General features: G+C 38.3%; 1 protein-coding gene and 1 long non-coding RNA gene across 4 annotated transcripts; one reads left to right on the top strand and one right to left on the bottom strand.

Moving 5' to 3' along the window:
* Positions 1 to 32,750: 32,750 nt before the first annotated feature.
* Positions 32,751 to 40,518, bottom strand: LOC121340441. Its single transcript, XR_005953296.1, has 3 exons — positions 40,237 to 40,518; positions 38,742 to 40,133; positions 32,751 to 33,472 (listed from the first exon to the last, which is right to left on the bottom strand). It is a non-coding gene; the product is annotated as an uncharacterized LOC121340441 (long non-coding RNA).
* A 418-nt stretch (positions 40,519 to 40,936) lies between these two features.
* PRPF4B (pre-mRNA processing factor 4B) lies at positions 40,937 to 66,138 on the top strand. 3 transcript variants are annotated; one of them, XR_005953294.1, is made up of 20 exons: positions 40,937 to 41,058; positions 44,772 to 45,965; positions 48,890 to 49,063; positions 49,344 to 49,499; positions 50,234 to 50,315; positions 51,839 to 52,049; positions 54,430 to 54,503; positions 55,889 to 55,979; positions 56,348 to 56,495; positions 57,742 to 57,879; positions 59,061 to 59,214; positions 60,122 to 60,236; positions 60,721 to 60,872; positions 61,331 to 61,417; positions 62,086 to 62,363; positions 62,726 to 62,860; positions 63,370 to 63,415; positions 63,938 to 64,024; positions 64,847 to 64,892; positions 65,955 to 66,138. XR_005953294.1 is itself a non-coding variant. In XM_041413161.1 (15 exons), the coding sequence occupies exons 1-15, from the start codon at positions 41,021 to 41,023 to the stop codon at positions 62,287 to 62,289; spliced, it is 3,018 nt and encodes a 1,005-aa protein (XP_041269095.1). In that variant the 5' UTR covers positions 40,937 to 41,020; the 3' UTR covers positions 62,290 to 63,817. The 3 variants fall into 3 exon arrangements, 1 of the variants encoding a protein (XP_041269095.1); XR_005953293.1 differs by having other exon boundaries at positions 62,086 to 62,860; XM_041413161.1 differs by lacking the exons at positions 63,938 to 64,024; positions 64,847 to 64,892; positions 65,955 to 66,138 and having other exon boundaries at positions 62,086 to 63,817.
* The last annotated feature ends 5,951 nt before the right edge of the window (positions 66,139 to 72,089 follow it).

Genomic DNA, 72,089 nt, shown 5'->3' with positions numbered 1-72,089 from the left:
TTTTAATATATGTGCAAACATGTATCTATTATATAGCTTTTAATTACTGGTTCACACTCCTAAATACAACCTGTGTCTTTTCCTGCACAAAAAATCCACATTAGGAGTCCCAACAGGGTTTTTAATCATGTTTCCTCCACACTGCACACTCCAGCAGACTTCCAAATTATTTGATCGTGTGCTGTTTAATACACAAGAACCTGGCCTTTTTCCCTCAGCAGAAAAGCTCTAAATGCAGTAATATTTGTCACACTGATACCTATTTGCAAACACCATTTGCTGCACAGATGTGTGTCATTTTGTCCCACCTGAGCACTTTTTTCTATAGAATTAAAATGATGGGTCTAAGTGAAAAAGATTGAAATATAACACACACCACAAGGGTAGAAAAATAATTTATTTTTGAGCAACTTCAGCAGATAATTTTTAGGATAGAAATCCCATGATGAGAAACATGAGTTTCAGATCTGGGAAGCCAAACCCCTTTGCCCAGTGCAGGCACAGGGTGAGACAGGGCTGCTGGCAGCAGGAGACAGGACAAGCCAGGAAGCCTCGCTTGCTTACACAAACACCATCACAGACCACATAACAGCAGCCTTTCTATATTACAAAGCAACATCCTTATGCATGCATGTGCAAACACAATGGAGCACTGAGAGACTGTCTGCTCAATGGGCATTGCCATACTCTTTATATATGCGTGCATGGGCAAAGCTAATGAAATGCAGAGAGAATTTGGCTTATTGTATGACCAGTAACAGTATATGCAAAGGAAACAGATTTTTAGTAGTCTGTTAATTCAGTCCTCTGAGAACTTGCTCCTTCCTAGCACCAAAAAATACCAGTTCAGTAAAAAACTCAGGCTTATGCCTAATTTTGTGTTTATGTGCGGACAGTGCTGACAGTCCAGTTACAACCAGAATCAAATTTTCAGATGATACTTGAAGTGTTTCTTAATGAGAATCTTTGTTTCTGTCAAATGTTTCCGCTATCTCTTGCTGAAGCCAAATGTCTTTATAAAAATTCTACAAAAAATGGCTGAAGCCAAATATTTCCACTATCTCTTGCTGAAGCCAAATATCTTTATTAAAATTCTACAAAAAATGGTTCCGTTTTGTTTTGTTGTTTTTTTTTTCCCAGTGAAGAAAATCAAATACTTTTATTCTTGAAAAATTGCTGAACTTCCAGAGAAAAAGAGAAAAGATGTTGATGAACTAAGAACAAGTGTGAGAAGTATGATTCAAAGAAGGAAATGCTGGATTAGACTATATGAAGACCATGAAATAATGCTTAGCAAGCAGCTGAAAACTTGCATCCTCCCAGATGTCAAAACAAACTGGCCTAGAACAGAAAATTCATTTCCCACGTTTCAGCAAATAACACTTTAACCATTCCTGATTTTCAAACTCTACATTCCCTTCCACTGCAAGCTTTAAAAAAGAAGTAACAGCAAAAATATTACAAAAAATTGCTTTAAATCAAGAAAAAATACAATTCAATACACAGCATAACACTAAGGATCTTGAATAATTTGATTTTTAGCATAGTTCTAGCATTCTGCTCAGCAGCAATTAACATTGGCCATACGTCTGCAAGACAGAAAGAGTTCTGGAGAGGACCGATATATTTTGAGGACACCCTCATTGCTTCAGGGCTTGGGATTGAACACTGTGAGCCTCAGTTCTGACTACTGCAATTTGCAAACCAACTCTCTTTAAAGAAAATGTTTTACTTGCAATGTGGCTCCCAAAATGTGTTATCTGTAGTACCAAAGGGAGACAGGCCTCTTCAAAGTGGCAAACAGTCTGACAGTGGAGGCACCATCACCATTCTTCTGCCACTGATAATGTATTTACACATGTAGCTCACTTGAAAGCTGCTTGCCTTTTACTCTAGAATTGCTTCTTATGCAGACACTTCACAACAAATTCAGCACAAACAAAAAAGGGATTGACTGGAGGTGGAACCCAAAATGCTCAAAACCACCAACTAACTTATGCAACTGTACTCTCAAGTGAACATGGACAGGAAAATAATTTGAGAGAGAACAGGAGCAGAGCTGCATCAGCTTCTAATCCCTTTGGGTTTTGCTGTCTGTAAAGGCAGATGTGTATCGCTCCAAGAGCTTTGGATCAGAAAGCCAGAGCTTGAAACTCAATTACTCTAAATCCCACTATTCCACGGTGATAATTCATAACGCATTTCATGTCAGGAAGTAAATTGGCTGCTGCACAGTACTTAAACAGAAAACTTAAGATCAGAAGAGGATGCAGCGAAGGGCTATTCATACAACTGTCTATTCTAGTTAAACAAATGTGACAGCTGGGAAAAAAAAACAAAACAGGGGCAGTTAAGACCAAGTTGGCATTGCCTTATGCTGCAGAACCTTCTCCAGCCCTGTTTTATCTTAGTAGAAGGTTACCTACCTACATGAGGACAGATGCAGGCCAGCAATGTCTCTACCCTGGCTTTTTGCCAATCTCCATTCTCACCAATTCCTTGGTTTGCAGCAACACCAAAGCAAAAGCCTCACAAATACGTATTGTGAAAATTGGTCTACTCTGATGCAGCCTATCCTGCTGCCATGACCTGGTGGGATCGAAGCTTGTCATCCCACCTCACTGACATCAAGGGCAGGGTTTGGAAGCAGGGCTGCTAGAGTGACTGTGAACAACTTGGTTTTGCTAATGCAAACTTCAAAAAGCTAACAAAAATCCCCACGTTAGATCTTCCATTTGGCCTGTAGAGCCACAGGGAATGATCTCAAACTACTGCAGCTGGTTAAGCGAGTTAGGATGCACCAGGAACAGCCCCCAAAGGAGAAACCCAGAGGAGCTTTTATAACAGGGTTACTGAACATTGTGAATGAACCATCAGGGCCTTTCAGAGAGCTGGATGTATCATGTCTACCTCTGTCTTGCATTTTTCAAACTAATGAGAACAACAGAGTTCCTCCAGGCAGAGTAATTCAGGACAACACTATACCTTTTAAGAAAATACACATTCCCAAATGCTGCAAAAATAGCTCAAACATCTGGACAGATCTTGTACCTTCAAAGTCAGTAAACTGGAGTGGCCTCCCGAACTTTATTTAAGGATGCTTTTTACTTGCAGGCGAGCTGGTCAGGTTTTTTCATCATATTAGATCAGCACAAGCTTTGACAGTTCTTTTTAAAAATCTTTTCCTGCTACTAGTTTTAGATCTTGTATTTTGTTTTGCTTGGTGCAGTAAGATGTCTCATTTTCTCATCCTCACATAAAACTCCCCTAATACCAAAAAGGACAAATAAATTTCTACAGTAATTGTGATCTTTTAGTAGAAAGACACTGTAACTGTGAATTTTAGGCAGAGAAGACACTCTGCCTGCAGACCTTTTGCAGAGAATCAGGGCATGCAGAAATTGTTCTCTAAGTAAGGTTGTTAGAAAAAAAGGAGGACACATTTGGCTCAGGAATTCAGCTACAGCCAAAACAAGGACCAGGTTTAGGAACTTGGGGAACACGGGGAGGGTTTTATGGTAATAAACAAATTATAATATGCATGCAATGACTGAAAATTAGCAACACACTTGTAGAAATTGGGGAGCATGTTAGGAGGAGTGATCCCCCATGCCTTCCAGGCACCTAAATAAATGATGCCCTCTATAACACAAAAAAATTGGTGTAAAGAGGTCTTTTTTTAGCTTTTGGAGATTTGGTAACAGTGACAGGTAGCTGGTTACTAAGCTATGCTCTGTACTTTAAATTTTAAGAGTGAACCTGTATTCAAGTCTTTCCAATAACAAGGCAGGGAGTAATTCTGGTAAAAAGAGAACTTTCTAGGCTGACAGTAAATCAGATTTTAGAGACTTCAACAGCAAAAGAAAAAAAAATATAGATGTCCAACTTGTACAGTTATTTGATTTCATAAAACTCACTCAGATATCAAAATGTCCCTCTGCATTGGAGGTTTAAGTTTCCAAGGTCACTGCCAGAAATCACAGAATAATTTGGGTTGGAAGGGACCTTATCTAGTTGCAACTCTCCTGCCACAGGCAGGGATGCCACTCACTAGAACAGGTTGCTCAGGATCCCCTCAACCTGGCCTGGAACACTTCCAGCGACAGGGCACCCACAACTTCTGTAGGCAACCTGCTCCAGTGCCTCACCACACCCTGAGTAAAGAGCATCTTCCTAAGCAGTGGTATCTAGGAGCAAGAGGCTGGCTGGTTGGTTTTTTCAGGAAAGAAGCAAATTCAACCATGTACATTTAGGCATTTTCAGTTTTTTGTGAGTAAGCTTTGAATTAAAATCATATTTGTGATGCAGGCAGAATCACATAATAACTGTCAAAACGAAATTATTTCTGCAGGGCTTTCTTAATGTAGCATGACAACCATGTTGACCAATGGGTAAGATTCAGGTGAAAGTCTCAAGTTTTCAAATAAAAAAGCCCTTTTCTTAATAACTGCATGGAGTTGTAACATTTTATACAAAGGCCATTCTGATGTAATGAAAGCTTTATTTTTAAAGATCTCCCTTGTTATTTGGAAGACTGCTTATCTGTCTCCTGTGATAGGCATGCAAAATCCTTCAGCAGCACGAATCTGATCAGAAACACAAGAGATGCCAAACAACAGTGGATGGTCCATAATAAATAATTTCAAAATCACTTTCAGTTGGCTCTCACAAGAGACACTGTAACAACAAAAAGAACACTTGAAGGCTAAAATCAGAATTCATCCCCACAAAAGGCTACTTCCTTTAGAGATGCAGGGCAGAAATTCTAGAGAAGATTTTTTTGAAACATAGCAGAGATTATAGTTTTGGATCAGCGAGAGGAGCTCATCATCTTGCTACTGCTTACCCTATATATCATTAGCTGATGTGCTTGCCTCCGAAATATTGGGACGTGAAGTGGATGATCTGTGGGAGTCCATCTGGAAATAGGTCACTTTTCTTGTCTGCTTTTACTGGATCATTTTGGAGAAGGCTCATCACATTGCTGGTTTGAACCCTTGGATAATTTAATGTGTTACAGTAAAACAAACTGCTGAGCCTTATTTTCCATCATTTTGCATTCATGTCATTAAAAATGCGTTTAAGTGTTCCAGATGTGCTGCAGAGCAACAGAGCTTCAAGAACCAGATGTTCGCCACAGCTCTTCCCAGCAGTGTTGATGGCAGCAGTTTTCCTGGTGGTACCTCACTTGTTCTCAGCCTCATTTCAGAACACACACGCAGAAACTTTTTTCTCTTGCTCTTTGTCTGCAGAGATTTTTCCCTTCTCTTCCAATATTTTTTCTGCAATATCTTAATTTGGCAACATATTAAGGGAGATGTCTTAACAAGTCAGTGCAAAGGGACAGAACTAATTAAACTAACTTATGCAATAAGAGGTATTAAAAATTCAAAGGCTGCTTTATTACTTTTTTCAGTAGAAGATAGTTCCAAATTCTACTAGCAAAAGGCTAAACTTATCAAATACATAGCCAGCTGAGTAGTAAGAATCATTATGACCTGCCTAATAAGGATTTATGCTGCACTGACTGGAATGTAACAAATCCCAAACACATGGAGACCATATACTTGGAAGGGAGGGATGTGAATCCTTCCAGGCACACGTAAGCCAGAGACGAATGCAAGTGCTAGTGTACACATACAAATAAATTTGTCCCACTTTCCCCATTCTGCCATTGGCAATAACACCTAGATTATCCAAAACCACAACAAATTACAAAGCAGAAGAATTATGACTCTCTAAGAATCTCTGTGCTGGAAGTATTACTGCAGGTCATGTTGCTAAAATAAAGAAAATAGCTAGAAAAAGTTAGATTTTCTTTCTCTATTTTTTTTCTTTAAGAGAACATCTTGCTTGTTTAATATTATTATTAGCCCTGTTTATTATTCATTCCTTTCTCAAACCATTTATTTTTAACTAGGCAAAAGATCACCAGATCAGGAGAAAAGCTCCATAAATAAGAAGAATGGGAGAGAAAAGAGCCCTTTTAGATGTGAAGCATCTGCTGCTCCCAGGGAGGTATGTGGGTTTGGGATTGGGTTAATGGATGGCCTCAGAAAGCCCTGAGAGTTATGTTGCAGGATAAACATATATATCCAAATCAGATGCAGCCTTGCTTCTCCCTCATCACTCAAACATTGTGTTATGATTTAAAATCCCTGCAAAACATTTCTACTTCCCTTGGTATTATACCAAGGGAATATCATGTCTTCTGGTATCTCTTCATAAAAACCACCAAAAACAAGCACAAACAAAACACCAACAACAAAACAGCCCACCCCAAAAAACTCAAACCCGAAAGAACAAATCCAATAGCTTATGAATAAACCACCATTTTTTCTTAAATGTTGTGCTTGCAAGGGGGCACTGTAATTACTGCTTCACAGGTGTCATGTAATACAGGCTGGTTTAGGCAGCTTTAACCTGTCATCCACAGTTTGCCTAAAACCCAGATCCCCCATTTGCCTAAAGCTTACTAATTATTAACTGCTAAAGAAGGCAGGTTTTGAAAGATGTGTACCTGATCTATACTAACAGAATGTTTTGCTGGAGTAACCATTCCAGCCAAAGCATCCAGCATAGCATCCCTTGTGTGGATGTAATTCAGGAGCAGCAGAACCACTGCATTTGGCAACCCTTCTGAAAGTCACCTGTAACTGTATCATAGTTTCATTGGGGTCATTGCATTTGTATTACGAGATTTTCCTGGCCTGGCTCCACTAGCCAGAGATGGCACCTTTTCATATCCCTGGCTCATATTGCTGTGTCAACAGAAGTCTGTGACATAGATCCCTTTTTAGAGAGGGAATTGTGACTCTCTAGGAGAGGCCCAGACACTCCAACACAGACCATTCTCTTGCCTCACACCAGTGCAGAAACAGTGCAAGCCAACTAATGTCATTGGATATGATCCAAATTTACACCTGTATAAAAGCAGAAGACACTTAGTTCTAAACCCAATGCTGCTGCAGTGTTTGGTACTTGTGATACAGAATTCTGAACTACTTTCCACTAGGGCTGAGTGGTTTGCAGATGGATCAAGGTTACATCAACCCACCAAAGACACGGTGGGGTTTTTTTTCTTAAATTATCACAGTGTAAGGATTTTTGCCTCATGCTAATGAAGACAAATTGTTTTGCAGTTGTCATATGATTTACAAAAAAAGTAATTAAAGACTACAAGGGAAATTAGCATCAACACTTGTTTTCATTGTTATGATTTATACCAGCTGCAGACCTGACCTCAAAAACCAACACTGTAAGTCAAACTGCACAACACAATGCCATTTCTCACACTCCTAAACCCCTTTCTAGCAGCACTGTATTTCTCTTACTCTCTTGGGAGACTCATCAGTGACAGAGTTTGGGGTAGATATTAGTTTCTTTTGGTTCTGTGGACTTCCTACTACCTCTGCCCCATACACACAGTGCTAGCAGGAAAACTGTGCCCTTACATTTGTTGGCAGCACTGACAAAAACCACTAAGTCATATGACCCTCACACTTTCCAGACTTGCATAGTAGCTCCCAATTTTTTCAGTTGTCACTGCATGGAGAGGTGTTTAAATTGTTCTTTCCCTTCCTGGATGGCAGCCAGCATAATACACAATTTCAGGCAGGGTTGATGCAGAAACAACGCTCTGCTTAAGAGCATGAAAGCATTTCATAAAAGGAAAATAAAAACCAGAAGGAAATGCCTTATTGCTAATGGCTCAATCCCTTCTGCTTTTTAGCAAATGACATCAACAGCTAAACCCAGAAGTCAGAAAGCAAAGCCAAAGCAAACCTGTGAGATTTGCCTTCTGACAGGCACACACACTTCATTCTGCTACCAAGTATGCAGAGCACAGCACCAGAACTAATGGCACCACGACCTGAAAAGAGAAGGGAAAGATCCAGAGGATGAAAGAGAGGGTGTAAGGATAGGGGGATGAGAGTGGGTGTAGAGGCTGTAAAGATACACTTCCCACAGCCTGAGCAATTTGCTTTAGCATATGACTGCGCTGCCATTGACTTAACCATGCCTGAGTCACAGCAGAGCTTATTTGCTTTTATCCTTGTTCTGATTTAGTTAGAGCACCACATAAAAGACAATGGGATTTGTGAAAATCTCCTATGGAGATCTACCAATTCAGGTGTGTACTCAGTAGGGCCATGTAAATTATAAGGCTGGGAAAAAGTCTTTAGAAGTAGATTTCCTGGAAAGCTGGGGGTTTACTTCCTCTGCCTGAGGATGACTTGGCTCACTCACCACTTGCACGCTGGAAAAATTATTGTTTCTACTATGCAGCTCTCAGTCACCAACAGCTGGGTCTTCAACCAGCACATTTTACTCAAGACACACTTATCATCTCAAACTCTTCGCCCAGACATGAAACAATTGGGTATTTCTCTCAAAAATCTCATATGCTGTTAATGGCATCCCCCAGCAAAACTAGAATTTGTGGTGAGAATTAGAAAATTAAGGTAGGAGAGAATCAGAGTTCTGGAACAATAGGGCAGGAAAATGACAAACTCTCAAAACCGAATCTGATAAATTCATCAGCATTCATTTAATTATTGGGAGAAGAGGGGTAAGACAAAATCACTCAAGAGATCCTTTGCAGTCCTGTATTTCAGAATTGATAGTTTGTGATGATTTTAGCTGATTATTTCAGTACTTAGTTACCTATATAATTTAAATATATTAATGATGTCCACTTCTTTATAAGAGGCATGTTTTCCTAGTACATCTTGCTCTAGCACGAGACAGGCAAGGACACTGGCTTCACTCCTAAATGACTTTTAAGGGATAGAGGAAAGGAACATTTCTTCTATGTAGGACCCTTGCCAGCAGTTCTGAAAGCTGGAGTTGTTGTCCTTATGCCTAGCAATACACATATGCAACACCCCTTCATTTCACTGTAAGGACCATATGGTCTGTCTAGCATGAGCTTGAACCACTGCCATTTCATTCTAGCCTGGCTGTTCTGTAACAACAGAGGAATCTGATCTTCAATCCATCCATTTTGTCAGTAGTGTTGTCTTAAACCTATACCAACTCATCACCCAGCTAGAGGCACAGCTGCAGCCAGTGAAGTTTAACTTTGCTGCTCTGCAGCACCACACGAAAAAAAAAATGACCTGCCAGCACTAATCACTGAATGCTTTAGGTTAAAATGTTTCATAAAAAAAGGATACTAGTGCACCCAATGTAATTAATGTTTAGCCACAAGGTGAAATGTTTAACTTCACTCTTCTGATCACTCTCAGAGACTGAGGATTTTTACTGTGGCTGCATGAAGCTCGCTGTGAGCAAGAGGTTTTCAGCAATCAGTGAGATGATGCTCTCAAGTGTCAGATAGGGGCAAGCAAACAAAACTGGTGCAAGCATTTACCCAAGAAAATCATAAGAGGATGACCACACTAGATAAAACAGAGACAGGCTGGAAACTAAATCACATTTGTTTATTATTGCAATAAATAAATAAATAAATTACTCCTTCAGAGGAAATTTATAAAAGAGCAAAATCTGGTCAAACACGTGCTCTTTCTGCTTACAGTTTTAAATCTTTTGTGGTGCTAGCTTACCAGGCAATTTAACATAACAGAGCAGCCTTGATGCTACCCCCTGCGCAGGGCAAGGAGTTGAATCAATCAGGATCACTAATCACATGAGAAAAAGCACAACACCATAGAAAGAAACAGCTGGCAATAATAAATTTAAATTGTTCTTCATAGAGAGAAAAATGGAAACATGTAGTGATAGACCAACATCTTCCTGAATGCACACAGTGCTTGGCTTTGAGCAGGGCATTTGAGGATCTCAAAGGAACAGCATGGTTCGACAAATGCTTGCTAATGAATGCAAGAGTTGTAAAAGGAAAACTAAATATAAATATAAAAATGCAACTTCAAATTAGCTGGTTCTACAGCTTGTACTGAAGTAGCATCTTCCCAGCCATAGTGAAAAAAAAAAAAACCAACCAAAAAACCCCCCAACAAATTAGTTGATGCTGCCTTACTTTATCATGCATTTTTATATTGCAAAGCAGATAGGAAACTGGATATTGCTCTCTTTCTGCAGGATCTGTGCCAGCTAGAAAGCATACTATAGCCAGAAACTGACAATTAATTTGGAAATGTTTTTGACCACATAGGTTGCAATTACAGACTGAGGAGCCAGAATATGATGGCTAGAGAGAAAATGCCCTATCATAAGAGCCCAAAGATTTCAATGTACTTCATTTATCAAAAAACAAAATCATGAATGATCCAATTGCAGCACACACACCCCTCATTGTAAAAAAAAGCTAGTGTCAAAGGGTTGTCTAAGTTAGCAGAAAAATGCAGTGTAAGAATCAACAGCAAAAAGTTAAAGCAAAATAATAACACCAATTTAGAAATAAGTAACATTTCAGCTGTGACCTATTGCTAAGACTGATTATGAACTGAAGTAGTAAACTTCCTTTTTTAAAGTTCAAATTATAGAGTGTTTTAATAAAAAAAAACCAAGGCATCTCTTCTCTAGCAGGAATTCTGTGAAATGGACTATAGAGAACAGGCCAGGTGGGAGATCGGACACAGGCACCTTTCTGTGCTTTTTGGGGTCAACCACACTATGAAATCAGTCATTTCTCAATATTCTTACCACATCACCACACCCCTTACTCTAAATTTATAGCCAAGTTTCCCATGAAAATAAAACTTAGCTTTGTGCTCTACATAGACATGGGTCTGTCCAGTGCCTCTTAGTAATTCTGGAACCCAGTAGCAAAGTTTAATGACAGTCAACAAAACGGTAGGAGGTTGCTAAATATGAAATGCTTAAATAATTTGTAAAGAGAAACAGAAGACAGAGGATCACAGAATCACACAGAGAATCAATCAGGTTGGAAAAGGCCTCTAAGATCATCAAGTCCAACCGTGTCAAATAGACCATGGCACAAAGTGCCACATCCCGTCTTTCCTTAAATACCTCCAGGGATGGTGACTCCACCACCTTCCTGTGCATGGGAATGGCAGTCCACTTAAATGTCTATTCACCCTTTCTGTGAAGAAATTCTTCCTAATGTCCAACCTAAACCTCCCCTGGCATGGCTTAAGTCTATGATAAGGTAACTTCAGTCTCCTTTTCTCCAGGCTAAACAACCCCAGCCCTCAGCTGCTCCTCATCAGACTTGTGATTCAGCCCCTTCACCACCTTTGTTGTCCTTCTCTGGGCTTGCTCCAGCACCTCAATGTTTTCTTGTAGTGAAGATTTCTAAACTGGATGGAATACTCAAAGTGTGGCCTCACCAGTGCCAGATGTAACTCCACATGGGATTGTTGCGGCCAAAGTGTAGGACCTGGGACCTGCCCTTGCTGAACCTTATACTGTTGGTTTTAGCCCATTGATTCAGCCTGTCCAGGTCCCTCTGCAGGGCCTTCTGCCCTCCAGCAGATCAACACTCCTGCCCAGCTTGGTGTTGTCTGCAAATTTACTACAGGTAGACTCAACTCCCTCATCCAGAGTATCAATAAAGATATCTAACAGCCCAGCCAGTCCTTAACACAGAAGATAATCTCTTAACTCATGGATCTCTTATTCCCCACAGAGGAACAGAACACAGAATTAGACAGCAGAGAATCCTCTTGGGAGGACATGCATCATGCATATACACACTTTGGGAACAAAGCTTTAGTAGCTTTGCTGTTTCTGAAATTGCTTAAGTGAGACCATTAAAAAGCAATTTTGTGCTGTGCCCACAGATAGCATACAGACCATGTTTACCTCAAAGTTTTCTGGGAGATGTTGCTGTTATGACCTCTTTTGGCCTTAAGATCTATACCATTGTGTTTTCTTCAAATCTGCTATTAGTTGGACTCCTTCACCAATCTTAGTCTGAGTAGCTCTCTTAAACATAATAGAGAAAAACATGATGGACAATACAGCTTTTACTTAAGAGAACTCCACATTGAGCATGAGACTGCAGGGACTGGTCTTTCTGAAATACCATTACAATTTTCAGATGATTGCAGAAAGGAATTGTAATAACCAACTTGATTATCGACAGCACTTAAATTTTTCTGAAAACACAACTGAGAAGGATCCCATGCCAGATCCTCTTGCAAGGCTGGGTTTGCAGAGAGCAGAGATGTTAGATCGCTTGTTAGAACACTTCCTGCTGTGGCTACACCTAGGAAGCAAACAACTTGCTACCCCACCACCCCAATCAGAATGGGATTGATTACTTCCAGGAGCAAATACTGTCTCCATTGCCTCTAGAAAATATCAAAGTACTTAATTTTAGATAGAATGTATTACTTCTTAGGCCATTTAAGTTTGCAAAGCTTAACTGCACATTTGGCTCCAGGAAAGTTTGAAATTAGCATGAGACCAGGTTGGGAAGAATCAGCTGCAGCCAGTGTGACCCCTTGCAGCAGGGTGTGGAGTAAAGCCATTGTTTGCAGAAATGGCACCAGCATTTAACCATATCTGTCATCTACAGGAAGGGAAGTACAATACAAGGAAGGCCATGTTAAGTCCATCCTTAGCAAGCATGTTTTTTTTTGCCTGAAGAGATTTCCTCAAACCTTTAACAGGACGTGTTTGCCTCAGTTTAATTAGAGACAGTTTCTATCAAGAGATCTGTTTCTGCCTGTTCCACCCGCAGTGACTAAGGCAGGTTTAATTGCACGCTAGGAAAGGTGTGCTGCATTGCTCACTTTCTGTTAAGGGAACAAAAATTAAGGCTGCCACATGAAAATGGAACTGAGGCACCTCCATGCTGCAGCTGGCAAGTGAAGAAAGGGCATTCCAATCACCAAGAGATCATTTCCGAAATTCAGACAATTAAACGCCTTGAGCCAGTTGCACCGACTATTGGGAAGGAAGTAAAGCTTTCTCAGTCTTAGGTTAAAACATTATATTAGGTTGTTGCTTCCTTGTATTTGCGCACGAAGAAAGAACAAGGAGAAAGAAACAGTAAAGCAGCTATTTACCAGCGCATGGCCTTTTCTAACACTGGACACACCCACTGCTATAAACCAGGAGCCAGAGAGAAACATTGTTTCACAGCAAGTGCGTCAAGAGCAAAAGTCTGGGAACAAATCCCTGAGCAATCTCATTCTGGACAAGGGCTGCTAGTACGTGTAACCTCAGTGGCAGGGCAGCTGGAGAGATAGAGAAGACAGGGAGCCACGCTTTCTTGCCAACCCATACTGGCAAGAATACTAATATTCTGGCCACAGTATTCCTCAAGACACAAAAGAGGAGTGTTACAGATCCCTTTCCTCGGGAATAAGAGTTGCTAATAAGCACAGCAGCGTATTTTGTTCTTCAGCAAGGCTTGAATCGCTATCTATAAAGAAAATTCTTTTACTGCTGCTAACAGCTATTACTGAGCAAATTCAGACCAGGATAAATTAACACCAGTTAGATGCAATCAGCACTTTCAACAACAGTTTATGGGCATACCTTTGCATATGCCTGGCTGGGAACACAAAAAGAGCTTCCTTCTCCTAGGGCTATGGTGGCTTGTCACTGCTGTATGACCATATTACTCAGAGGGTGTGGAATTATCAGGGCAATAACCCAAAAGAATGCTGAATATACGTTTACAGCATTGGACTTTCACCTACCCTACCTCTGTTGGTTCATCTTTGTTATGAATAAAAAGATACCTATTTTTGTTTAAGGTTACAGAAAAAAAAACGGTGGGACCAGTTGCTGTTAAATTAGCTTAATTGTTAAAGAGTTCTTTAATTGCCCGTTAATGGTTGGTGATTTAGCCATTGTCCTCCCTGGTGCTTGCCCCGGAGCTACACCTGGACATGGCAGCCCAGGAGAATAGGAGTGGCCTGAGACCACGTATGCAGATGAGAAATGCACCGCTCCAAAATTTTCCCGTTTTCTAGGAAAACCCCTAAAAACAACGAACCAATATAGAATTGGGGGACCCTAGGTAATGTCTAAGGATGGGCGTGAAGTCCAGTGCCTGCTTGGATCCTTTTTGCTTCACACCCTGACCTGAAAGGATGTTCACTAAGGAGGGGACCCGGAGTGTTGGACTGAAAAGTAGGAATCTGCGAATCTCCCGTGAGGACGCAGTCCCCAGCTCTGCCTGCAGACCAGCGGACAGAGCTGCATCACCCTCCTCCTCCGTGCCACTCTTGGGGACAGCGGCGGCGTGGGCGCGACCCGTCGATTTCTCCCCACCTGAGCTGAATCTCTTTAATAAAGGCATTAAAAAGGAGAAAGATCTCCTGCCCTATTTATGTCAATCTTCACATGCCATCTCTTAGCACATGTGTGTCCAAGAGTCCACAGGGAGCTGCTTATTTTGAAAACACAGTGTAAATAAGTAAACATAATCCATAAATATTTTCAAGATATTTTCTGCCAATGCTTCTGCTCTGTCTGTCACCAATTTATTCTGTTGGCCCTTTAGATTTCCCATTATATGTAGAATTACCTTGGAGTGGGAATGTGAAGTTAAAAACACTGATTTAGGTGCAATGCAATCCAAGGGTGTACATCATGTATATCACTAAGTCCTGTATATTTATGACCCAGGAAATAGTAATGCACTAATACAATGCACTGTCTTGCAGAATTTAGAGTTAACTACATATAATAGCATTAACTACTGGTTCTTCAACAAAAATCAGGTTTGAGCAGTTCTATCTGGTTCTCCTCTCTACTTTTAAAGTTTTTTGTAGTTTTGAAGAAGAATCTTCTAGGGAAAGAAGGGAAGGAAGTTATTTTTCTTCTCTATTTCTAACATTGTCCTAAAGAAGACCGGTATCTTTGAAAAGACTCATGCATGAGACACAACTGTTTTTCCTTGCCTGACTTGTGCCCTAGACTTACTTTGAAGACTCAGTGAAAAAATTTAAAAACCCTTCTGTTTTATGTTCTGCTGCCTTATGTTACTTCTACCACCCTTAAAGGAAGGGCTCTGACCATGAAGCTAGAAGAACATCTGAAACCACTGCTAACAGACTAATCCAGTCACTATTAGGTATTAGAAAAATAAGAGAAAGTCTACACAACATAACATTTAAGTTGTATTACACTGAATGATGTGACCTAAGTCCTCTTCCATTTAATACAGAATAACTGAATATTCTATGAAATAGAAAATGCTCTCCTCATGCATAAATAACACTTTCATAGGAGCACTTAATAAACCCCATTTCCAAGAAGCTTTAATCCTTCTGCACTCTCTTGGGAAACCCGGAATACAAAACACTGTCTTACTGTGCAAAGAAGTCTTCTGAACCATGACACAGTATCTTCACAAAGATAAATAAATTAAAGTAGGAGCACCAGGACTTTCCCAGGTTGTGTCTTGTCAAAGGAAACTGCAGCCATCAAACAAGAGTTAAGAGTTCATGAGTTAATCATGGCCAGCTGGAGGTACTTCAGTCTGAAGACTGGGGCTAAACAGCCAATCCTATGTTCCACCTTGCCTATTGAAGGCTTCCTACTCAAAGCCAGCATCTTCTGGACAGCACTCTGAGGTACCTGGCTCACCTCAGTACACACCCATGCTGAAACACAGGGTTCCTCTAGGCACTCAGAGGCTGGGGTTTGGTGTTCCTACAGCCTTTTCTGAAATCAGCCTTCGGGCACTTCTGGAAGGATTCCACATCACTCAGGACTTCTACACCTAAATACTATTGTATTCCTAAATTCTCCATCTTAGATGCATTCTAGGTGTAAACTGCTCAGGCTTGCCCACAAAAAACAGGAGATTAGGGGGCCAAAAGGGGACAGCAATAAAATACCATTGGCCACCCCAATCTGTTTCTCTTCTTTCTACAATTCTGCAAGCTGTGTGGCAGGAGCTCATTTACTAGTTTAATATCTATAAATTACTAATATAATTTGCAAAATTCATCTTGGCACTGTTAAATGAGTTCAAAAGAGGACTGATGAATGCATACAAACCAAAAGGATCCAAATTAATGAAAAAATCAACCTAGCCCAAAGCAAACTACTAGTCTTCACACAGATTTGTATTCATACCCTTAGACACCACCTTGGTAACTGACAGACACCCTTAGTGAAGTGAGGAGAGTATTATGTTTAGAAGAGGCATTAAGGTGTGGTTTTAAATCAATTTAATTAAAATAGTATGAAAAGCTGTGCCCATCTTGTTGGATGTTATTAGAGCTCCAGATTCACAAATTAGCCAGGTATCATCCTAGTCACTGTGGCTGTACATGGAGGCCTAAACCTGTGGTTAACATCAGGCACAGTGGGATTAAAACCAGGAAAATCTGCCAAGAAATTAATGCTCATTATTTTCTTTTAAAGTCATTCCCTACTAATAATCAAATTTAATAGGTATGGTGTGCCCTCCAATTAATACCGACCAAGGGAAAAGGAAACTAGAACTCTCAACATCAGTGGGTACCCCATCTTGTAATGGTGTTTCATGCAACTTTTATAATACACAATGATAGAAATTCCCAGATGATTATGTAGATATGACATTTGTCTTAATTTCTAGGAAGGAGCTCACTTGTGCAGGTAGTGCTGATGAAGAAAACCAGCTACAAATTTGGGGAAAGTGTTGCGTGTTCAGCATGTAAGCAGAATCTGCCCCTAGAGATTATACTGAAATCAATGAGCCTTCAGAGCCGGATATTTCCATTGGAAGTTTCCAGTTAAAACATGCATTATTTATAGCAGTAGAACCTCTGCCTGAATATAACACAAGAGTCTTTTGTCAACTCCGCTACAGCCCTTAACCTATGCTGTGCCTGCACTTTGTGGAGATACTGCTCTATAAAGGTCTTTCATGACAGCAAAGTAGGAAGGACAGGGAAGGCAAGGATCAGTTTGTTCAAGAGAAAGCACATTTAACACCTTAAGACTTAGCTCAGAGTCCCCTCAGACTCACAGAAATTGATATTCAAAGAACCGCCCACACCACCACCACCCTGTTTGCTGGGTTACCCAGCAATAAATAATAAAGCATACTAATTCAGATATTCCTTGAAAAATTTGGCTTGGAGTCAGAAGCAGACCTGGAAGATTTCTACTATACCTTGCAGTTCGACTAGAAAATAATTGTTTACTGGTCAAGGTACATTTAAAATATTTCATATTATTCAGTGGTAGTTACCCATGAAAGCCACATCAGATTACTAGCTGTTCCTGAAATACCAAAGTGTGTGAACTTCTGATAAAAGGCTGCTGTTCCAAGATGTCTTAGAAATCAAACCAGAAATATGTCAAAATTATTAATTTCTGCACCAGAATTTTCTTCCTTTTCTAGAGTGCAAAGAAATAATTCTGATAGAACCTGTCATATTCATATTGAATGATCACTTACAAGGACATAGCAAAATCCTTCACTTCACTCCAGAATAACTATGCTGCCTGGGGTTGGAATAAAGAACAGATTAGAATTTGGTTCTATAAATTATACCTTGTACATACAAGACCTGTTATCAGCAGTCAGTCTTTTCAGTAAACTAATTAATGCTGAATATTTCTGCCTACTTATAATAGGGTAATAAACACACACACACACAAAAGAAATAGAGCACTTATTTTGTATTCAAGGTCCCTTTTCTAATTAACTTATCAAGCTTATTATACAGCCTGCTTGAACAACAGTGAGGAAAAAATGGGAAAAAACCCCCAGCATATTAAAAATTCTAGTGGGCATGCAACTGCAGCATGTTACACCTGCAGCTCTGCTACTCCAAGCTACTTTTGCCTGTTCTCAAATGCTAAGACTGAGCTTGGTGCTTATGTGAAAGATGTAAAAACAGGGCAGAATGCTGCCAGAAGTAATCTCTAGTCATTACTGGTAATTTAGTAAGTGCTACAGACCATTCTTCACAACATTACTGAATAAATTCCCTAGAAAAGCAGATTCCTTACAACACAATTGTCAAGGTGACACCAAAATGAAAGCTCAGTTCACTTACCAACTATTACAAGACTGTTCGTGCTTTTTGCAAGATTGGGACTGTTGATCTGAGTTTTGGCTGAATTCCAATTTGTTTAATTAAATTCCACATAGATACATCTCCTTTGCATCCCTTTGCTGCTGCTAAATGCTATTAAACAACCAACACGTTACATCAGTGTCCTCTGGGCCCAACACCAGCAAGGATCAAAACATTTTCCCAAAGCAGGCAGTAGAAAGCTGCTGAAATCCTTCAGAATAAAGTACTGCTGTTGTCATAAATGAGTACTTACCACTCAAGCAATATCAAGTTAAAGAACCATCAGACTGTTGTGCAAACAAGTTAATACAATTCACATAGCAGCATTTTAAGGCAAGAAAACATCTCCCGTTAGCAATACTATATGTACTCATTTGCAAATGCCCAAAAACTATTCCTCCAGAAGAAGAGGGACAAAGTGTTTATGTTTGGTATGCACCTCTAACCTTTTCTGTGCCAAATGTACAACAGGAAGATGAGACTGGGGATGCTCACCAGTTTCTTATACTGTGAGAATTTTTCTCTCTTAAATTTTTTTTTCTTTAATTCTTTCATAAAGATTCTACTTACAAATTGCCAGTAACTTCTCTCCACATAAATCTCGAACATTTTCGTGTAAATCAAGAAATCTACAATTTACCTGAAGGGAAACTTTTATCGTGTTGTAGTAGTATATTCTTCACAATTGTGCTTCAGAGAACAGTGCTTCTGTCTGGTAGAAAGCTGTGATACTAGGTTTTTTATCCCCATAGGTTTTTTAAACCATAGTCAAATAATAAGTGCGGAGTCTTAGACTAAAACCATTTTAAAGAGCAATTTCTATTTAGCTAAATAAGATTCAGGTATACTTACCCACTGAATTTTTAAGTCAAGTTTATTTGATATCATATTTTAATAGTTGATATTTTTACTTCAACATTGGATAAGCTTATGATAATATAGTCATTTTGGTATCAAAAGTAACCATGAAGAAATTTAGTGAATTTCGTTTATTACACTGAATGCTACAGCATCAGTATATTTTCTTGAATCATTTGTTTTATATAGAGACTGTATTAAAAAAGAAAGATGAAAAGAAGAAACCACTTGTAAGGTTCACTGTCAGCTTTGGCACATTTCAACTGATCCTGTCTTGAAATATTAAGCTTTTGATTTGTAAGCAAGCAGAATGTATCAGCAAGAGTAACCAGAACAGAAATCAACATATTCACCCTTTGGGCAGGACAAATCCCCAGAATTCTCTCAGCACACTGGAGTTGCCACCTGTACCACACCCCATACAAAGCACTTTGGAAAGAGAACTCTTAGTGCTTGTGATTGCCACATAAGAACCATCTCTTCTCTTCTTATATATAACCCCTGGCTTTCAGCACGAAAGCCTGACAATGCCAACTTCTTCTTTTGCTGGAATGCTTAGGAGGAAGTTTAAGAACCTAAATAGTGGAACTCCTGTTCCACTAGGAGTGGTTTGAGGGTAAAGATGGCCTGGGAACAGGTTAATGAGATTCCTGAACTCAGGTGGTATTTTTAATGTATTTTCAGAGAAGTTGTTTGTCAGGGGAAGAAGAACAGCAAAAACTAATGCCAAACTCCTCATTGCCAGTGTGATGTTGGCCTATGTGAGAGTCCAAACTCTTCTGAATTGCTGTGATAAAACAGAAATATCTCAGTGATAACTACCACCAGCAGCAGTGAGTGAGCACTGCACAAATGCAGGCTGTCAGTCTCCAGCTGTAGCACTCACAAATCCAAAATAGCCAAACAGTGGGGCAGGGCATGAGCCATCCCTAGCAAGATCTCCTGGCTCTGCCCAGCAGCAGAGCTAGCCCAGAACAGCTCTCCTGAGCAATTTCACTGACAGCTTAGCTGCATTCCCAAGTGAGGCATTCTAGACCTAAAGCGCCTCTCCTATTACACAAGCAAGATGACGCCTTCCACCTTTTTTTTCTTTCCCTACTACTGGAGTTAGTGGCATTTGCACCATGTTTTCAGCAGTATTTCTATTGTGCAGCTGTGGATATATCTATTTTTTTTTTTAATAAAACCTCCACAGAGAAAATAAAAAATCTAAACTCCTACAAACAGAAGTGTCCCAATTTACTTTTCTGTCTTAATAAGACTTACATGCATTTAGATCCTTTGGATACAATTGCTCCAGCATGCAATCACCTACACCAGACCTGCACACATTTGTGTGTGCAGGTAATTCCAGGACAGTGGAGTGAAAGCTGCAAACTGCTCTGAACTTGCATTTGTAATTTATTCTACCTATTTTGCATTATGACAGAAGAATGAAGAACTTAACTGTAACACAAATACTGTCAAAGATTCATTCTATATTAAAATGTGAGATTTGCCACACATTTACTATGGGTCAAAATCCTGCCCTGAGACAGTGTAATTATCATCTGATACTCATCAAAATATCAGTTCTTTCATATTCAGGAATACCAAATCCAGAACCTAAACCTTTGGGTTCTGGCACTTTCCTCATGCAAAACCAGCCAAGAATACAGCTGTATATAGGCTACAAGAGAATCCAGTCTGTGACTTGTGGGTCAGTCTCAGCACTTGTGACCTAACATCAGACAGTGAGACTCCCAAAATTACCAATTTGTAACATAAACTTCTCTGAGTTTAAGGGTTCCATTCAACAAAAATTGAGGATCCATTTATTTTGGCAGCACTCTGGAGACCTACAAGGTAAGATACTGAAACAATCACTCACAGGAGGATTCATCCCACATACTGTTAGCAAACTGGTGTATCTTCTAGATATCCACTGCGAAGTTAACTCTAGGCAGGCAGTAAGATATCCTAACAGGTGAATTAGCCCACACATTTAAGTGATGTTTCATACGAAGTTATGATGTCTTGTAGGAATGCCCATCATTCTCCAAGAGTATAGAAGGGGACCCACAGAGAGAGTCCACAGAGAGATTAAACAATTAAGTTGGCTAAATTTAATTTTTAGACTGATTGTTAGACTAGTAAACTACACTAGTTTAAAAACCTCATGGTTTGTGATGCCAGTATTTATGGGTTTTCTCTGTTTGGAGTAGTGGTACTTGGGTGGTGGTGTTATTACATGAATACAAGCCACAAAACCCCCTAGACTTCCTTATAAGTATGCCTAATAGGAAAGCACATTTCCTTTTCCTTCACACCTAACAAAAAAATTTAATTGGTTGATCTAGCAAACAAAAAAAAATGCATCTTCATACTAAGATTTATACAAAAGATGAAACATTTTCCAATACATTATTAGTAAAGCAGCACAGAACCCTTGCCATCTCTACTATCATCAGAAACACACAGTTTTCAGGAAATCTTCTTGCAGTCTTTGACAGCAAAGCTACAAAAAAAAGTGAAGATGTCAGATTATGTGCCATCAGAAGCAGTCATCTGCCTCTTCCAAGTCACTAATATGGCAAATATCTCGAGCAAATTTACATCCCATCTTCTACACAGCTCTAAGCTCTTGATAAGACAAAAGCCTTAAAGTAAAAGATTGCTGTGAACAGCCCAGTTACATACTCACACACATATGTCCAAGTATCAACACATGTAGAAATGCACTTTTCTAACTGAGTTTAAATAAACAATTTATATTTTCTCATTAACTAGATGAGAATACTGTACAGGTTTATAGACTACACTTTTCAGCACATTTCATCACGGCAGTTATGCCATCCTTAGTCTTGCTTACACTCAGATCTGTGTGCTATTTCTGCTCTTTACACCTCACTTTTGAACACAGCCCACTGAATCTGTTTCTGTGTGGGTGCAAAGTGTATGCTTGGGGACTGGGTGGGGTTTGTCTAGATTTTGCTCTCTTTTTTTTCCTTTTTTCTTTTTTCCTCTTTAGTATTCTTAAATTTTATTGTATTTTTGATACAATTTCAGAAGTAGAGGGTGTTACATTCTATTGTGCCTAAAAATCTTAAAACCAACACAGACCTGAAATTATCTACTTAAGAAAAAAAAAAAAAAACAAAAACCCAACACAACAAAAGCCCCGCCTTAACTGTATTTACCCAATTCAGGCAAATGCTTTCACAAGTGGCAATTACAAACATCCCAACTATTTAGGTCAGGAACATAATGCAGATAAGAACTAAATATTTTTTTAAGTACAGATTTCACATACAACAAAAGAGTACTTTCAGACAGTGTTATTGTTTACTTTAATGAACACTAGTTAAGTTATTCACTTCCTGATCTCATAGACTGTCATTATAAGTTTTTGACTTATTAAAGAAAAATACTATTCATTTCCAATGGAACCAGTTTCACAGCAGAAGTGGAGCATGCAAGTGTTTATAGTATCATGATGGCTAACATGCACCTAACAGGGCAAAGCAGGCTGGTGGAAGGAGGCACACTGATAACTTGCAAGCAGCAAAATAGTTGGTCTCTGTAAGAAGGGCCCATTTATTACAAGTAAATGAAAAAAATATGCTTCTAAAGTAATACTGCAAAAAGAGACAAAATATCATGACAGATATTACAGAATTACTTACTTTTAAAAGGAATTTTAGTAGCACAGGACTTCAAGAGTACAGCTCCCTGTCATTAAGTTGTATCCAATTACTAAGGAAATCGTTGTAACAAGGTCAGTAAGTCATCATTCCACTATATGAATTTCATTCATTTTTTGTTACAACATTTGGATAATGTTTACAATTCTGCATTTTTGCCCACCTGCCACAAAAGCTAGGAAAAAGTGTTTTAGCCTGTTTTTCCATTACCAGATATTGAAAAGCTCTAGGTGAAGAAGGAACTTACTTTAAGCTCAAGGTGTTTTATCACTTTTGATAAATGTGTTTCCAGATTTCAATTCAGACATCAAAAGACTCTCCAAACAGAGCACTAGTTTTGTAATCAGAGCTACCATTATTACGACAGCTAAAGAACCAGAACAGATTAAGCTTTTTCTTTTTTTGTTATATAAGTAACAAACCCAAGCTAACCAAACTTTCTCTCCACTAACAACTGCATACATCAAGAAGTGAATTCATGGACATCAGCCTATCTTAGCACAAACCTTTCAGCTTTAGGGGAAAACAAAAACAAAGCAAAGAGTACTTTATTAAGTGTAAAGAGTCTAAACACACATGAATTTAAACATTTAAACATCCGCTAAGGCTGCTAAGTACGAACTTGGAACATATATTTCGGTTTTACTAAGACCAGCTAGTGCTCCCACTTATCACAAGACACGCCCTGCCAACACTGCAAAAGGAGATGTGTTTGGCACTAGCAAGAATGTGATCATTTCCTCCGTCCATGGGGGCGGTGGAACCAAAACACAACAAGCAAAGTTGCAGATAAATCAGTGAAAAAGTTGCGTGGTGAACCTAAACCACCAAATTAAGACATAAAATTAGTGAATGAACACGTTTTTTGGTTTTTTTAATGTAAGTTACTACCACTTGTCCCAGTACCCCTTCACACACATGCACTGATACTGTCACCTACTGGATATTTTTGTATTTATCCCATTAGCGTTCCATTCGTGTTCCAGCAGGGTCTATGTGGTAGTTAGAGAGAGCAGTAAAGAAGAGCCAGAAAGCAATTCCCTTAAGCATAAAAGCATGCACAAAGCCAAGGTCCCAACAGGAATATATGTAAATGCTTGACTTGAGTAGGAGTGCATACCTCAAAGAGTGTGCATACCTTAAAGAGTGGGTTTTTGTCATTTTTTAAAAGTCACCAGATTTACAGAATTTGTCTGGCAGAGGGATTATTTGCACTTACCAACTCTATGAGCACAGCCAGAATTTGCAGGGCCTCTCACTTGCATGTGTTTGCAAGTGCCACCATAGTGGCACAAGAGCAGCGCTCACATTTGAAAAGCTTCCCACCTACCAGGAAATGAAAAGCAATAGGAAGGACGCTTTACCTTCCAGGCAAACACCAAGTGTGTGTGGGAAAATCAGAAGAGTATCAGGGGATCAGCATTTACAGCACATCCTCCAAGCCACAGCTCATCTTTCACATGATCCTGTTGCTAATGAAGCATGATCTCGGACACTGCTCTGGCCACTTAAAGGTTGCAGGCTGCTTTGCCAGTAGCAAACCTACTGCATCTAGATTTGGCTTCAGCCATAAGTCTAACCAAGTTAGACTGGCCAGAACCATTTCCAAATTGAGTTTTGATATTTTCTTCTGAATCAAAGTTCAGAGGGACAGCTTCAAGTGTATTCTATGCCACCAACTAAAACCAAAGAAATTCCAGAAAGCAGAAATGTAGCAGAACAGGAAATGTTCAAAAAACAATAGGAAATTACATTAAGGTAAAATAATTTGAACTTAATGAAGAAAACACACAAAGAATTTTCTGTGAAGCCATCAAGGAGAACATTTAGGTCACAAATACAAAGGAAAAGAATGACTTTCAAAAACAAAAACATCGAGAGGTATGTTCTTAGGACATGCCACCCTTCTCATTTACATTCCCACTGACAAAATCTAATTTACAATGTTTAATTTCGTATTTGCATGAAAATTTTGAAGTATTAGTCCTACACTGGGGAACCTGAAATGAACCTAATCAGGAAGAAAGCACAGACTGAAAAAATGAAACAGAATCACAGAATGGTCAGGGTTGAACAGAGGACAAGCTCCACATAAGAAAACCTATTTTCATTTTTTATGTCCAAAAATAAAACATACCAATGAAAACATTTGAGTTTTTAAAAAAATAATGAAAAATGAACATATGTTAAGAATCTAAGCCTAACACCAACCCTGGTGTAGTAACAATTCTCCTCAAGACAGCATTTGACTCCAGCATTATTACAAGCATTCTCTCCTGTACCAGTTCTACCACTATTATCTTTCAAGAATTAATGCACGGCATGACCACTGCATAGCCAACATTCTTTAGGTTTACCTCCAACTGTTGATGGGGAAATGAACAGGAAGAGGCTGACATCCTGTTCACAAGCAGCTGTCAAGGTAGCAAATTATATTTTCCTAGGTAATAAGTAGCTTCCTAAAACTAGTTACATGTGTTTGCTGTGGGTCACACAGCAGCATAATAATAGGAGACAGTTCAAGATTTGCAATTCTTCTTCTTGACAGTGACTGTCTTCATTTTTTTTGCAAAATTTTAATTTATTTTGCGGGGGTCTTAACACTTGTTTACTTATGCACCTAAACACCATTAACAGTGGCTGGCCACACTGCCCAGAAGCTCCCAGCACAAGCTGTTTTGCCCATCACTCTCCTTCTCCTGTAACTTTTGAAGGCCTGTCAGTTGGCTTCCACATACGCTAAGAATATTTAATAGAGCAAATGTCTGTCTCTGAAGACATGGCACACTTGCCACCACAGAGATTGAGAGCCATCTGTCCCAGTAGCAAGAGATGTCTGTCAGCTCCCTTCACACCCAGGTTTCCTGCCAGGCATCTGCCCACTCTCCTGTGCCACCCTGTGTGATGCCATGGCTCCGACGCTGCGGGATGCAGCACCACCCACGGCACTCAAGTGTTGGAGTGCCACACTCCTGCCAAGTGACCGCAAGAGTATTTAGTTTCTTCAGCTCAGGGAAAGGTAATTTTGCCACTAAGGACAAAGGTGGATATTCCCTATCCACTGTGCTGCCAGGTGCTATAGGACAAGTTCTCCACAAGCTGTTTTATTTGAGTATTATCATAAGCATCGAATTGGCTCCCACTGTCCCGTCCACCCACTCACTGCACACCCCAAGCAGGAGGTTTCGGGAAGGCTTTAACCCAACATAACCTGTTTCCATCCTTTTCACTTAACCTTATTTTCTAATCCTGTAAAATGCTCAATTCAGAAGAAAGAAGGAAGGCTTCACTTTTTAAATACCAAAGAGATGGAGTGGATCCAACAGTTCCAAGCAGACAGTGCTACAAGGTACTTTCTTCTGTGTAATTCAGAATTTCTAATGTAACAGCCTTTTTTTACCCCCAGAATATGGGTTTACTATAACCATGGCAATGCAAAGTCTATTTAAACAAATCACTTGGTTGAGTCAGAAAGAATGCCAGAGCATCAGTCACAGAGACTGGGCCTTTGACAGAGGTTCAATGAAATTCAAAACAAAAAGCTGAAGTAGGGAGCTTTCTAGAAAATGAAAGAGAATGTAGTCAAGGTGGAAACCCAACTCTGTGATAGTGAAAATCTTCAAATATGCCTACACATGCAAGTTGATTTTAAAAGTTTTGAGAAGACATTCCTATTTCTAATCTGGCCGTGGAGCACCAGAAGAGGAAAAAAAGGTGTGGTTAAAGTCCACATCCCCCTGAACTAGCAAAGACACCCTTTTCAGTTAACAAGCCAGGAACATAAGCAGTCCTTGTCTTTGCAGTATTTATATCTTTACATAGGTGTCTTCTGAACACAAATTCTAAACCAGGATCAAACATATCCTTAAAGATCAATATCCCTAATTGCCATTAAAAAACCCATCAGTTAAATATTTCCCTGTTTTTTAAAATCAGGATTATAGTGTTTGGTTTTTGCATATTCAACATAAGAGAGAAAACTACCAGTAGGGAAAAAAAACCCTTTTTTTCTAGCAATCCTTTTCATGTCACAAAATAATCACTCCTACACAGCACACAATACTCAACAGTGGAGTACTTTTTTTTCCTCTCTGAGCAATTTATGTAACTGGTAACATGAAGAGGACATCCATATGTGTGTTTGCACCTGCTGGGTCAGAGAGACCTTGTTCCCCACTCCCAGTGCTGGCATTGAAGGGCTTTGATGCCAGCATGCATTCCCATGGGTTTCTGGAAAGCTAACTACAAGAATGTTTCCTGTCAGAAAGGAAATGAATCCTGTCACAGCTGGAAAATCATCACCTATTGTTCCTGTGTAAGTGGTCTGAAGGGATTACGTTTCTCAGTTACTGTGTTAATTTAGGCTTTTAATGTGTTTTATCATGAGTATTTAAAGCTATTAGTTAGGAAAGATTCATACCACTATGGGCAAGATAAGAGAACAAAGATGCCTATCAGCCCTGGATACAATAAAATACTTCAGTTTATTATCTTTCAATTATTTATTTATATTCCCAAAATGACATGGTTTGCTGTGTTGAATTAACTTCCTAGCAGCCAATACTGCATGATGCAACATGATCATACTGGATTGTTCTATTTTGATGTTTGAATGATCTACCAAAGCTTTCTAGAATTTTTTGGTCTCCTTTTTCAGGCCAGCAAAAGGAATTTATTTAAAAAGGGGGGAAAACTCCATATGAAAATTATGTATGTGCTAATATACAAAGAGAAGATTCCTTGGAAGAGAAATGGCAAAACATTTGAAAAGGCCAATGCACACTACAGATCTGTTATCCCAAACTCCTTGATTTTCTGGATTATCTCCCTCACCATCCTCAGTATGTTGTTATCTTATTGCAAAAGCTCCATACTTTCTTGGTGATTTCTCATGGGCAGCTCCTCTCAGTACTGACTCCATCTTCCTCACAGCACAGCCAACAAACTCTAACTAACTTAATTTCTCGACCAGCCAACCTACTCTTTTACAGTACCCATCCAAACTGGATCAAGCTGTGGCCTGTTAAGGGCAGGCCTGTTCCTAATTCAGCTGTAACTCCTTAGGGGTGAGATTGCCTTCATCACTATCTCTATTCTCCTACGTTCCATCCATCTATCCACATCAGTATACCTCAGGAACAACAGAGGAAGCACTGGCTGTTCACAAATTCAAGCACAAGTCTTTAATGCTCTAAAAGCACATCTTTAACACACAATAATTTCAAAGAGAGAAATGCAAGCACAGAAGTTCAAAATCCTTGTCCTGTGAAAACCAACTATAGCAGGTTTAAAAAGTGCTTACACATTCATCCAGATTATTGACCTTTCCAGCAAAAGGAAACTATGTCCTTTCAAAACACACTGTAAATAATTAATAGCTGAGTAAATATTATTCCCAAAAACATGTAATACATTCATATATTAGATGTAATAAACAGGATTACTCATTCTTTAAGTAGTCTATAAGGAAATCAGAGCTATTTTAATGACATATTTGTGAAAGCAATTCAAGACCAGACACTCAGAAAATGAAGTATTTTAGAATACTATGGAATTAACTTATACTATATTCAAGACTTCTACTGGCAAAAGTCTTCCTGCTAATTACTATACAAAGCAAGATTGAATCATAGAGTTATTTTATGCAACAGTATTCAAAACAAGAAAGAGGAAAAAGGGAATTTAATCCTCAGTTATTTGTGTGGATCTTTCCTGCACTAGAAAAATAAAGCTTACATTGCTCAAAGAATAAAAGCTCTGAACTTGCATGAAGGAACTTAAATACTCAGGGGAGTTGAAGTGTTTGATGCATAAAAGCTGCTAAATCAGTGACCTCAGGAGAACCATGGGGCCTATATGGAAAAATCTGTGATTTAAACAGTGGGATTTAAGATGAAAGGCAACTCTGAAAGGCAAGTTGTGCCATTCTGAATAAATCTTTGTGATTATCCCCTCCTCTTCTCTTAAACACTTGTAATCTTTGAAAAGGAAAAATCACCACAAAAGAAAAGAAAAAGACAAGTCACTTGATAAAGTTTTAGGCTCCATAAAGGTCCCACATGCATTACGACACAATTTTAATGAAAATAATCAAGGCAAGTCTATGAGCGAATCAGTCCTGTCAGGAATTAGTTTCATTCTTCCCAGTTAGCTTCTGCACACTGATTATAGCAGCTGATACTCACAGAAGCCACTATGTTTTTTCTTTTCTTTACATAAACTACTGCATAAAACTTAGCAGCTCAAAAGGCGGGACTGCTGTCTCTCTGCAGCTTTTTGTTAACTGCTTGATCTGCAACTTAAACAGAATTACAGCCACACACTTTCAAGAAATTCACAATGGTAGGTAATAATCAGCATTTCCCCTACTGTTTTAAAAAATACCCTACTATACTCCCAATCAGTAATATGGTATACCTCTATAAAGTTTTAGATGATAAAACTGCACTTTGTGGCTGAAATAAGACAATAAAACTTAGTTGTATTCTTTAGCATCGTTAGCACTGCCTGTGAATTGAGGACTTTAACTCCCAAGCTCTGTCAGCAGAATGCACAAGCACAGAATGTACATAAGCACATTAATCACACACAAATTAAAAGCATCACTAGATTTAGTGTATTCTTAGTTTTATTTTCTGATGGGAGAAAAAAGGCTATGAGAACATTATTTTGAATTGTAATGTGCAACTTGATAGAAAATAACTATTTGAAAGATGTTAAATAAGACTTAGGTGGCATTAACTAATAAGCTCATGGGGCTGGGTTTCTTGGTTACTTTATCCTTTATAATATATACACACCTACTGCCATAGTCATAAAATCTTAATTCTCAATATTGAACTGCCCTTTCTATAAACTCAAGATCGATTTTGCTGAATAAATTCTACTGCTTAATACTGAACAGAATGAAGACTTCCGAGTCACACATTCCAGCTGTCCTTGTAGCAAACAGGTAGGAATTATAATTTTAAACCCTCCCGTAGGTATGGAGCCCCTGCTGGGATTCACAGGCGGAGTGGGACACTGGAAAAGCGTTTGGAAAGTAAGAGCCTCTGATGTTGTTCATCTGCTGCCCCCTCCTGGAAGAACACAAACAAAGCGCACGGCCAGGAACACAGCTGGATTCCCAGGTAACGCTTTCAGCGCTTTGCTGTAACCTCCTGACAGCAGATCTTTCTCAGTTTAAAGGAATTCCTTGAAGCTTTACAGTAACCATAGACTCTAAAATATGCTTCCCACGTGTATCTGATAATCTGAGCATAACGAGAGGCAATTGTGGGGCAAAGAGAAAATGAGGCAGCTTGCTCTGAAGCTGTGCAGGGCACAGCCCGTCTCTGTCACAGCAAGCACAGCAGGGTTATCCTCACACCCTTCTGCCACCAGCTAGTCCATCTGTGCCGCAGGACACACCACTGAGCTGGCTGTGATTCCCCACAGATCCCGCTCCGCTGTGGGAACAGGGCCTTTAGTGGAAAGAATTACAGGACAGCTGCAGGCTGGGACTACGGCCAATGCCAATTTTACGAGTTTGCACCTCAGGGGGACTGTAGGAAATGAACAGTGTTGACACGAAGTTTGTTTTGCTGTACAGAAGTCAAGCAAAGCTCAAATCAAAAGTAGGTACAAAAAGTTCAAGTAAATTCTTAATCTCCCTCTTCCAGGGAGAGCTCCAGAAACCCAGCCCATAAAAGCTCATTTTTCCTTCAAAACAGAGCTGTAGCACATACATCAGACATCACATTCCAAATGTAACCTCAGATAAAATTCGGGATGTCATACTCCAGTGCAACTCCACAGGTAACTCTTGTAATAATGTAACAATTTAAACTGCTTACTTCTGCCACTTAAAACAGTGGTAAGACTACTTGATTTAAAAAGTCCATAAGGCAGATGTCTATGTGCAAGTAAGTGCTTACTTCTGCCACTTAAAACAGTGGTAAGTTTTGTTAACTGACTACTTGATTTAAAAAAAGCCCAGAAGGCAGATGTCTATGTGCAAGGTACACCATCAACACATTGGTCTGTTCCCTACCTACTAACAAAAAGGCTCTAGCCCACTTCAGGCAATTAGGCCTTTGACTAGCTGAACCCAAATTCCATTTTTGCTTTCTTTTTATTATACCAATTTCAGAGAGCTACTAAAACATGTATTTATTATTTTCCACATGAGCAATAACTTCAAATGAGGAAAGCCAGATTCAGTATAGACAATTACTTAAGTCCTAGAAAACAGTGGGACAAAGAAGCCTTTGGGGAAAAAGCTTTGATTATTTGAATTTATTTATGATACACAACTGTAAAAGTAAGAAAGTGACTTCTCTAGTCAAAATGTTGCAAAAATGTTTTCTGACAATGTAACAAGCATGTATGGTCATAAACAACAACAAAAAGAGAAAGCACCCCCAGCCAAATGCACATATTTAGAAGAAACCCAGAGAAAGAGATGTACTCAAGTTTCTGTACCTAAATATTAGAAAAGCTATCAGATTTTGATATTTTGTAATGTCAACTCATGGACAGGTGATGGCTAGAGATTATTATTTTCTTTATCAAAGAAAAAGATATCTTTTCTGAATAACAGGAAAGCATCAAATGCCTTCTCAAAATCTCTTTGGAAGAAAGGACGCACTTGAGGTCAGGCAAAGTCTTGGTGTTAACCCTTACAAGTGCAGATAAGTAGAATTTTACATTAACTGATAAAATTGGTGCTTCAGTTACTGTTCCTCTTAAAAATGCAGCCATGACCAAAAGGAAGCTGTTTTTTCACCTAGTTAACTTGCAGCATTTCAAGAAGTCTCATGGCATTTCTCTTGGCTCCTGAAAGAATCTATTTCAGTGCCTGTACTTTGTTATTGCCTGCAATGAACTACACCAAAAAAACCTTAGCTGCACCTTTTGATCAGCACATGCTTGATTTGTTCCAAAGACTGGTACTATCACAAACCAAGTAGGAGGCAGCTATTTTTATTTTTGTTCAGGCTATCAAAGAGCAACTTTCTCACAAAAATATGTAAGTAAATCAGCAAATAAAAGATGTGCCAGATTACCAATCTGTAATTAAGAAACAAAATAGCAAGTTTTGCTATAATACAGATCATACTTACTGTACATACTACATTTAAATTAGCTTGAATCCTTCTTTCAAGTTGCTTTTGTGTTGAAACACACAGGATTATCTTCAGGCTTCTTCCTTCTCTTCCATTTGTGGTTTTGCTTGTGATGTCCACTCAACTGATATCTGGTTTTGAATACCTGATCCCGAAATTAAGATGAAAGCAGTTCTGTAATTTTCCATATGCTCCTTCAACTCTTCTCTGGATTGCCATTTAAGAAATAAGCTAAGTAAACCAATTCAAAAAGAAACCCAAAATGAACTACACCAATATTTTAAAATACCATCAGTGATGGAAAGACTTAAAAATCTGAGATATGAAAATTTCAGGTGAGGAAAGACAAAGCTGTAGAGAACATAAACCTTGCTTCTCATTCTGTGCTATATTTGTGAAACACACAAGAGCTTCTCAAGAAAAGTAATTTGTTTGAGTTGGTTTTTGTTTGTTCATTTGTTGTGTTGTTTGGGGTTTTTTAACCTGTGGGGCAAAATTAGATGCAAGTTAAAGATAAGTAATTTTGAGGAACGAACTGCTCTGTTTTATTTTGTATATACTGCAAATACAATGAATAGGTTTACAGACATGTTTAACTGCCATTCACACATCTCTTGGAAATACAGACTATCACTACTGGATGCACAGTTGCATTACAAAATTGCTAAAGTACTGCTCAGCACAGCGAAAGAAAAAAAAATTAGGTAAGCACAAATTACAATCATAAAAATGACAGCATTTCACAAGTTACTATTGGATTTCACGTACTTGCCATGACAATAAATATCCCTTTCTTTTTAAAAGTGACAATGCAGGAAGGAGAAACATGATTTTCAGGTTTCTCATTTGACCTGAATTGCTTTGTTTTACCAGATTACAATGTATTTATCATATAAAAGCTTTATCCTACAATGCACATTTCTAGCATTCCTGTGTTTTCTAAGTTTCCTCAGGTAAACTTCCAGTGATCATAATACATGCAGATAAAGAACAACCAGCTTTTTTACATAATACAGCTACCATGCTACAAGGAATTGATTTTCATTATGTTATGAATATCGAAAAATTGTTAAAATAACATAAAATGCTAATTATGTTAAGACGAATACAAAGATCAGTGAAATGTCAAACCAAGATATAATCTTAAGAAATAGAGTGCTGCATACACTTTGAAATATATACCATACTTTGCAAAATTAGGGTGAAAAAAGCCTGATTGAGATGATACCTGATGTTTGTTTCAGAGTAAATTAAATACTTTCAACCATGGAAGTATCATTTGGCATAGAATAATTTAATTTGACTCAATTTTTTTGGCGCTGACAAGTTTGTATATTACTGCTTTTGTACTGGCAACAAACTACTAAAATACCAAAAATTGTCCTTTCACCACCCTCCCAAAAGTTTACAAACAAGATATAAAAGCTGATGTTAATTGTTATATAAATAAATCAATCTCAAAACTGTAGTACCAGCTCTGAAGATAATTTGTAAAAAGCAGAACCTGATCATGTGAGACATTTCAGCAGACTGCTGTTTACAGGAAGAAAAATTTAAAGACTTTTTCCTCACCCAGTCTCACCAAGCCTTATTTATTAAATTGCCCACTCCTTTTAATGTGATGACACAGCAAGCATCAGATTACAAATTCTGCTGCATTCCGGAGTCTCTAGTGACTAAGAGAAAAGGGAGGATAAATTGCCAGTTTTGTGATCATGTACAGATAAAAAATATTTAAGAATCTTACTGCTTTTCTCATTTGCTGTATTCAAGCATAAATAAACACTTACCTGACTCTCCAATCCAGTGTGCACCAGCCTGGTTCAGTCAAGACACCACCAACACATGTAAGGATGTTGTGATGGAGATGAAGCCAGTAACTATGAAGGCTCTGTATGTCACAGGACATAAATAAGAAACTTTTGAACTATAAAGTTCATAAATAAGAAACTATATGAACTTTTACATAGCCACTGTATGGCACATTCATGGGGTATAGCAATGTAGAACCTAGTAACTCAGAACATACAGCAGTACATTCTGCTGAAGAAGACAGCATTTCTGGTCATTTATTTTAGTATATTAAGGTAAATTCCCAACATATTTCCCACAACATAAAATAAAAGCTGTTATTAAAAAACTCAAACAAAACCTCAACTCCTTAAGGTTGCCAAGACAAGAAATAAAAATTAGGTATTGCCAAAATTAAAGTTGCCTTGGTAACCTTAATCTCATTGTTTTTTGTGTATCTACTCTGCTCTCTAAAGAATAAAGCAAGGCTAATGAAGCACCACCCATTCTACACAACGAATTTCAAAAGGATCAGTGGGAGCAGAAATTTGCATACAGGCAAATCAGGCAATTGAAAATTTTGCAAGTGTACCCACCCACACAGATGAGTGCTTGGCTTTTTGACCTGTATTGAGAGTTCTCTTAATTTTTTTTTTATGATTTTGTTTTCTTTTCAACACTCAACAAGTTTTAGGTTTCATTTTTGGAATCAAAATACCTAAGAAGTTAAAACAGTAATGCCAGGTTTCACAATGGGGAATTATATATATATATATATATATATATACACTCACACACCCCAAAACTTTGATGCTTGAACTGTCATTTGAGTAATGGCAGCAACAGTAAATAGAAGTGATTGTGCACCCTGTTAATTTAATGCTGATTTACGTGTCTGAGACTAAATCCTTCTGTCCACTTCAGACCAAACTATGGTCCAAGTTATTATCATTTTCTGAGACTCCCTATTATTTTACTATTTGCCCACTTTGCCATGACCCATTATCGCTTTTCCTAACATGCAAAATTCTGCTTAAGTTCATCTCCTCATTTCGTCTTTATCTCTGGCAACAGCTCACAGGTTTTCCAGCCCCAATGGTGTTCAGTATCCAACATCTTTTATATGCTGTCTATAAAAGAATTAAAAAACTTTGCAAGCCAGGTGCCAAAGGAAACTGGCAAGTCTTCCTAGTTCCTGTCCCTGCCTCTCTAAAATAGTCTGTCACAATTAGCTTCCTGCAGTAAGGTATTGTCATTGTTCAATGCATTTTTCAGAGACATTGAAAAGGCCAAATCTCAACAGATCTTTCCATCAGGATGTGGCCTTCCAACTGTTCTAACAGAAGACACCTGCTGAAAAATGCTTATACATTTCCTTCAAGCCATGGACTGTTAGGGCTTTTTAAATAAAAGGTATTCACAGTCTTGCAGGCTCTACTTGAAAACATTATGAACAGGAAGTTTTCCCCATATACCTTCTAGAAAATTGGCTGAATCATTTTGGTTGATTTGCACATTTGACATCATTAAATGTCCAAAAAGAAACCAGAAAGAGACTAAACTCTTGGGTAAAAATAGATCTAAACTGAATATTGAACGTAGATGGTCGTCACGAAGAGTATTACAATTCTGGTGTTACTTCAGTCACATGGACATAAAGTTAAAGCCACAAAAGCTTCAGACACGAAGCATCCTTCAGCTTTGACATTCTCAGCAGTACAGCATCCCCAATCCCAGTTTAGCAACACAACAAACAACAAAATATTAAGGTAATAGAGTCTTCCTTGTATGAAGCAAGGATCTCTACCTCTTGCTGATGGAAATAAAGCTTCACTGAGATGAAGAAACACTTGACAAAGGAAGACAGACTTGCTGCTACATACTTAACAAGGCAGAATTTCCTTTTAAACTAACAGCTAGTTATCCAACCAAGCAATTATCAATTGGCAAAAGGAGCTCATCAGAAACTCAACCTAAGAAGTACTCAAAACCCAAGCATCTCATCATGTCCTGCCATCCAGATTTCCTGCACTGAATGTTGTCTTTTCTCCTCTACCTATGCAAGAGCTGCTCAGCTGCAAGCTCAATGCATCTGCCACATCCCAGCCCACCTGCTGCCTTGGAAAGATGGGGATCCTTGTTGAGTGCTCTCAAGCAAACTCTAAGAAATTCCTAATCCTTCCTCCCTGCCCTCCAAACCACCGTTCTAATCTATCTTAATGAGTTTTAAAGCCTTCTTCCATCAATTAAAGCAAATTTACTTGTACATACACTTGTATTAAGCAAATATTTAGCACTGAAAGAGAAAAAAAAAGAAAAATAACTGCACATCTTGAATTCAGTACAGTTAGAAACAGCACCTATGCTTGCACAGATGCTTGCAGACCTTGATCCATTCCTTAGCTGTATTAAAAGCTATAGTTTGTTGCAGTAGCTTAAACCAGATAAAATACGTTAATCTAAAATAGAAGAAATACATTTATCCATGTTAAAGTTATTAACATAAATGTTCAAACTGAACTCCTATGTAGTATTTAAGTATTTTGTGGTTATTTAGGCAATATGAGGCCAAATCTGGCTGAGATGCACAGCATTTAAGAAGAAAGAGCAATTATTAATTATGAAGATATACATAATTTGACATGGGGACTGTGGTAGCAAATCCAAGGTTATCTCAGCTCTAAGAATCCTTAATGCATCCACAATGTCAAAACAGAACAAAAGCCAAAACAAACCAAAACACAGTAACAAGGAGCTCTCAAAGATTTCAAACCACAATTAAAAATGAGTTAGCAAAATATGCGCTTGCAGGGAGTTATTTTATTGTGAATTATGGAGCATATGAAAAATATTGAAGGAACAGAGACTTCAGAATACCCAAGCTTCAAAGGATTATTTTTAGTGGCAGACACAACACCGTTTACGTGTCCATTTTCTTCTAAGCACATCTGCTGACAGTCTAAATTTGGTCTGGAAAAAGTAGTGGTAGGAGGTTGCAGGTTTTGCACAGATGATTTCTTTTTAAAGGGAAATGCAATTGAGACCACTAGCCCTTTTTTGTAAATATAAATATATTATATATATAAATATAAATATATCTTTTAATATAAAATAACTCAACTTCGCAGCAACTTCTGAACTCTTTTTTTAAGATTTAAGATTCAATTTGTACTTTGCTTTCCACTAACCAGTTAGGCTTTCAAGTAGGTTAAAAGCTACAACAAGCATGTTGAACCAAATAATGTTAGCAATTACAGCGAGAACTTGACACAAAGTTAAACACAAGCTTAGTGCTAAGAAGCTGTGCTTAAAACTATTTCAAAAACCATCCCCATAGCCAGCAGGAAGAATCTCATTGTACCAGCTCCACAAGCACAAGGAATCTGCAGACAACAGTATAACTCTACAGTAAAGCTTCCTTTAACAGAATGAAACATCTGAAAAACATTAGCAAGTTGAAATTTCTTAGTTTCTTTATTGTTTTTTTTGCTCCTCAAAAATGTATAGAAATGTATAGAAATTAGCATGGTGTTAAATAAATATTTAGAAAGGTTTCCTTTGCTCACATTTATCACAAAAATGTGATAATATTAAGAAAAAAATCTTTTAAAAATTAAAATTCCACACTACGAAGAGCTTAAAAAATTGTGAAGTATTTAACCTATTACATTTTTCACTAGGAAACTAAAATTAAGTAAACTTTCTGCATGTTAACATAACAATGAACAGTAAGTTATAATCTTCAAAGTTCAACGCCCCCACATATAATGGAAATTGCCAAAAGAGCATCTCAGGAAACCCAGTTCCAGGTTTTCTCACTATAGTTGTAAGGAAGAAGGATTTCTAATCCCCACACCTCCCACCCAAAAGGAATGAAAATACTCAGTCAAGAGACAATTTATAATTTGTTAATAAAAAGCAGTTCTCCTCTCACTTAAACCAACAGTTTGTATAAGTACTCATAAATTTTTTCACTGCTGTAGTCATCTCTGTTTTGAAGTACTGTGAATTTCAATTGTCCTTCCATGTGCTCTCCTTCCTACCCCCTTAGAGAAAAGGTTATATTGGACTGCAGCCTTGTTCTTGGCTTACAGTCACAATTAAGAGGACACTGTAAGTCATAGTGAAGCAAATAAAAAACCTGTTTTGCTTTTAGTTCTAAAAATTACTGTTTTCTCTGTTACTTTTCCTATAGCAGAAATTCTGCTATAACCTTTTAAAAAATTCTATCTCCCGCCCTGTCAAGCAGTAAAAACCTCAGAACAAGCCCATATATCCCAAAGACAACAAAGGCATCAAAACTAGACAGCATAACTCGTAATGCAATCTAAACCTTTCCATCAAAACCCTTCACAATCTGATCTAAACCCTACATCACCACACAGATGCCTGGCTGCCGCCACAGGACGCCCTGTCATTCCCCATTCCTTCACATTCCTAAACTTGGCTGTTTCCTTACCTGACCACTGCCACAAACTCCAGCACACACCCATGAGCCATCACCTTATTTGACAATCACCTCTTCTTTCACTTGGCCATACTGAGCAATCAGAACCAAAGCAGTAGTTCAACCCACGAAGCAAGAACTTGCTTTACATCCTAGCAGCAGCCAGGGCAACCTTGCTAAAATCAATTAATCACTGCAACCACCTGCAATACTGAATGGTTAAACAGAAAAACGCCCAGGCTACCTTTGTGCACTGTCATTCAAGATTTTTACCTACAGACATGAAGGTGAGCACTAAATGCATAGTTTTATGGAGGGCAAAGCACTTGAAATTACTAACAGAAACATTATTTAAGCAATGAGGGAAAAAGTGTAATTGGTACAAAAGTGAGATTTGTAGTTAATGCAAAGTGGAACACAACTAGAATACTGGAACAATGTCCTTTTATGATTTAGGACAGATTATTCTAGTCATGGTCTTTAATTTAAAAATGGAGATAATATTTAGCTATAAGAAATGTCACCAAATGCAGAGCTAAAAGGTATTCACCTAGATAAAAGTACCTTCACAGTAATGTTAAGAGTCATTAAAAAGCTACTAATATTGAAATTGTTAGAATATGATGGTCAACTACTCATAGAAACAGTCATAATTCAAAATATTAAATGAGAAAGGATTTTGCAGAATGAACATCATCAAAATGTGAACATTTACAACACATTTTTAGAATTTTTACAGTTCTTATGTTTTCTTTGCTCAAACCAGCATGAAGCTGTTTTACAGTAGCTTCTGGTAATAGCATTTACAGTCCATACTGAAAAGCTCCAATACATTTTGCATTGACCAAACAAAGTTATTTCCAGCAATAAGCTTAAGCTGAGGAGGCAACTAGATGAGAGCAAAAAATAAAACCTGACTTACTGGTAAAATCACTGTGTGGGCACATAACCACATCCTCATAATGCCAAGCAAGCTACATGAAGATTGCTTATCTGCTCAGTTCCAGATGATGTGCACTGAGATGAGGTTTCCTCTGATGGCTGTTTCTGGGCACTTTCCAGGCACTTTATAAAGTGATATAAAAGCACTTTCACAGATGAAGCACTGAAAGGTTTCTTTTATTCACATGTGTGATCTTCAATGGTTTTCCATTAAGATCTACTCAGTCATGTGACAATAAACACATTTAAAGCCACGATCCACATCACGGCCCTTTAAATGAATTTTCTCAGCATCTTTCAGCTCTAGTGCTACATTCCACACATTCAGAAATGCTGCTTCTCTCAGAACCCAGCTTTAAGGCACAAGCACCCTCCATAGGGTGAGGTGAGCATTTAGATCCAGCTTTCAATTGATTTTCCTATGATGTTTACACCTTGATTGAGCCTTAGGGACTTTTAATTTCCCCAGCAAATATCTGGATTCTAACACTGGAAACGTGACAGATGCTAAGAGGCATACACTGGGTTTATCTGTCCTTTCTCTTGGAATATGGAAGAGAAGTCAGCACTGCAGGGTTCTTCAAGTTGAAAATAAGCTGCTACTTCTCCAAACAAGGTGGTCATTTCTCAGGAGTGATGCATGAGGACTATGCTTGAGCTCATGCCACAGCAGCAAGGACTCTTATTTTAAGGCACCTGACACACATGCAACAAGAGAGTAATTTTTTTCAAGATTGTCTTTGTTTTCATTCTTTTCATCTCCAAAGCTCACTTTTACCTTGGTCCATTTTAGGACAGCCTGAAATTCGACATGCCATATCAACTTCACGGATTTGAACCAGGTGTCTCCTGATCTTACTTTTGATCCTGCTTGTGAAATGGCAGAGCTTGCACCTATGTATCTCCACCAGAAATATTTCCACCAGACCAGGCAATCTGGCCTTCAAAATCCTCAAGCAGAGCAGCATACAGCTGGGACATTGTGATGCCCTCATGGTGATGTGTGGGTTCATTGAAAGAACACATCAATATTTGTAGTTAAATTTGTTACATTTCAGGAGTTGCAGTTGGTCAGAACATGGAGCTGGTAACACCAAGGTGGTGGATGCAATCCCCTATGGGACATTTACTTAAGAGCTGGACTCGAGGATCCTTGTGGATCCCTTCTAACTCAGAATAGTCTGTGAATCTGTGAAAAGACAATAAACAAGAGTTAAAATCCGCTTCATGATTTCTAGTGTATTATCCAAAGTCTGGGGAGCAACGACATTCAGATTCCAGCCCTAGGGATGTCTGCAGATTTTACGATTATCTCAAAGAAGGGAGGGTCCTGCATGAGAAAAATGACGCCATAAAAGACAGCTCAAATCACCTGTTGAAATTAAAAATGAAATACAGGTTAGCAAAGTTTCGGCATTTCTGTGCTAAGCTCCCGTTAGCAGACAGGCAGCAGTGATCTTAAACCTAATACTCACGTTAAAAGGCGGGAAGGCTGGTGACAAAGCTGTCCCCTCCGGTGCGGGAGGCAGCCCCAGGAGCCCTGCCCCAGCCCCAGGAGCCCTTCCCCGCAGCCCGGCACAGCCAGGCCGAGCCCGGAAAGGCGAATTAACCGCAGCGACGTCGTTCAACAGGCCCACAGAATGACAGAAGGGCTTGGGTCGGAAGGGACCTTAAAAATCACCCAGTTCCAACGCCCTGCCAGGCGCAGGGATACCCTTCCACGGGACCAGGCTGCTCAGAGCTCCAGACCAGAGCGCTCCCAAACCCAGTTCCAACGCCCCGCCAGGCGCAGGGATACCCTTCCACGGGACCAGGCTGCTCAGAGCTCCAGACCAGAACGCTCCCAAGGATGGGACATCCACAGCTTCCCTGGACACGTGTTCCTCTGCACCCAGTTCCAACGCCCTGCCAGGCGCAGGGATACCCTTCCACGGGACCAGGCTGCTCAGAGCTCCAGACCAGAACGCTCCCAAGGATGGGACACCCACAGCTTCTCTGGAAACGTGTTCCTCTATCTCAGGGCCCTCACGGCGAAGACCTCCCTACTAATACCTCATGCAACCCCGCTGGCTCCCGGCAGGATCCGCTCCCGGCAGGATCATTCCCGCCGCCGCCTCCCCGCGGCCGCCCCCAGAGGCGGGGGGGGCGGAGCCTCCGTCGCGCTCCCGGCCCCGCGCGCGGGGTTCACTTCCGGCTCCGCGTCTCCCCCCGCCCCCTCCCAGCGGCGGCGGCGGCAGCGAAGGAGTTCGGAAGTTCAAAATGGCCGCCGCGGCCGAGCCCGAGCAGCGACCGCCCGAGTAAGGACTTGGCTGGAGGCGGGGGGAGGCTGCTCGCCCTGGAGCTTTGGGGAGGAGGAGAAGGGAGGTGGAGGGAGAAGCGCGGACGAGGGGATTGGGGAGGCGGGATACACACACGGGACGGGAACGACAACAAGCGGCCCGGGTGGAAGTGGTGAGGGAGGAGGAGGAAGAGGGTATGGAGAGGAGGACGAGGGAAGGCGGCCGCACCGGGGGAGCGGGGCTGCTGTAGGGGCTGCTGGCCCCGCGGCGAGGCGGCCCTGCGGGGTCCGGGGCGCTGGATCCGCCCGTGGATTCGGGAGGGCCGCGCGGGGGGAGGGGAAAGGGAAGCGGCGGCGGGCGCGTGTCCCCGGGAGTCCCGCGTGCGCCTTCCCGCCCTGCTGGTGCTCCCGCCGCCGGGAACCGGGATTGCCGCCCGCGAACCGGGTTTGCCGCCCGCGCCGGGGACGCGGGACGGAGGGACGCGGGACGGAGGGATGCGCGTCTTCCGCGTGGCTGCGAGGCCGCTGCCCGCCCGGGCGCGCAGGGCGCGGGCATCCCTGAGGCCGATCCTCGGCGCTCCCCGGGATCCCCCACGCCACTCAAACGTACGCACGCCCCCACACACCCGCTCCGAGCGGGGCCGCGGGGCTCCGGGGCCGCGGGGCTGCCCTGGCGCCGCCGAGCGCTGCCCGCCCTGCGGCGAACCCTCCTTCCCCCGGGCCCCGGCCGCTCTCGCGGTGGAGAGAGTGCCCGTGGTGGTGGAAGCAGAAAGTGATTTGTTGCCGCCAGCCCCTCCTTCCAGCCCTCGAAATGACTGGCAAGTCCCGGCTCCCGTTGGGAAGCGAAGATCGAGCTGCCGCCTCTCTGCCGGAACGGGGCTCCCGGGCGGGTGTTTTCCAGGCGCCTCGGTTTGTGCCGTGGGGTTTGGGTTTGTCCGCGCTCAGGAGCTCGTGAATCTTCTGGAAATTCTGCTGAGAGTTAACGATCTAATGCTTGCTCCTCTTTACACATTAATATTTTAGCCATATAGCCATGTAAACTGCTGTCTGTGTCTTTTTCTCCTTAAAGAGTTTTGATTTGAGGTTTGATTTTATTGTTTATCCTGGGAGTAGAAGACGGGTGAGGAAGAGCAGTGGGAGTACACGTGAGCCATGTAAAGTACATGGACATGAAGAATAGCTTTTAGTATTGTAGAGAGAAAGTTAAGTAATGAGGTAGAAGCTGATGATAGGAACCCTGTATGAAGGAAAAGATGGGTGAAATCACTGTACATCCTTATGAACTTTCTGTAATTCTTCTCTTTGAATTCAAAAATAGGAAAAAGTAGGGCTGTAACAAGTTCATGTCACAATTCCTGTTTAAAGCCATTAGCACCTAAACATGTAGACATGCCTCATCACCTTCTGAAATATTCTTACAAAGCTTTTTCATCCATGTCATTATATCTCTGAAGCATTTAATAGAAGTAAAAGTTTATCCACGGTTTAATGAAATTACTGGAAATAAATAGATCCCTGTAGATGAACTTGAACTGTTTCTTGCACGTTAATCAATCCAATGTTATAGTTGAGTTACAAAGACAGCTGGCAGTTGTATTGGCAGCCTGTAGTGGCCTGAGATGCTGCTGTGGTGATGTGTCTCGTCTGGCACCTTAGCTGCCAGCTGGCTTTTCCAGAACTTAAGATGAGGTTATTACACAACTCCAAAATACATACAACAGCAAAATTACTTTCTTAAAGATTTTGGTGTCACTTTGTGCTGTTAAGAGAAGGAAGACTTACCTGGAACAGCTTGAGCAGATGTGATTTGTATTGTATTTAATATTTTTATAATGTCTTAAAGTACCTTTAATGTGCTAACTGGGGATTTGCACAGGATCCTGGATCCCAGCTAAAAGAAAATTAAGGGGCACATAGTTCCCATAAAATTCTCATTGTCACATTTTTCCACTTGTGGCACAGATAGACTTGCTCAGGATGGCAAGTCCAAGTTGAAGTTTTGCATTTAACACTTCTTTTATTAATTTTTTATAATGCCAAGTGCAAGATAAAATAAGCTCTTTTTAAGCCAGTTTTTCCTCCTTTGTTCTGATATTTTATCATAATGGTGTGGAGTGTCAGGAGATAGCAAATGAGAAAAACACCTTTCTGTGTGCCTTGAATAAACAGAAGTAGTAATAAAAACATAAAAGACAAGCAGCGTTCTGAGTTAAGTCTCTGAATATTTTATATTCTTAATTCAAACCGTTTGTTCCTTTTGGACATTCATCATTTCATAGCACTAAAGTTTTAACAAATAATTTTAGCCAATAATTTTCATGTACCTTGCAGAAAAGTCACCTTTATTTACTAGTACAAGAATTTGCCTTAACTCAAGCAGGAGAGAGTAAATGTGCAGTGCTTGAAAATCCTGTCCTTAATTAGAAAGACACCAAACAAATTCATAGCGAGATGCTGTCCTTTAGGTCTGGCTTAGAATGTCTCTGATACATTTGTTGGATCAGATGATTGATCATATTCTTCAGAAACAACTGAAGCCAGTAGAGTTCAGAAGATAATTTCCACGTTCTATGTGCATTCACCCCTGGCTGTCGTGTTTGGGGGAATTCTTTTCACCTCATGAGGCTTAGTATACAGCAAAGAGCTATGTTTAAGTTATTAAAGTGATAACTAGTAAATTTCAAAGCTGTTGTTTAGATGGGGTGATTTGTAGAAAGGTGAGCTCTGGCACCTGTAATATTATTTCAAAAGGCAGATGTCTGTATTAACAGACAGTAACTTCATTGGTGTTCTGAAGGAGATCAGGAGGTATTTGCTCAACACTGTAAAAACCCCTCTTGCTAAGCCAGTTTCAGTGGCTATGGGGGATAATACAAGGGAATATGTAACATCAGGACTGAATTTTATAAAGTTACTATCTGAAGAAATTATCACTAATTGAAAATACTTTCTGAAGAAACACTGTATATCATTATTTTAATAACCTGCTGTAGACTTACTTTTGGCTGCTTTGGTCAATGGCACTTTACAGGTGTCAAGATTGCCACATTTTTTAGAAGCTACTAATCTGCTGCATACTATCAGAAAGCTGCTCTGAAATTAGACTCCCTTAATTTGTCCCATTCCTCAATAGTGTTTTCTGTATTACATAAATAATATAAATCTGTAAGATTTATATTTCCTAACAGGTGTTTACACTTAGAGAAAAAAATTGCAGCTAAGAGAGTCAGCTCTGGATGAGATTTTGCAAGAAGGTTTCATAAGGTGGTCAGCATCATACCTTGAAATAAATTGTGATCTTTGGAGCACAACTGTTTTCTGCCACTTGAAAATACTTGTAAAAGGCATAGCTTGGGTTGGGCATTGGAGTGGAGCAGAAAGTGACGTAGATGATGATGTACTGACAAAGAAATACTCAGCACTGTTGTATGCTGTTAACAGATAGGTCAGAATTGAGTGTAAAGGGGTTAGCATTGATTCCATCCACATGTTTGATTTTGTCAGTGCATTTGCTGTCTGTTCTTTCCGTACTATTTCCTTCTGCAGCCGTAACTGTCTGTTCCTGAGGAAGTGTATCTGCTGTTATAACTTACTTAAATTAGTGGTACATTTTTAATTCTCCCAAAGGAGGTGAATAAATGCCAGTTAGCTTCTGTCATAAAAGGCTGTCTATTTAACATGAGATAAAGGATTACAGTGAGTTTATAGTACTGATCTCTTTATTTTTTGCAGGGTTGAGGATGCTGAGGCATCCGAGAAAAGTGTGAATGAAGAAAATGGGGAAGTGTCAGAGGCAGACCAACCTCAGAACAAGCACAGCAGACACAAAAAAAAGAAACACAAACACCGAAGTAAACACAAGAAACACAAACATTCTTCAGAAGATGACAAGGACAAAAAACATAAACACAGACACAAACATAAGAAACATAAATGGAAAGAGGTGGCTGATGCCTCTGACAAAGAAGATGGACCAGCTAAAAGAACTAAAATTGATTTTTTGGCTCCTCTGGAAGACTTAGAAAAACAAAGAGCATTGCTGAAAGCTGAACTTGAAAATGAATTAATGGAAGGAAAAGTCCAGTCTGGGATGGGATTAATATTACAAGGTTATGAGTCAGGATCTGAAGAAGAGGGGGAGATCAATGAAAAAGCACGAAATGGAACAAGACCTACAGCAAAGTCAAATACTAAGGGGAAATTAGAACCTGTGGACAATAAAACTAGTTCCAAGAAAGCAAGTAAGAGTGAATCAAAGGAAAGGACTAGGCACAGATCTGACAAAAAGAAAGCCAAGGCAGGAGTTGATGGAGTCAAAGAGAAGACTACTAGAAGCAAGTCAAAAGAAAGGAGGAAATCCAAAAGTCCTTATAAGAGAAGTAAGTCTCAAGATCAGACAAGGAAATCTAGGTCTCCAATACTTAAGAGGAGATCTCAGGAGAAAAACAGAAAGTCTAAGTCTCCTCCAGAGGATAGAAATAAGGCTGATGATAAAAGTAAATCCAGAGACCGCAGAAAGTCTCCGGTTGTAAATGAAAGCAAAAGCAGAGATCGTGGTAGAAAATCTAAATCTCCAGCAGAACTAAGAAGCAAATCCAAAGATAGAAGATCACGGTCCAAAGATAGAAAACCTAGGAGATCAGAGACTGACAAAGAAAAAAAGCCAATTAAATCTCCTTCTAAAGATGCTTCTTCAGGGAAAGAAAACAGGTCCCCTAGACGACCTGGCCGCAGCCCAAAAGGGAGAAGCTTATCTCCCAAACAGCGTGAAAAGTCAAGAAGAAGCAGATCTCCTCTCTTTAATGATCGTAGGTCTAAACAAAGTAGATCCCCCTCTCGAACCCGCTCTCCAGTTAGAAGGGTGAGGAGTAGATCTGCAGAAAGAAAAAGAAGAGAATCAGAAAGGAGGCGTCTTTCTTCTCCCAGGTAACTTAAAGGTGCCATGAGCCACCACAAAAATGCATTGTGGGATGAGCTATCTTCTAGTTTGGAGTTTATCTCCTCATTTTGTTCAGAAAATTAAAAGGTATTAAAAAAGACAATCAGATAAGTACATTATATCATGATTTTCCTTTGTATGTATTCAGATTTTTTTAAAGACTATTTTTCTTAGCTGTCAGATGTGCAAATTCATCTTATGGTTGTTGAAGTGCTAAGTTATTTGCTGCTCACTTCCTTAATGGGATCAAGTGTTATAACTGTGTTCTCCTTTTTATTGCTGGTTGGATTCAGAATTTGGTTTCTATTTTGTTTCTTTGTCACTAGTTCTGTTGCTTTCTGAAACTTCTGAGTGAGAATCCTCTTCAGTGTTACATATTAGTGTTGGCTAAAGTGGGTCATTAGCCTCTCTTTCCACTCAAAAAAAGCCCTTATGATAGAGCCAGTATTTGTGAATGTAAGCCAATTTTCATGTCAAGATGTCCTTCTCAGAGTATTTTTTTTTTCTTCAAAATATTCTGGATTTTCATTTGCTAGCAGAAGGGTAGTGTTGCTTTGTTATTGGACTGCCGTGTGTAATTATCATATTTTGCGTACACTTAAAGGAGAAGAATGGATGACTATTTATTGTATTGGTGTAGTCCTGACATTTTCTTAAAAACACAGATTTAGCCTATGAAAGCAGTTACCTTGAAATTTGAAAGCTAATAATGCCTGGGCAGTGAGTTTCCAAGAAGAGAACAATATAAGTGTACGCATTTTTTGAAGTTAATTCATTGTCTGTAAGAAGTTTAGGAGTCAAAAGAGTTCAGCATTGGATAATAAATAATTTAAAACTTTGTATTGGGGTTTGAGGTTCACCCAGTTTGAAAACTAAGAAATATGAATTTAAAATTAATTGGAACCACAAAGCTTAGTGAGTAGGCACCTAAAAATGTGAAAGTTTCAGCCTGAATCACTGAAGTTTACTCCAGTATGGGGTATCTTTGGGTACTTTGGAGAATGGCCCAGTGGATGCTGACCTGGTCATGCAAGTTTTGTAAATGCTACCAGTTTATCTGGCTGCTTTCTAGTGATTTAGGAATGTATCTGCCCAACCACTGAGTTTTTCTGGCGTAGTAGTTGACTTTTCCTCTGCAACGTTTTGCATCTTTCAGTTTTCATTTTTCTTGACAGCTTGCATTGCAGCCAGCTTGAATTGGTTGTCTAGACACTTATTTCAAGTGATGCATGTGTCTAGAATTTTGCTGTCAAATTCATACTTCTGTAACTGCGTGGTGAGCAGCATGTGAGTGGGGGACTACTAAAATTTTCTGCCTGGAGGTGTTTGCAGATCATCAAGAATAATCTTTCCTTGTAAGACATCTGAATTAATTCCACCTGTGTTCAAGTTTTAACTACTTGTAGTTACTCAAACTGCCAGAGAATTTCAGGAGCTTTAATGAACCGTTTTAACAAAAAAAAAAAAAAACCAAAAAAAACCAGTCATTTCATTTTTCAAGTTTATTTCCAGTGTTCTGATCTTGTAAGACACTTCTCAGGTCTTTGACTGAAGTTACTCATTATGTGATGTTACTATGAATTTTTGATCATCTTCCACTTTTTATCTCACCCTGTCAACTCTGAACTAATTTATTTTTTGTAACAGATACTTTGATTAGGTTCTGGCAGTACGACTCTGTTAGTCAGGTAGCCTGGAACTCTTAAATCATGTGCCTTTTTATGTAATATTGTTCAAAGGAACATAATATAAATTAATTGGGCTAAAGGTATTGGCCTGTTCCAGCATTTGAGTACAGTAATTCCTTGTAGAAACTGCCAGTACTCTGCACATGCATACATTTTCATTTTACCTCACTCTTTACTGTTTTGCATCAGTTCTGTGTGTCTGATCATTGTCTATAGTTAAGGTAATTGAAACTGATGTAGCAGTCTCAAAACAAATGAAGAAAATCGCAGAATGGGTGTAATTAGTCTTTCAGACCTAAGATATTTTGTTCATTGATGAGATGTAACACACACCTGTTACTCCATATTGTTCCAGCTTGATTTTTAAAAAAATCAAAAATAAGGAGCAGGAAAAAAAATAGAATAGCAACATTTTCTTTGAAATAGGGTGAAACTGTTTTCCAGTTTCTAATGCAGCCTCTTTAGAGTAGTTGTTAAATTTGGAATTTGTATTCTTTCCACTTTTTGACTGACCTCTTGCTGTCATGCAGTTAAGCTTTTTAATCCCATCAAGGTTTTTTTGTTTTTTTTTTTCCTTGAGTAATTGTGAATCTGTTTGGGCAAGAATAAACAAATTTTGAATACTGTATATAGTATCAGACTTGAATTATTTTTTAATTTGAGAAGGGATAGTTTAGATTTTAGTTAAGAATTCTAATTTTCATCTGCTGTTTTAGAATGTGTGAAATGTTGAAGCCATGCAATTGTAGTGCCCAAATTGAAACAGACATTGTCACTACTGTGAAATAGCATGATCCTAAGCCTAAATTTCAGTAGCATGGTGGGAAGTTGGTAAAATAATTCTCAAGAATAATATTTTGGGGTTGATGTATTGTTTCAGTACTGTGTCTGGTAAACATGAAAACAGGCCACTTTTTATGTAAGACCAAAGCACAAGCTTTGTTTTAAAACCTCTCTTAGCTTCGTGGTAGTAATTAATGAGCTGTTTCCAGGCTTGTCCTGAACTAGATCTTTGCATGGGCACACACTTCCCAGGGTGGGGAGAGACACACAGGAAGGGCAGCCAGCTCTGCAGCCTACTTTTCCATCCCTCCCTCTGAAGCCCATCTGGTGGTCCCTCACCTGCAGTAAAATTTTTCAAGTGAGTTTTTAGAGGGAATATTTTTTTTTTTGTTTTCATCGTGCTCCTGATTTTTACTATGACTCTCTTCCTCTGTTTTAAGAACACGGGCCAGGGACGACATTTTGTCTAGGCGTGAAAGATCCAAGGATGTCAGCCCACCCAGCAGATGGTCTCCATCCAGGAGAAGATCTCGGTCCCCCATTAGGAGGAGATCTCGAACACCCCTTCGACGTAGCCGATCTCCCAGGAGGCGGAGTAGATCTCCTCGGAGGAGGTAAAGACGCCCTGTGTTGTTCAGTGTATTTTGTAAGATATTACAGGAGGAATAAGAATTGCTATCATATGTATAAAGAGACCATGCTATTTTTTTTTTTGTCCATATTAATATGTGCTAACACAGTTAAATTAATTTTGTCCTCCGTTAATTAAATTGTTTTATTACTTGGAATCATTTAGTGTCTTTATGTTTTCTGAAAATATTTTCCTTCTTTTCTTAAAAAAAACCAAAACAGCCCCCCAGCCCAAAATCCAAATCTCTTGTTCTTATCAAACAGGGACAGAGGCCGGAGAAGTAGATCTCGCCTCCGAAGGAGGTCCAGGTCACGTGGTGGCCATAGACGTCGGAGCAGAAGCAAAGTTAAAGAAGATAAATTTAAAGGTAGTCTTTCTGAGGGTATGAAAGCTGAACAGGAGTCTTCATCAGACGAAAAGTAAGACCATATTTCTCACTTGCACTTATTATTTATAATCTGCAGTTCAACTGATACCAAGAATGAACTAGCATTTATCTTGATGGTGTAGTTTTGAGTTGTCACCTAAAACCATAATCATGTCTTTGTACTTGCGGTCTTGTCTAATTAGTGTTGTGAGAATCTGAAAAACTTTGGAATATGCAAAAAATACCAAGACCTGTTGGCTAGTGAGCAGACTCCTGGGGAGGATATATCATTAGGTTTTTAAATTCAACTTAATCAGTATCTTGTGAAAACTTTTGGTCTGCTTACTAAAGCTTACTGCTTGAGGAAAAGCTTTAATAGCTGAAAGGATTAACTGCTGCCTGCAAATTGTGTTCATATTTCTTAAACATCTGCCTATTCAATTGTGCAAGAGTATGCATTCGTAATGAAATTATTAAGGAAAAATGATGCTGCAGTGAAAAGGAACAAGGATTTTTTGTTTGTTTGTTGTCTTTTAGAAGAGGGCTGTTAATTGTTTGCAATTAAAAATAGAATGCAGAAAGTCCCAATGAGATACCAAGAGATACATTTTCTTTGTAAGGAAATGTAAATATATGCAGTGGGATACATTGCATTGCTTTCTGAGTCACTTGAATAGCTATTGTTTAATATATTTTGTGCTTTATATGCCAAGTAACTGCACTTGGTAAAATTCAGTAGATAATTGTATGTTTATGAAGTTATATTAAAAAGTCATATTTTTGTAGTCTTGAAGACTTCGATTTGGAAGAAGAGGATGAAGAAGCAGAGATAAGACAAAGGAGATTACAGCGGCAAGCAATTGTTCAGGTACATGGTTACAGGAACTAATTCTGTGTTTTTAGTGTAAAATGTCAGAGTAATGGAAGGCTCTTTGCCTCTTGCTGCATTACAGTGGTAATTCCTATTGCTGTATTTTTCCAGTTAGTTCGTTGTAAATGTTAGTCTCTCTTAAATTCTACGTGTCTGTTGTCACATCATTGCTTTTAAAACTGAAATGACTCTTCTGTGAGTCATTTTTGCTATAGTTAAACATTCTCTGGTGGTCTTAAGACATGTTAAAAATGTTCTTCGGTTACCTTTATGTGCAGGTTTTCTCAGTAGCTGTTCACTGATACGATAACATCAGTGTAACAGTAAGTTATGTATCAATTAACCTAACTGGTCAGTTTGTTTCAAGTAGAAGTCGTCCTTGTCAATTTCCAAAATTGTGTAAAGCCACTGTCATGGTGTCCTCCCTAAAAACACATGTGAATTGCATTAACTTCTTACTCCAGTAACAAGGTAACAGTAATCACAAGTGCAGTGTGTGATCGAAACCCCTGAAAGAAGCTGTGGTCAGAGGGGGTGTCACTGTACAGTAGGAGTCCGCTATCTCTTTTCAAAGGTGGGATTTGGCACACAATTAGAACATAGCAAGCAAAATGCTGTAGTGTTTTTATGTAGTATCAGGTACAAAATTACTGGCTTTGATGTAGTGCTTATTTTAAATAGCACTAAAAATACTGTTCATGGTTTTGTGCAAAGCCCATTGTAAATTCCTTCAGAACTATGACTGAGCCAAACCATATAAATTCTTTTTAAAGACTGGTTGCACCTGATGTTGGTGCAAGCTGGAAGCAAACTGCAGAGCTGAATTCCCTAAATGGAAAAATCTCTGCTTGTATTATTGAATAGTTCAACCTAGACAACTGGTTGGTAGCAGCATTTCTTCATCTTGATTTTTACCTTTTGGGATAGGAATTGAGATCTGTATAATTTCATAGTACCTCAGGGTGACGAAGATTGTAAAGATGATGTTTGAAGTTTTTTAATACTTCTGAAATTTTTCAACACAAATTAATAAATAGGATTTATAGTTCACATAAAAAAAACTGAATCTAAAAGCTACTTTTCTGTACCATAACACTAATAAAACTGGGAAATATCCTAGAATGTAGGATATAAAATAAGTAATTTTTCTTCAAAGAGTGTGTTTCAATGCTTGTGCGCCAGGATGGTTTAGTAATAAATTTGTTGCTGCTGACATTTTGTTGTGCATAACTAAATAGTTAATATTCAGTAATAATCTGTTTTTACAGAAATGTAAAGACCTAAAGAACGCACATGAATATTTCAGTCTTATGGTCTGGACTGTGGTGCATTGTGACAAATTGAATTTTCAGAAGTTATATTCCATTCTGAAAATAATCTGTTGTCTTTATAGACATAGGTGATTATGAAAGTAAAGACTAGTTTCAGCTGAAAGCTCAAACCATTGAAAAGGTGGATATGAAAATGTTTAAATTGTGATAAATTGTAACAGTGAGATTAAAAACTAAATTTCTTTTTAGAAATACAAAGGCCAGACAGAAGACAGTAACATATCTGTACCATCTGAACCAAGCAGCCCTCAGAGCAGTACACGTAGTCGCTCAAATTCTCCTGACGACATCCTAGAAAGAGTTGCTGCTGATGTTAAGGAGTATGAACGGGAAAATGTGGACACATTTGAGGCATCAGTGAAAGCCAAGCACAACCTCATGACAGTTGAACAGAACAATGGTAAGATTCTGAAATCTCTCTAGTGCAATTTATGAAAACTCAGACACTTGGCTTAGTTCACTTACATTCTTCCAGACTAGGAAGTAGATTGACTTTTTGGATGGAATTTGGGAACGTTTTCGCAAATATTATGGTACTTAAAACACAGCATTAAAATAAATCTTCCTCATTAGGGAGGATAGTATCAGTGGAACACAGTCTTTATATTTCTAGTAGCTCTTCACGCAATTTGTGCTTTACGTTTGGAAGAGCAAACAAGGATGTCTATGTATATGGTTAAGAATTACCCTTCCAAATTCTTCTTTTCACTCAGGCAAGTTGTTTTCTTAGAAGCTTAGTATAATCCTAGACTTTGTTTTGTGAGGGTTGGAAATTATGCTCCTTTTATACCTTTTATTGGTCAAAGCTACTGTGACAGAAGAATATACGTGGGTCTGTAGTGAATTAGAACGATTAAAGCTTTTGAGGGTTATTGCTAGTAAGTCCGTTTTAGCAGCATAGCTAATTGCTGAAATGAGTATTTTCTTGCTCTTCCCCCCATCATGTGCTCTGTTTTACAGCCATGTTGAAATGAAATAAATTTTGATATAAAACCTGCCTTTTGCCAGCTGCAGCAAAAGGAACATAGTAGATCTGCCAGCACACCCTGCAGTATTGAAAGTCTGCTGCTTTTTTTGTCTTTTGAAGGTGGATTACTGTACATCTTCCAAGTCGGGAGAGGTGTGTGCTGTTGCTGTGTGCTTGTGTTTGAGCTAGTTTAAGTTGCTCTGGTTTCTCCCTACAGTTTAGTTGCAATAGCAATGTTTAAAGAGGGCTGTGGAGCCTGCCCAACCCCTCCGAGGGAGAGTTGCAGTTAGCTTGTATTTCATGTCCTGCGCCACACCTATCTTTGGGGGCTAAATATGCTGTCTCTAGTGGATGCTTCTCTTCAAAGTAATAAAGCTGCATCTCTCTGGGACTGCTGTACTGCTCTGTAGTTTATCCTGGCGTTCCCTTGAGCCGTATGTTTTCAGATTGTTCTCCTGCAGCATCAGTGAAAAGAACTGTTTTAGCACTTTCTTTACATACCACAAGTGTAGGCTTATTATGTCTGACAGACAGTGTGTTTTTCCTATTTTGTCAAAGCATGTACTGCTCTCTAATTTTGTCTATTAAAGATTATGAAAATTTAAGCCGTAGCTACATAGGCATTTTCCACATGTAAAAAAGGTTTTTAAAGTTACATTCACATCTGGCTGGTAGGATTCTGGGTTGGAGGTGGCTGTAACAGCAGCTAAAACCAGTTATCTTCTTTTGTAAGAGTTAATTTTTATTTCTATCCTGACCTCTTATAGGGACAGTGTAGTAAGTTGCTAAGAAACTAGTCATTGTAGCCCCGTACAGGTAACTGGAACAAAGGAAAGCTTGAGGAAGTTTCTAGAAGGTCTGTAGCTCAAAACAGTGATATAAACTGCCTCCCCACAAGTGTCAGGTGACAGGTCTGTACCTTGAAACAGAGGTATCAGCATGCTGGATGATTTTTTATGCTGTCAGATTTCAGTCTGGTTATTTGGTATGGAAGGGGTTTGTGCATCACGAGACCTGAAGCTTCTGAGCTGAATTAACTGTTTGTTTTCCTTCATTGCATAGTGAAGGGAGGGTCTCCAATTTACCGTGTTCGTGGAGTGCTGCCATAATGTGTACATGAATGAAATAGTTTGAAGTTTGCTTGCTTTTACTAATGTGTACTTAATTTATATTTCTTTGCTTTTATCTTATCAACCAAGTAAAATGTCTTTGGGATGTAAAGATGATTAAAAGGTGAGAAAGGGATAATCTTGCCCATAACAAAAATGTTTTTCTTTAACACAATAGTAAACATTGTGTTTGGCAAAAAGCTGCATACTGGGTCCTTTTTAGCAGAGTTGGAGAAAACATTTTCCAAAGAAAGAATTTCTGGGCCTTACAACTTTGGCTTTTAGTAAAATATCTTGTGATTAGCAGAAAAGCCTGGACTTGTGTATTGAAAACATGACTGTATTTTTTTATATATACACATTAGTAATTTTATAGTTCTTTCTGTATGTATATAGTCATTATTTGTAGGGAGCATGTAAGTATGTAGATTTTTCCTTCTGCTGTGCTTACTTGAAAGCTATTGCACGCAGTTTTTCAAGGAGGTATAAAATTTTTGAGTTGTTTGAAGAACTTAACTATTCTGAGTTTTATATTCTAGAATGTGAAATTATATTTCCTAGAAACATTAGTAGAGCTACCTGTTTGCCAGTCTGTTTACTGATCTTAGACTATGTTGTAAAGATACCAAGTGCCAAATTATACTGGCAACAGAGTTATCGTTTGACATTTTTTTCATGTTGAGTAATCTGAATTTTATTTTAAGGTTCATCTCAGAAGAAGCTGCTAGCTCCCGATATGTTCACAGAATCAGATGATATGTTTGCTGCATACTTTGATGTAGGTAATTCTTGGAGATGAAATACATGATTTCTTTTCTGCTTGATTTTTGTTAGAGTCACTGTCTCTTGAGGGTTGTGAGAACTTTGATTTGTAAAAGCACGTGCTACTAAGTGACTTGTATATCCTTAATCTTTTGGTCAGCCAAGGCAGGCAAAGTGCTTCTTAATTAGTATTTCAGTGAAATAAAACCTGCTGAAATTAGTAGCAATTTCACCAGAGTTAGCAATTTGGGAATTTACTTGCTGTTTGAATACAATGGCACATAGTAAAAACATGAATCTATTTATAAGTTCAGCTTTTTATTATTGTTACCATGTTGCAGTGTTCTAAATATGAGCTTTTTCCAGAGATGTATGTATGGTTAATTAAAAAATGTGTAAGATACTGTAAATGGCTAATGATGCTATGTTGGAGTTATGTGGTGGTTTGTTTGGAGATTTTTTGGGATGAAGAGATAGATTTCCTGGTGTTACTTTAACACTTTTTCATTAGCTTTTCTCTAAATGTGCTGCAATGACCCTCAGATATTGGCAGACCAGTGACTACTTCTGAGACTTTACGTGCCATTCTCTATAAATCCTCTCAATTGCTGCTGATGCACAACACTGAGAAATAAGAAGAAAGTTCTTGTCTTTAGTTAACTTTAACCAAAATTAACTGGAGAATTTTGATGGCAGATTTATCATAGGCTGTGGTTTTACTCTAGTAACACTGGTATCCCTCTGACCTGGAAAAGGTTGAATACTTGAAGGGTAGTGTGTGTGTGTGTGAGGGTGCATTTTTAAAAGTTCGGAAGTTACAAGAGGGGACTTATACGGCTTGTAAGTGAGCTCCCCTTTCCAGAAACTGTTGTTCAATTAAAGATAAACTTTACTACTCATAGTTTTGAATTTGTGATTAAAATATTGCCCGGTCTGCTAAGAGATGTCACCAGCAGTTGTAGAAGTTGTTATGGTAGTATGTATAACAGTATGAAACAAGTGGCATGCAGTGAACCGAAATTAGTGCTTAGACAGTTGTGTTTTCCTTGCAAACTGCTGAACTTTTTTGCTATAAACTTACTGTAAATAAGTAATCTTACTTAGATGGTCCAAAATGTGCATTCTAACGTGACTTACATAGATTCCTTGTGAGTATTAATTAAAACTTTGCCTACTTATGTTTAATAATAATTATGTTGGTTGATCTCATCCTCTTTCCTTGCATCAATCTTTAGATGCTAGTATGTTATAACATTAAGTTGTTTCTCTCTCCGGCAAGATAAGTGTGTTTATATTGTGGAGAGAACAGTTTTTCAGTAGGGAAAAAGGGCTTTGGAAAGTAAACATCAAAGAAAAATATAGAGCACACAAGCAAAGCTGTTACTTTTCTTTTTATTTCAGAGTGCTCGTCTAAGGGCTGCTGGGTTTGGAAAAGACTTCAAAGAAAACCCCAATCTCAGGGATAACTGGACAGATGCAGAAGGCTATTACCGTAAGTTGTGTTTGTCTATCTGCAAGGACAGAAAAGCACAGAGGGTGCTGAGTGAAGCTCCTCATTGAAATGTTGTTCTAATGTAGATCTATCCCAGATCCCTCTCTGAGTGTGTAATGTAATGGATGAAACAAACATGCAGGTCTTAACCTTAACCAGTTTTGAAAGGAGTCCAGACTTAGAGACTCACCCTTTGTTCCCTGTAATTCCCACAGAGCTAGGTGATACAAAACATTGTACACCATGAAATTAAAGGATCTTGCTATTTGCCCTCATGTTTTGTAATAATAGAGAATGGTTTCTTTTTCTTTAAAAGTTCCATGACGTAAATCCCTCGTAACTTGGACTTGCTTGTTTTTATCCCTCAGGTGTTAATATAGGTGAAGTTCTAGATAAACGTTACAATGTCTATGGTTACACTGGGCAGGGAGTCTTCAGCAATGTAGTGCGAGCCAGGGACATGGCCAGAGCAAACCAAGAAGTAGCAGTGAAAATCATCAGGAACAATGAACTTATGTAAGTAATGGGGTTTTTTGATGGTAATAAAGCATGTGGAGCAGTTGGAAGTTTTTCATGGTGTGATTTGAATCTCCCTTTGTTTCAAGTGAAGTAACAGATCACAGCTGTGGTTCCTGCCTTTTCTGCTAATATGAACCAGATAATGGGAAGCGCTTGAGGACTATGTATGCACACTTCTTTACAGCTATCACAGGAAGAAGGGTATTTGCATTTTTGTCAGGCACTTTCTCATTTGCAAAACTGCAGGGAACAGTGATAGCAAGAAACAGGGTAACAGCTAGTTATGAGCCGTATGTTTCTTGAGATGGGAGTTGTGAACTGTAAAACTTTTGTTGTGATGGACCAAATCTGTTTGACAGGCTGTGGATTGGATCCTGGTCATCATCTGAAACTTACAAACTTACAAGAAGATCTCCTTGCATTTAATTTTTTTTTTGTATATTTTCTAAACATTTGCATGTATATAAGATACATAAAAAGAGATGGTACTCTCACTGTTGAAATTTAAAAAAAAAAAAGAGTTCATTCAGAATGAATGAACATTAACAAATAAGATCTCTTAAACTATGTCATTTGAGGACTTGACTTTTCTACAGTACTTGTTTTCCCCATCTGTTGCAGTGTTTATACAGTAATTTCTTGTGTCCTCTTCTGTTAATGGCAACTGAAATGAAAATCTTTTCCATGTATTTTACCTTGGAAGTTTTAGAAGTTGTCTTACTGTGTGTATAACTGGATTTGTTTTAGTTACGTGAATAAGTATCCAGAAATGTTTTAAAAGCAAAAGGGAGGGTGATAAGCTGTTTTAGTTTGGTGTGTTGTATAGGTAATAAACTTGGATGTGTAATTGAATCCATAGTCAGTTCAGTTTAAGTCTTTTAATACTGTTGTATGTGGTGAAGCACTTTTTTAAACAAGTGAACTTCTCAAGTGAGTGCTGTTTGAAATTTGTCACATTACAGGACAAAATCTAGTTTTAGCCTCAGATGCAACTGAGAGTGAGGAAAAGATCAGTAGGTTGCAAGGTACAGTGAACATCCAGGAATTAAATAAACTTACCTAGTTTGTAGTCACTGACAGCAAACCATTGTTGGAATTTTGGTTTTTCAGCTGTGGTACATTAATTATTGACAAGACACTTCTCATTCCTGGATAATTATAGCCACACAAGTGAATGTTTAGATTTTAAAAAACACTAGAATTTAACTGATTTTGTTTTAGAGTCACATTTCTCTGTTTTCAGGCAAAAAACTGGCCTAAAAGAACTGGAATTTTTAAAGAAGCTCAATGATGCTGATCCTGATGACAAGTTTCATTGTCTACGGTTATTCAGGCATTTCTACCACAAACAACATCTCTGTCTGGTATTTGAGCCACTCAGGTAAGATGACATGTGTTTGGGGTTTTCTGTAAAAGGTAAAGTACTACTGTGTGTTCTTTACCTGTCTGGATTTGGCTGTTGTTTTGGTACCTTGTTCTAGTGCCAAGATTCAAGAATGCAAGGAACTTTGAAACAAAAAAAAAATGGTCTGTGGGCACAAATTCACAGACTACTGGACTATTTCTGACTTATTTTTGGCACTGTTGTGAGTTTTCTGCCTGGAAAATATTTGAAACAAGATAATGTATTAGAGATGGTTCATCTCTCTAGTGCTGCTCTTTATGATTTTTTGTGTATGTCAGTATTTTTATTAGTTTTCATAATTCTTCGTTTTAAGGGTTTGTGTTAAGATGCATTCCCAGAGAGATTGAAGAAATGCTGCATGTTCTTTAAAGAGTACACATACAGTAACAGCCTTAGTGAGAAAGTTGTTACAGTGATTCTTGCATGCTTGCTTTCTATTCAAGTAATTGAGCTCTTGTGACAGGTTGATTGTAGATACTGTTTTATGGTAGATCAGATATATTAACTGCCTTAGTCCCCATTCCTACCTAGAGACATCCGTTGTTCAAAGTTTTCTGTGTATGTCATATTTTAAATTTTGCCATATTTGGGGTGAAGATAAGTTATATACTGCAACAATGCAAATTTTATGAGATTACTATCATATTTCATTAATAAGCTGTAGAACAAATGATTGTCTTGTGCTACACTATCTCTTGGTAACACACTCTTACCTTATTTATGTCCAGTTATGTTTTTGTCCTGGAATGATGGTCTTTTTATCTGCTGCTTAGGTCACCAGAAAAAATCTCCTCAGCTTTTATCTTTTGTGTGCTTTCTTTTTCATTTATTTCTGAAGAAAATTAGTACAAAGAGTTTATGGTTGTTAAGAAAGTGATGTTCATATGCAAATAAATCCTCTCATATCAATATTGATTAAAAATATGTTTTGAACTAAGTAAGTCCAGTGTAGTAAGTAATTACACAGCATAAGACAGATCTAATTGGCCAGCCTTTTTATTTCAATTCTGTAGCTGACAGAGTGGAATGTTGAATGCTACATTTCTCAAAAAATATGTAAAGCTAATTGGTTTGTTCAAGTTTGTAGTAGAATTTAGGAGGCCACTATCAGTTTTTCTGTTAAACTCTTTCCAATTGTTTCTTTCCCCCTTTAACAGTATGAATTTACGAGAGGTGTTGAAGAAGTACGGGAAAGATGTTGGACTGCACATTAAAGCTGTGCGTTCCTACAGCCAGCAATTGTTCCTGGCTTTAAAACTTCTTAAAAGATGCAATATCCTACATGCAGATATTAAACCAGATAATATTTTGGTAAGTAACAAATAATTAAAACTTTTTTGTTGCATGGTCTCTAGCATAAAATAAAGTATTTGAAATTCATATAATACTGTTAATTTAGGTGACGTAAAATTTATTGAAAATGTTAAAGGTTCACCCTTTGATATATAATTATATTGTGGTATAAATAGTAAGAAAAAATTACTACACAGCATCTAAATAAAATCTTTTTCAAACAAACATTAATCTCCTTCTGTCTTTATAGAAGGCAGACTTTCCAAAGTAGGACAGTGTCTTACAGGAGAATTATTTGAAATTTTCTCATCAATAGTTGAGAGATATTCTTGCTTTCTGCGAAATGGAAGCAGGTTGTTTGAGTCTGAATGGAGATTTTGCTTATGTGAGTGAGATGATGGGGAAAGGTCTTTAATGCCTCTTTTTGGTAGGGCATGAGAGCTACGTCAGAGGGATCCAGTGGTTTCCTTTGGTTTTTTGGACATCATCCCTGTGACAAACTCAGATTTTTAATTTATCTAAAATGTTCTCGTATTACTGTCTCAGCAGTGAAATCTACTTTGTAAGCATGAGATGTGAATAATATGCTGTTTTATAAGTGGTACTCTGGATACTGGAGTTGCAAATCTAAATCAGTAAAATTTCAGTATCTGAAATGAAATCTAGGTCCACCAAGGATATTTTGTTATGGGAAAAGTACATAAAACTGACTCTTTTCTGTATTTTGTAGGGTCTGAAGACATTAACTCTCACTTTCATTTTGAGCAAGCTTTATAATTTTCTTAGAATACAGAGAGGAAGGAACTTCCAGTTTAAAGGCTAAATGTTTTTCCTGTCTCTGACTTAAATGTGTTGTCACTTTTACAGTTCTGTTATCAATTCTGTCCACAAATAGTGCTAATGGATATTTGTGTTTAACTTGCAGGTGAACGAGTCTAAAACAATACTAAAGCTTTGTGATTTTGGCTCAGCTTCACATGTCGCAGATAACGACATCACACCCTACCTAGTTAGTAGATTTTATCGAGCTCCAGAAATCAGTAAGTACATTTTGGATTAGCTACATCTATCACTTACCAGCAAGTGCCAGTATTAGCAGATGAAAATTTGACTTGAATTTATTCTCTAGTCTTAGCAAAACATGATTCTGAGAATACGATGGCTGTCAAAAATTCAGACTTTGAGCATGTTTGTGTGACTCTTCTTGTGTGTTGGTGATCAGCTCAGTGAGAAGTCATTCTGATGGGTTTTAGTTATGTTTCAGTTTAGAGGTATTGTTCTGACTTCTTGGTTTTTGCTAATTTAAAGCTGATCAGTTTAGGTGTTAGGTAAAAACCTTCCTTTCTAAAATAGGGGTACTTCAGAAGCTAAAAGGTTTATGTCCATCTTTTATTGGTATCGTTTTATTCCCAAGAAGAGCAGCACCAGTATAGTTTACAAATCAGAATTTTTTAATCTATCTGCTTTTGTGATATTATATCAAAGTCTGCCTTTATGGAATTAACTGGAATTGCTCTGTTTCAGTTATAGGAAAAATCTATGACTATGGTATAGATATGTGGTCTGTAGGCTGCACATTATATGAGCTTTATACAGGAAAAATACTGTTTCCTGGCAAAACCAATAATCATATGTTGAAACTTGCCATGGATCTCAAAGGAAAGATGCCAAACAAGGTAAGAAAAATAAGTAATATAATATATGAAACTGCTCTAATGAACAGTAGAACATACATTCTTTGTTCTCCTGGATTCTGTTTCTTATCATATAAATTTTTTCTTAACAGTAAATACTAGACTTTGCTCTGACTGTGTAATTTATACTGATTTAAAATCTTATGAAGTGAAAGTATACAGCTTCTTTTTCATAGACTAAGTATAAAGTGAAAGCAGAAACCTTCTAAGCACTGACCTGAAAAAATGCGTAAGTCAATGAAAGATACTGTGTCCTTTTTCTAAGGGTTTCAACTGTATCTTTGTATTCAATGTCAACATCTTTTCCTGTCTTTTGGTATATTTTTTTTGTTAGTATTAAATTACTTATGTTAGCAAATTAATAGACATTGATGTTAATTGTGAAATGTGTAAGACACAGAGAACTTGCCTGAAACTCTTGCCTTTTCCTCATTTTCCAGATGATTCGAAAAGGTGTGTTCAAAGATCAGCACTTTGATCAAAATCTCAACTTTATGTATATAGAAGTAGATAAAGTGACGGAAAGGGTAAGTCCTCCATGTATTGACTAATCTATCACTTTTTCCAAGCTTTCCTACTACATGGTCTTTCAAATGTACCTTGGCTTCCTAATTAAAAACAAGATTTTATTAGAAAGTCCTTTTGCAGCAGTATGGGCAGATTACATAGTTATAAAATGGCCAAAGAGATATTTTTTTTTTTCCCCTTGGATGTAGGAACATGATTAAGAAAACTAAATTTAATCTGATAGATATACAGGGTATCTCTATATAATCTGTCCTTAAATTACTAATAAAAGAAATTGTGCCTTTATTTTGTAGAAGTACGTTTAGTATGATATGGTTATATTGCATGAGGTCACTATTAATTTTGGTATCATTTTGACGTATTATATTTAAGAAGAATCACAAAATAGTGGTCAGATATGGGAACTTTACATGTAGACTTCCATGTTCTGAGTTATGGGATGTTAGTTTCATGTGTGAACCTGTGTTTGTGGCCTCCCCCTCTGCAGTGTTTTTTCCACTCTTTCTCTGCACATGACGATTTTATGAGGCCGTATAGGGGCACGGTGTTGCTGCTCAGATACAAGGCAAGCCTGCTGAAAAGCTGCTGCTGAAGCTCTGTAAAAGGGATGGATAAGGGGTTTGTGCATTACTTCTGTTCTACAAGGCTACCATTTCTGTGTTTGTAGGAGAAGGTTACTGTTATGAGCACCATTAATCCAACCAAGGACCTATTAGCAGACTTGATTGGGTGCCAACGACTCCCTGAAGACCAGCGTAAAAAAGTGCACCAGCTTAAGGACTTGTTGGACCAGATTCTAATGCTAGACCCAGCTAAACGGATTAGCATCAACCAGGCTCTGCAGCACGCCTTCATCCAGGAGAAAATTTAAACCAGATGAAGAAGTTCAAAGGGTTTGATTAATTAAGATACAAAGACTGAAGAAATTTCACAGCAGTTATTAATGTATATAAACATAAATATTTCCCCTGCAAAGTTGAGGAAGAAATGATACATTTGAATTAACATCAAGGCTGATATTTCTTTTAGAAATGTTAGAGTAATTCTGTTTTGTGTCTTATGTGAAAATTTTCACTGTAGAACTGTTTTAATTGCCAAGACTGCACAAAAGTACAATGCTAATGTATATGGTTGCAGTTCGTATATATTATAAAAAGAAAAAAGCATCTGTTATAAAAAAAAGAAAGAAAAAAAAAAAAAAGAGAGCAGTAATACTGGGTGGTTGATTTGTTTTTAGCAGACTTGGCTTCATTTTTGTCTTTACAAAATGGCCAGCATAAATGCTGTTTATATTCACATTTTCCTAGGTGTGTGTGTGCAGGCCACAGCAGCATGCCCTTGGTGTAGTCAGTGCCGAAGGGGGTCTGTTCCTTCTTGAGCCTGCCCGCAGGGATGGTCTCCTCTTTTAAAGCAGGTTGTGTACAACTTTCAGTACACTGAAGGTAAGCTAACCCATCAACATCACCGGTGTTTAAGCTGTTATTTTACTGGAACAACTGACAAATGAGAGACAATAGCGTTGTGGCAGAATTCCCTGCATGTTTGAGAAATGATCTTGTTTTATTTTCTGGCATTGCAACCGTGGCATAGTTACAACTTCTGTTCTGTTCATCACATTTAAAACTGGGAGAGAGCGCACTTGATGGATAGAGCGCCTTCAGTGTACTGTTTCTTATTACTTTAGTTTTTTTAATCAACTTGCTATAGACTTTGTATACATTTTGTTAAATACAGTTCACTATGACATAGAACCAATACTTACAGAAGAGTTTTCATTTAGTAAATTACATATGTCGGGATCTCATTCGAAAGACCTTATATCTAAAGGATAGATAGACAACATAATTTTTAACTATTTGTATGTCATTTTGAAAGTGTACTGCTTTATGCTAAAAGTGTTTCATTTGTTCATTGTTTTCATTATTTGTGATCATGTTGTCTTTCAATACAGGCATAAACCTTCCACTCTTGAACAAAGCAGCTGCTTTTTAAAAGCGGTAATTGCTTCTTTACCTTTTATTTCTTTTGTAAATGAAGCTTTTCTTTAAGAAATGTGACTTTAAAGTGTTGTCTCTTGCATAAAACAGTTGACACTTACTTATTGTAAAGTGAAGATTGTTCTGCTGCATGTAAAGTGGACCATGCAGATTTCTGTATGTTTTCAGTATGCATCATTAGATAATAAAGTCTTTTGTGAACAAGGCATTTGTAGCCATTTTTAAAAGAATCTGTCTTCAGTGATGGTAAATCAGGTAATTTGTAAGACCTGCCCCTGCATTTCCTATTAATCATTTAATTAAAGGGATTATTAAATGTTACGATCTTTGGGAGAGCTATATGCTATATTAATTGGATATATAATTATCACTGCTTAAAAACAAAGCAAAAAACCCTACAGATACAGTGTCTGTCTGCTTTCATTGTAATGAAATTATTCCTGTAGGACGTGGGATTAAATTCAGGCTTTAACTAATGTTTGTGCTGTTTTTCTCACTTTTCCTTTTTGATGGTGCTGAAAGAGAAAAAAGGAAAGCGAGTCACAGGCCACTCAACGCCTACTCCATGGGTCTGATTTGCTGAGACACCAACTTCACCTTCCTAACAAGGTTATTTCTGACAGCATGTGTAGATAAACATTTAGCAACAAGTTAAAAGAGCTTGAGACAATTGAGTTGGTTATACAGGGTGAGGAAAACAGAAGCAACCTTTTCAGGTCCATACTGCTGTTTTAATGTTCTCTTTGACAATGTTAAAAAGTTCGTCTTTTCATTTTTTTATTAGTATATTCCGACAGGCTGTGAAAACCCCACTGGTTTCACGTACTTTATAATACTTTGAACTAAGAAGGATTTTTGTATCCATCTAGGTACATAATGGCAACAGTCATGCACTCTTAGTGCACTCAAGAATGAGGAAAAATGCCACAAAGCAGGTCATTCTGCTGGTGGGGAATACCCCACCGAGGAGGTGTAATGAACTAACTACAAAAACAAGCAGGAGATGGGTGGTTTTCTATACGTATTTGGAACCTTCAACCTGTCTCTTCTCAATCTATATTGTAAAACCCCTAATAAAAACCAATCTCTCCCTATTTCTACATATTGAGGTATCTTTTTCATACAGGAAATCAAAGAAGTTAGCTTTCATGTTTAGTGAAACACTAGTTTCTTGCTAGTTAAATACAGCAAGTGTAACTTGCACTTCTACAACATAGGCAGCACTTCTGAGGGCACTTTTACACAGATGTAGTAATAGCTTATTCTTTCTGTTGCTTTGTACTTTATTAAAATAGGAATAGGAAGCAATGAAATGAGTTGGTGATACAGAAACAAAGCAGTAGAAAAGATGCCCCTTAATGCCTACAGAATTGTTTTAAGCTGCTCTGGAGAAGCATAAAGTTGCTCGTTTACTTGTTCTTTGTGTTGTAGGTGCAGCTCAAAAGAAGATGAAGGCTACCAGAAGACATGAACAAAGGTTTCTGTCCTATAAAAGATATGAAATATACTCTTCATCTAGTTTTGTCTTAATCTTTTAGTTTCCAGCATTTCAATTTAGAATTGATTAACACTGCTGCATTACTGATAATTCCTGAAACATACTTGCTGTATTAAAATTTGTTACATAGATTGTTTTGTTTCTGGTTGAAGAGATTTTTTTATTGCAATTAAATGGAGGTAAACTTACATTAGCATTACAATTACAAAAGAATTACTCTTTAAATGTAGTTTTCTTAAAATGATGGAATGAGCAGTACAAAATCTATCACATTTAGGAAAAAAATGGGCCATTATATTTGGTTAATGTAAATTTGTTAACCAGAAAACATTTAAGCAGGTGATGCACTTTTTTCTTTAACTTCAGTAGTTTCATTATTTACTTCAATTCTGTCGAACTTAATTATCCATACAGAGAATAGATGGCAGGGGTTATTTAAAAAAAAAAGTGGATTTCAGTCCCCCATCCAGCTGATACTTATTGTTTACAACAGTAGAAAACTTTAGTTCTGGCTTCAAAAACCTCTGGACTTGAGGATTTTTTGACACTATTAAGACCCCTCTCCAGTTTTGGGCAGTGCCTGTCCCTGTAGCCTGAGGTCTCTGAGGAGAGGAGCTGTGGCTGCCACTAGAGTCAGCTGAATTCTCATGGTTGTGGCTGAGTGCAAACAGAGCAGCTGTGCAACAGAGTGAACAATTTCTCAGCTCATCTAGTAGGGAGGATAACTTACCTTTTCCTCCCGAGCACAAATTTTTAATTTATATCTTTGCTAGAGATCCTACATATAGAAGGTTTGGCTAAATCTGTTGTGCTGATTTCTGTTTCCTTCTCCCTCATGGTGACAAGGAGCTTCACATTTAACATACTCAGTTTTCCAAGCCTTCCGAAAAAACGAGATTCCAGCCCTGTGGAGTTAGAATGTGTTCTTATTACCTTGGTGTATACTACTTAGTTTAAAAATTAATTACTGTTCAAGAGTTTTTAATAGAAGATAATGATTCCTTTAAAATCTTTTTAATAATACTTTATCTCCATACATAGGGTAAGTGGCATTAAACCTCTGAAGAACCTTTATGTGTATCTTGACCCCCATACAGAAGGCAGACCAGACTGTGATACTGCTGGAGATAGAGGGATCTTCTACAGCATGTGTAAAATTGTAATGTGGGTGGAGGATGTTGAGATGTGGCAATTGCTTGAAATTAATAAACTATGCTTAAAACTTGCCTTCATCCTGTCTTCTGTTCTGCCTCCATATCCTACTGCAAAGCTGCGAAATACATTACCAACTTTTAAATGCACTAGAAATTAAGTGTAGTTCTTTGAATGGGGCTGTCTCCTTAGGTATCAGAGGCATTAGAGAATCTCTGGGAAAAGTCTTCCTGAACATGTAAAATGGAGCTTTTGTTAAGTTGCATCTCCCATAGCTTTGGAAGCCACTCAGCACCAAAGATTTAATATGAATTCACTTTTATTTTTACTGTGGTTTTTTTTTATCTTTTATAGCAAGGTGTTAACCTATATTGAGTCAGGGGATGAAAGAATTGGATTGTATTGCAGTGAAGGGAAGCCATATATACTTACAGATTAATCTTTTTAAAGGAAAAAATAGGTGGGGAGTAGCAGCATAATGAAGTGGGAGGAAATGTATGTTTCATTTATTAACTTGTAAATTATGTATCACATTATTAATTTAAGTATGTGTGGGTACAGAAGTGAGACTTACCACGTGTGCTCTACACTTCTGTGTCTTAGTTTTGTTCATTTAAGTATGTAGATAATTAAAACTTAATTTTAACTTGTGACAAGACTTTAAATGTAAAACCTTAGCCTTCCTTCCATTATACATCTATTGAATTCTTCATGGTCTTAATTATTTCCTCATAAACATCGATTTTGATGATTGTGGCCCAGATATTTCTATAAAGTAGGTATGAGGGAATTATTTCTAAAATAATGAAAACCCATGAATATTTACAAAGACTCAGTGTTTGGCTTAAGTTACTGAGAAATAATTTTAAGCTTCTTATGGGAAGGTATAAATGAATGGGCTATATCTGATAGAGTAACTGTTCAGTTTCAGAAGTGACTTTTTAAGTGAGAGTGCAACAAAAGGAACTAGGAGGGGTCCCTGAGGATACCTGAAGTACACCCCGTCTGAAAAATGGGACTGATAGTAGCTACCAAGACTAATAAGCAAAGGAAGTACGTACAGCTTTAAAAAATAAAGAAGTTGATAACAAAAGTTTCTGGGCACAAGAAGGCAAAGAAGAAACTACTCTTGATTGCCAGTAAGTGTTAAAACCCTAATTCTGTATTGTTAGAGGAAATGGACCTTTTCAAAGACTCTTAGTGAAACTCTGACATGTTCAAGGCTTTGAGAGCCAATTTAAACCTGCAGCTACACTAGACCTTTCCATTTGGAGAGGCAGATCTGTCACAGAATCTGACATGGTATCAGGCACAAGCATAGTTTTTTAGAGGATGAAGTTGAATTCATTGGTGAAAAGACAGGTAACCACCTTAAGTAATCTGTCTTAGCAAGAAAAGGGTATTTAATAGTCTGAGTTTGACATTCTGCATGTTCACTTTTCAAACACCTCAACTACTGATAGCAATACTCCTTGTGTAAAGGGGACAGCTCAGATATTCTACAAATCTTTCTCCTATGTTAAAGCTCATCCTAAAAATATTATCCAGATGAGGTACTCCATGTACAACAACCTGACGTTTGGGCTGCAGATTTTCCATGGGAAAGAGCAAGGTTTTGCTCAACTAAAGGCAAGCTGACTTCCATGCCATGGTTACTTGAGTATCTACTAGTCAGCTAGGAAGGCAACACACACAGATCTGTAAATAAGTTAAATCTGAAATGCAAAGAATGCCTATCCTTTTTCTCCCCGTAGGAGGCTTAAATAAAATTGGCAGAGCAAATTTAGGCATAGAGGTTCCTTCTTTTTATAGAGAACATCCAGCACTCTCTGACAGGGTAGGAAATGGGTGGTTATACAAATTGACCCAAATTGCTTTGTAGCTCATTAAAGCTAATATACCACGTCCATTCTTATTTGCAAGTAATTTGCAATCTATTCATAAGGCCTTAATAAAAAATGAGCTGTGCTTACATGAAAATCCCAAATAATGCCTAGATCACAACTTTTTTTTTTTTTTTTTTTTTTTTGTTTTTTTTTTTTTTTTTTTTTTGTGGGGGTTTTCTTTATAAAATTCCAGAAATCCTCATTTCCTGTAATAAATTACATAGGAGTTGAATACATGAAATTTATGACATCTCACAGACAATCTGCTCCAAAGACTGCAACTAATCCTGTGTAACTGACTTCCAGATTTGTTCCAGACTCCCACAAGAAGGTGCACACCTACTTTGCCTTCTCATGCTCGTAGGGCCAGGGGAGGCTGAGGACCTTTGCTCTGCTGTTCCTGCTGGATTCACAACATGGCTTTGATTTTCTAGTACACTGATCACAGAACAGAACAAACACGTAAACCAAGACATCAAAACACAAGTAACACCTAGGCAACATCTAGGCTTCCCTCCTGTTTCCCAGCTGCCCCTCAGTGACAGAAATTTGACCCACAGTCTGGTTTTGGTCTGAAAAGTGTTCTAGCTGCAATCTCATTTTTCCCATAACCATGAGCAGTCCAGTGCCTTGCGATGAATCCCCAATGATAATACACTGGCCAGAAGAAAATAAAGTGTTATCAGGGTCTTTGTCTGCAATAGGAATGATAAAAGGAAATGAAGCTTGAAGGGTACAAGGGAAATCTTGGTTTGGTTTAAGCTGATTTTGAATGCAAGGGGCAGGAGTTTAAACATTTTTAGTGGCTTCTTGGTTTAATACCCGATCACAGAGGTAAATATTATCTGCCTTTGCTGAGCACTCCTTAAGCCACTGGACTTCCACAGGGCTTTATGGAGTAGGGAAGGAGAGAGTGGCAGAAGCCCCCACCATGGTTCTCCCAGTTTCTAGTTGACTGAGCAGAGACAATCACCCATAGATCCATTGCTTTCCTGATTTGCTGTAGGAGGAGAAGGCACCACAGTTATAAGTTTGTCCTGTAACAGGAAATGTAATATCACAGACATTCTTCCTAAATCTTTTGAAATACAGAGTTTGCAAAACACTTGCAAAAGCATATTGAAAAGAAAAAAACCTTCCAAAACCTGGCCATGTGCTCTCTGCTAGCTACAGCACATAGTAGCAAAACCCGGGGCAATTCCCCTCTCCTCCCCATTAGCATCACCCTTCTTTGTGTTTTCCAGCAAGAGCAAATGGAGAGCACATTCTCAGAGATGAAGAACTATGAGGTAAGGGCAGGGTTTGGCAAAGGGAAATTTAATAGAAGAGGTTTTTGAGTTCTTACTTCATATTGCAGAATTTGTTTGTCCTAGATGGGTAGATTAGCAAGAACTAAATTTGAAACAAAACCTATTTAAGGTTTGCTAAAAAGTTAATCATTATTGAAATTGTTCTGAGGTAACAATTATAGAGCAATTATGTCCATGCTCAGGGTATCTAACTGCAGAATTGCTAGACAATTTAATTGTTAGTGGAATCATCAAAAGAAAATACAACGGTAGTAGTATGAGTGGAAAGGTGCTTTTCTTCACTGAAATTCATCCTTTTGATTATGAACAATCCATTTCATGGTTGTTAAAACTTGATGTTAGCCATGTGTTTTATAAAATAATGTTTTCTTCTGACTCAATTACAAACACAATCAGCAAAAGCAGCAGCAGCAAATTCTGTGCGCTTTTCCAGGAAAAAGTACATGTGAAGATACATGCCATTACCACACTGGGATTTTTTAACAGAACCAGTTGCAATGTGCAACATATTGCATATGGCAATTTTTTGCAACCATTGTTTTATGGTTTTAAACTGAAGGGGAGAGCAGGTTTAGATTGGATATTAAGACCAAATTCTTTAACAATCAGGGTGGTGAAACACTGGAACAGGTTGCCCAGAGATGTGGGGGATGCTGTATGCCTGGAAAATTCAAGGGATGTTAGACAGGGCTCTAAGCAACCTGATCTAGTCAAGGTGTCCCTGCTCCTTTCAGGGAGGTTGGAAGTAGATGATCTTTAAAGGTCCTTTCCATCCCAAACCGTTCTGTAATTCCTGCATAGACTGGGAAGTCTATGCCCTCTCACTTTGATAACCTGATGACTGCTGCTTAGTTGAGTGTTTCAGCCAATTCTACAACCCTACAACCGTGATTTAATTTAGATCCCATTTCCTGGTTTTGTTTATTGCAGCTGCATAGCAGAACAGCACAAAATCCTTACTAAACTTAAATGACATTCACTGCTGTCCACTTACACACCAAGCAGGTCACACTAATGAAGGAAATTAGATCAACTTGATACTGTTTGTCCTTGACAAAATGTTTTGTTCTGTGTCTGTGGATTCCATTACTACTTGGAGATTTCCAAGAAATTTCTTCACAGATTTTGTGTACTTACCTTTACCTTCTTTTACTTCTTTTACAATGGCAGACCTTGATAAAAAATGGCACTCTGTACTTGTATCACAAAAGAACTGTAAAGTCACACATTTTCAAAAGATGAGGACTAATGGAACCATATCAGAATGTCAGAAGTTGGCTTTTGTTGCTCAGATGCTTTAGAAAAAGTTTTTAAATGTTCCACAGTCATCACTTCAAATGTCAAAATGAAACAGAACAACATTCTCAGTGCTGTGAGACAGCAAAAATATTCCTTTGTTGCAAATTGCAGCAACTTGGAAATTGTTTTGTTATCTTCTTTTAGATATGTTGCTACAAACTCCATGGAATTTCTGTAAGTATTTTAATTCCTGCTTTTTAAAGTAATGCAAATATTTTACAGGTTTTTAAATTAACATTCATATCAATAAGTAAAGAATTCCTTATATCACACCTGTAAATTAGTTACACTACTTTTATCTAAAAGACAAGGTAAAAAATACATTTGCAATAGATATTTTACTGGCTAAAAAACATGAAACTCTACACATCACTAGATATTAATTAAGGTGAACACATTTCATATCCCTAATTATTATGAGGGATATAAATTGGATACATCATTATTTGTGTATACATTCAAGGAAAACAAGGTAAGTGGTTATTCAAAGTTCAGGTTGGAGTTCTCAGTCTGCATAAGCATTTCCTATGAATTAGAATACATGCTGCACAAGAAATGTCGTTTGAAATTGAAAGTACTGACATGGTTCTTGCAGTTCCAGGATCTTAACTAAATTGGAAAAGAAAGCCCAGTAACAATGAGACAAACCGCCAAGCAAAACCTCCCTTCCTGCTGTATCCTACTTCACCAATAACTAAAACAAAAAATCAGACAGAGAATAAAGATTATCTACTAAAGAAATTATACTAATAATGGGGTTAATGAATTGCATATTTAGATGTCTACAAGCATCTTCAGGGTGCAACAGGCTAACATGCTAGGGAGGAGACTCAAGGTTTTTACTGGAACATACTGGTTTTTACCTCTCAAATGCGCTTCCCTAACTTTAATGACAAAAAATTGACATCAATTAATAAAAACATGTTGAGGCACTTCAACACAGCACAGTTGTTATGGATATTCACTGTAAATTCAATGTCAGAAACACAAAAGCTGGCTTCATAATGCAGCCTGAAAATACCGAGTGTATCACTTACAGGAAGAGTTTTGTGAGTTCTGACAGACTTTGGATTTCTAATTGTTGGACTCAAATGTGCTTTTAGTCAAACAGGTGTTGTATTAGCAGTAACTATAATGAATATAATCCATGAATGTTGCAGGTGTAATCAGTGTAAGCTTAGAACACCCTATTTTCTGAAGCTTGGTGCTGGTGTCTTGTCTCTGATATTAATGTGGTCCACTGGATTATTTACCTGTGATTCTATAAAAACACAGAGGCAGATAGGTGTGTGTATAACTCTGCCAAGCAGGACCTGAATCCTATCATACATTGCACCCCCAATTAGGAAAATGGGCACCATCCAACAGTGATACCTTGGAAGGGAACATTCAGGAACACTTATGTAATTCTCACATTCTAATTATAATAGATGTTATTAATAAGTGACTGTATTTCAGAAGAAATTATCCCAAGTTGCTGCTTTGTTGTATGGAGAAAATAGAAATTAAGAGATTTCATCAGACTTCAT

The sequence above is a fragment of the Onychostruthus taczanowskii genome, unplaced genomic scaffold (genome assembly GCF_017590055.1).
Source record: "Onychostruthus taczanowskii isolate IOZ18803 unplaced genomic scaffold, ASM1759005v1 scaffold40, whole genome shotgun sequence".
Classification (NCBI taxonomy): domain Eukaryota; kingdom Metazoa; phylum Chordata; class Aves; order Passeriformes; family Passeridae; genus Onychostruthus; species Onychostruthus taczanowskii.
Note: the sequence above shows the minus strand (reverse complement) of the source record. Positions and strands in the feature narration are given on the sequence as shown.

Coding starts and splice junctions, on each gene's coding strand:
- PRPF4B (XM_041413161.1), top strand. CDS start 41,021: ATGGCCGCCGCGGCCGAGCCCGAGCAGCGACCGCCCGA. Junction 49,500..50,233: donor GAGTCTTCATCAGACGAAAA/GTAAGACCATAT, acceptor ATATTTTTGTAG/TCTTGAAGACTTCGATTTGG. Junction 57,880..59,060: donor CTGGTATTTGAGCCACTCAG/GTAAGATGACAT, acceptor CCCCTTTAACAG/TATGAATTTACGAGAGGTGT.